This window comes from Dipodomys merriami, unplaced genomic scaffold, assembly GCF_024711535.1.
Source record: "Dipodomys merriami isolate MVZ:Mamm:240054 unplaced genomic scaffold, mDipMer1.0.p SCAF_1187, whole genome shotgun sequence".
NCBI classification, from domain to species: Eukaryota; Metazoa; Chordata; class Mammalia; order Rodentia; family Heteromyidae; genus Dipodomys; species Dipodomys merriami.
The window spans coordinates 81,678-153,766 of NW_027202479.1; the positions used below are offsets into that span (position 1 = coordinate 81,678).

The following is a 72,089-nucleotide window of genomic DNA, read 5'->3' on the forward strand; positions in this document are numbered from 1 at the left end:
TGAAATCAAATTGGGCCCATGTATAATATCAAGGTGCCACAAGCTCATATTTTAGTTCCTTCAGTAGGATTCAAGACATCTGCTACCAACTTCCACAGCCACTATATTAAATGGACTAAATAAAATCTGTGCATGATGGCTCAAACCTCACCAGGAACAGGCCAGGGAATTTCTCCCAGCCATGTCTCTAGTTTTTACTCCCCTTGCTCTGCTTTCCCACATTAGAGCTGATAGAGAAAGTTAAACAGGGAGAAGAGATGACACTGGGAGACAGCAGGAATTCCAATCAGCTGCAGCCTATACCTACCCAGCCATGAGGATGCTCTTCTTCCCCCTGCACACAAACTCTCAGGAGAATTCTGCCTACCTGAGAAGGGAAAGGAAAAGAACTTGAGGTTCAGGGTAGTGGAGAGAGGACAGAGGAAAGCAATCCAGAGACAAGAAGGGAAAACAGAGAGAAAGAAGACTAGAAATAACAAATAGCTTAATACAGGAAGTGGGGGGAGCAATCTACAATTCTGCAAACACCCCAAGTCCCACTGGCAAGCAGTGTTCATCCTTCCACTATTGCTCCAGAATCCTCCTTTGAGACCAGAATTGAAGGACACTCAGACAGTCATGTAAGGGCCACAAAAATCACTTGACATGTGACAGGTCAGCACACGTTTTTCACTGGCTGCTCACAGCTGTCTGTTCAGCCCCAGAACAATGTCATAAAAATCCAGATGGCCCTTGGCTGAGAAAAAGGTTCTTGGCCCTTGTGTAGACCATAATAAAAGTGGAGAGGAGTATATGCTATTGATGACAGAGGCCAGTGCACTTTCACACCCTGCATGGTGGACCGTCTACCCAACTCCACTCACCTCACCACACTGGGCACCTCTGTTGCACAGCAGGAGCTGCTGGAACCTGGATGACGCTTCCATCATGGTCACAAGAAATGCTTCCCATGGATGGGAAGCACAAAAGGACCTTGAAAAATCCTGTGTGTTACTGTCTTAATAAAAGATAATCTGGCAAACATCATAAAGTAGCTTTTACAGATCTCCAAGTGTGCATAGTTAAGGGAACATCTGATCGGTGAAATATTACTCTTAAATAAGCATTAGAAAACCCATTGTGAAACCCTGTGGAGGCACACTCTTCTGCACCCCATGCTCCACCATGGCTGGATGCTGGCCTGCATGGAAGGCACTAGATCAGAGCCCTTGGAATGTTTCTCCCTGGAGAAGATCTCAACACCTAGCATCGAGACCCCAGCCAGAGCAGGGGTTCCTCACAAACTGCAGCAGACACACTGCTGGCTTTCTTCTCAGTCAGAAGTACACCCCACTAGATAAAGGGGGATCACAGCTGCAAAAAAGAAAGCAAGGCTTTGCTCTGGCTTAAACCACATGGGCAGCCCTGTACTCTACTGTTATGTTCTGGCCCTCGAACCAAACAGATTCATCTGTTTTGGAAAAACCCAAGGTGGTTTATTTCCAATAGTGGGGATGAAATCCAGATCCTCCCACATTCCAGATAGTATGCATCCCCAACCCACAGACACAACCCTTTCCACTCACTCCCACATGGTTATCCCACTGGCATAACCATGGTCCTGTTTTGCACCCAGCTGCCTGGTTTTAGGGTAGACAGTCTCCTCAGCTCCACTCTGCACTACTGTGACAGAAACTTGAAAGCACACACAGACTTGAAATGTTACTTCCTGGCCAGCCACAACCCTAAATGCACTCATGACAACATTGATATTCCAATGCTTGCTTACAAAAATGCAAAAAGAAACTGAACTGACTAAATGGATGAAACAAGCAAGACAAAGTACATTTCAAGTCTCAGCATCCAAAACACCAAGCTTCCATTACTTGTAGATGACTTAGTAGCAACTCCTACTGGAATATCTACAGAAATGCAGCTAGACTGCAGAAAATACAAATGTCCAAACTACAGAAACACAGCGCAGTGAGTGACTCTCTTGTTTGTTTCTTTTTTTTTTTTTTTGGTCGGTCGTGGGGCCTGAACTCTGGGCCTGGGCGCTGTCCCTCAGCTCTTCAGCTCAAGGCGAGCGCTCTACCACTTGAGCTACAGCGCCACTTCCGGTTTTCTGGTGGTTTATTGGAGATAGGAGTCTCACGGTCTTTCCTGCCTGGGCTGGCTTTGAACCGCGATCCTCAGATCTCAGCCTCCTGAGTAGCTAGGATTACAGGCGTGAGCCACCAGCGCCCGGCGTGAGTGACTCTCTTAACTTCAATTTTGAATAAGTCAAAAAATACATAAAATCTGATTTAAATGAAACTAATACTAAAATTAACATTACTAAACTTGTGTAGTCTAAAAGATGACTGGGGCATGATACTCCAAAATTGAACAGCTAGCAAGATGGAAAAAAAACTAAAAGCCAGAGGGAGCAAATGGGAATACAGAGAACTTTACATCTGAATGTCTTCCACAAAGACTCTTAAACAATTCCTGTCAGTTAAAAAGCAGATGAACAGCAGTGCACTGACAACCAAGGTGGTAGCCTCATCCTCCTCCCTCACTCTGGGAGGGCTATTTGGTACCCAGAACTGAAAAGGAGTTTGCACATGTCAAAAATTTATTGCTAATCTTCCTCAGCCATCTCCACAGTGAGACAGTATTGTGTTGCCACCTCAGGAGTTAAATGCTTCCTCTCCAAGCGATGACTGCCTCTTGCTCTACCTTGATGCCTCTGGTACCAAGGAGCAAACCCAGATGCAGGTCAGCTGACAGTGTTGGGCACATCTCAAAAGCCTAAGAGGTTCAGGTTCCTCAAGGCCTTTGACAACTCAAGGGATGAGCTCCTCCCCCAAGTATTCTGGCTTAACCCTATCTCTCCCTAAACCAATCCAAGTCACTGCAGTGGTCTTTCTGTTCTTTCTGGGTAACGTCTCTTTTGGAGGTATACTTCACCCTTGATAAAAACACTTTTCAATGAAGCCCGTTTTAAAGCTGTACCTCATGCCTCTACTGACAGCAGTACCAACAACCCAGAAGATTCCCAGCATGGACTCAAGGAACTTTGATTTCCTGTCACTCTAGGTTGGTGTGATCTTTTATAACACTTCAGGTTTATGGAATCACAACCCTTTTGAATTCAAGCTAGACCATTCAGCACAAGTTGCTTTTCACTGCTCTGTATGTTACCCCATAGTGTAGATGTACCATGCACTCATTTCCTGTCGCCTGCAGGCACACATCTGAGTATTCCATGCTTTGGCTGATTCTACAAATAAAGCTCCTATAAACATCTTCAAACAAGTCCTCATGAGGCCACACTGTAGTGTGGACAAATAGTTAGGAGCAAAATAGCTGTTACATTCTACATGCACAAAAAGCTGTCTATTTCCAGAGTGACTGTCTGTACCATTTTCTATTGCTCAACAGCAATCTACATGTTCTGTATTATTCTCTGCCAACAGAGAGATGATCACTCATTCATGGTGTCAGTCTGTGTCAGTTGGCACCTCTCCTCTGGGGCCTGTGACTACACATTACAACCTGGCAGAAGTGAGATGGCTCAATTCCCAGATGCTGCATGGTAAAGACAGAGAGGAGAGCCTCAGTATCCCCTACATGGGCACACCCCAATAATGTAACATCCATTCACCAAGCCCTACATCTCAATGATCCCACCCCTTCCACTACCACCATGAGTCTCTGAGGGACACTCATCCCAGTTGAGCACCCTGTGATCTTAACACGTGACTTCTCTAATGAATACTGCTGTTATAGCTTTTTGTGTCCTCGTTTAACATTCATATACCACATCTCATATAGAAACTGTTTAAAAAAAGCTTTTGTCCTTTATTGGCAGTGCTAGGGCTCAAAATCCAGACCATGTACACTCTAGGCAGGTGCTCCACCTCTGAGCCCCATCTTCTGCCTTTTCTAATCTGGCCTCAGAAAGTGCTGAGGACTTGAGTTCAATCCTCAATACTAGGAAAAAGAAATTATTATATGGTTTTTGTATACTTCTTCAGGCAGATAAATATGTAGATATAGACACATTGATAACAGGTTCTCTATAGTCTGTCCTTTTGCTAGCTCTCTGAAAGCAAACTAAAGTCCAATGCATCTTATTTTTTCCGAAGTATAATTAATTCATGTTCTGTATGTCCTTCTTGTCAAACATTAGTTTTCAGAGTTCTGGCTTCCCTCCATAGTCTCACTTGCCACGTGGAGTTATATTTGGTGTAGAGGCCACAGTTCAGGCTCTTCTCCTCCCACACAAGTTGTGATTTGGATTAACCATCTCTCTCATCAAGACATTTTCATTTTTTAAAAAATCAATGAACATTATATTCTTCAATTACTTCTCAATTTTCCATTCTGTTCTATTCATTTACCTGTCTGTCAATGTCCCAAACTTTCATTGTCCTAAGCACTTTGTAACATTTTTTGAACTTGATCCTTTTCAAAATTATCCTGCCCATTCCAGATCCTATGCACATCTATAGAAACTTTAGAAATTGGTTTGTTCATTTCTATTCCAAAAAGCCAGCTAGGAAATAGTTTAATAAACTGCCACTCTGGCAGCTCTGAACATCCACTACATAAACATAGACTCTTATGATACGATAAGGCAGAGCCGTTCTGTGATCAGCTGCTACAACCCTTGAGATCCCAGTGATGACACTTGCTGTGTTTTGCTAAGCTGGCTGATGGTTGATAGTTCATGGAAGACTCAGATTGGGGCTGGTCCCCAGACAGCAAAAGGCAGCATCAAAAGGCTGGGGCTTTTCACCAGGAGAAACAGAGGCCAAGGCAGAGTTGATCATCAGTGGCTCACATCACTGCTCATGCCTACATGATGAAGCCACCATGAAAACCAAAAATCCGGGGTTCCGCCTGACTCTGAATTTAGCTAGCTAGAAATTCCTTATGGGAAAGAGATGAGGCTGAGGAAGGCTTGTAAGAGGCAATCCCAGTCTTCCTAAGAAAGCTGAATTGGCCAGGAACTGGTGGCTGAAACCTGTAATCCTAACTAGCTACTCAGGAGACTGAGATCTGAGGATCAGGATTCAATGCCAGCCTGGGCCAGTAGTCTGTGAGACTCATGTCTCCAAATAACCACTCAAAACCTGAAGTGGTGTTTTAGTTAAAATGGTAGCTCTTGAGCAAAAGAGCTCAGGGACAGAGTTCAGGCCCCACAACCAACAGTAACAAAGCCAGATCACAAAGGCAGCAGGACCACCTATTGGTAGTAATACCTCAGAACCCACAATGCTGGGCAGACTACTCCAAATGAGGGAAAGACCTAAAAACACCTAATAAGAGGTGCTGTACTCAAAACGAATGGTGACCCTTGACAACTAAAAATAAAAAAAAAAAAAAAAACATAAGTAGAATGAAAGAGAGCCAGGTGCCAGCAGCCCACGCCTGTAATCCTAACTACTCAGGAGACTAGATGTAAGAATCATGGCTCAAAGCCAGCCCAGGAAAGAAAGTCTGTAAGACTCCTATATACAATTTCCCACCACAAAAGCTAAAAGGGGAGCTGTGGCTCAAGTGATAGAGTGCTAACCTTGAGCAACAAATCTAAGGGAGATTGCCCAGGCCCAGAGTTCAAGACATAGTACTGGCACACATAAGCATGCACGCACGCGCGTGCGCGCGCGCGCGCGCGCGCGCACACACACACACACACACACACACACAAAGACACACAAACACATCACAAGGCCACATTCCCAGGCCCCTCATGAAGTTTCTCTGAGGTAGCTTTAGGAGTGGGTACCTGAACTAGCAGTCACTCATACCTGTGCGTGACTTGCAAACCTGCTAATGTGTAAGCTTTCTTGCAGGGACACAAGCCAGAGCAGAGGGACCAACTTTTCCCTGCTTCTACTCCTTCCACCCAGTCCCAGAACCATGCTCAATCTCATTAGTACAGGTTTCTCCTTGCAAGAAGGTTCTATTAGGTGTCCTCAAACTGCCAACCTTCCACCTCCAAGGAAAGGAAGAAGAAAAATCTGCTCTTTCTCCAAACTCCAAGGGATTTGTTTGTTTGGGGAGTACCTAGGACTCAATACTGTATCACCCCAGCTGGCAGGGAAGAGATGGGCTCAGGCAGTCCTCCTGACTCAGCGTCCCAAGTAGCTGGTAAATTCAGGTACACTACCTAAAAGTGGAAATCTTTTTCATTTCCCTTCTTGGTGCTGTGAAAGAAGCACATAATTTGAACTCAGGGCCTCACACATGCTATGCACATGTCCTGGCTTCCCTCAAGCTCAAAGTGATTCTGGTGAGACTAAAATTAGTAGATCTGCCTCCACCATGAGAAGAGTATAACATGGGAGTGGAGCCCAATTCTACTGAGTTCAAGGCTGACCTATAACAAGTATGACATGGTGGGGTTACACAAGGAGATGAGCACACAGCACGGAAGCTTCCAAGATACTAGCTCCCCACAGTGAGCCGGAATGCTTCAGTACAACAGGTGAAGCACAGGAGAATCTTCCCTACATAGAATCCTCTCCCCAAGGAGCTTCCAGAGATAAGGACCACCTCAGATTTACTCCTTCTGCCTCCCTGAAAGACCAGTCAACCAGGAGAAACTTCCTTAGTACAGGGTGTAATCCTGCCAGGTCATCACAGCAGAATCAATACTGTGCTCTGGTGTTCATCCTGCCACTGAAGCAGGTAAGCCATCCAAGGAGGGGGTGTCTCATCTCATCTGAGGGAACCTGATTAAGTGGGAGAGGTCTCATCGCCCGGGGAGGGTCTTGACACCTGGGAGTCTCCATTTGAGGATGAAACCTTTGTCTTGTTTTTGATGCCAGTACCAAAAGATTTGATAGTTCATTGGAGACAGGGCTTCCCTGACTTTTCTGTCCTGATTGGCTTTAAAACACAATCATAAAAACATAAAAACATATCTCAGTCTCCTGGGATTACAGGGAGGTGTTACCAGAACATAAAAGACACCCTTTTCTTAATGAAGACAAGAAGTGCAGTACAAAATCCAGCTCCTCTCTCCTGCTCAGTCCTGGAGGACACACAGGCAATTCCACTCAGAGCCTAGAACAGGACTGAGGGGAGAACATAAGACTTGATGCTACACATGGCCACCTAAGGACCAGCTATGCTTATAACAGGGCTCTTGGGCATAGAAATAGTTGCAAAGGACTCAAGAAGAAAGTGGAAATTCCAGCTAGTTTTGGAAGCCTATGTTACTTTGGCCAGAGCGGCAGCTTGAACTGCCTGCTGCACATTGCCATGTGGCAGACACTGGGCACACTAGCATGCCATTTATTCAACATGGCTGGTCCAGATGGGCACAAAGGGTCTGTGCTCTTCCTAACAGGAAACATCTGCTATTAAGTCTGACTGAAAATTATGTGATCGATGATGAATGACACTAATAACATTTAATAACAAGACTTCTCATGATGAGTTATTATGTGATGGCACTGTGCTGATCACTGTATATGAATGATCTCATTCCAACTTCAAAGTAGCCCTTGGAGGTAGGGACTGTGATGTCTCCATTTTATGGATGAGAAAACAAGGCCCAGAAATACGTGTCCAAAATCACAGAGTTAATGGGTGGCAGGACAGGGTTCAAATCTTGATCTGGGTACAAAGTACATTTTCTCCTTAAGTTGTGGTTAAAAATTATTATTTTCACAATGTGAAATGTGTAAATCAGTGACATTTAGCAATTCACAATTTTGTGTTACTGTTGCATTATTTCTGGAGTATTTTTATTACCTTACAGAAGACCTATTAAGGAGTAATTCTCCAACATTACATTGCTCCTAATTCCTGTTAGCACCAATCTACTCTGTCTCTATGGATTTGCCTGTTCTACACATATTTTATATCAGTGGAATCATACAATAAATGGCCTTTTACCTCTGGCTTCTTTTAGTTAATACAGTGTTTGGGAGGTTAACTATGTCACTGCATTTATCAAAACCTTTTGTCCAACCAGAAGGCAGTGGCTCACTTCTGTAATACTAATCACAAGGCTGAGATATGAGATTCTTTTTTTTTTTTTGGTGCGGTCATGGGGCCTGAACTCTGGGCCTGGGCACTGTCCCTCAGCTCTTCAGCTCAAGGCTAGTGCTCTACCACTTAAGCCACAGTGCCACTTCCTGCTTTTGTCTTTTTGCTTATGTGGTGCTGAGGAATTGAACCCAGGGCCTCATGCATGCAAGGCAAGTGCTCTACCACTGAGCCACCTTCCCAACCCCAGTCTATGAGATTCTTATCTCCAATTAACCACCAGAAAGCTAGGAGTGCCAGTATGGCTCAAACTGGTAGAGCACTAACCATGAGAGAAAAAAGCTCAGGGCAGCAAGCAGGCCCTGCATTCAAGCCCCATGACCACAAAAAAAGTAAAAAATGAAACACACCTTCTGTCCATATTATCTTTTTTCCACTTTATTTTATTGGTGAACTTATTTAATGACAAGTAGGGAGGTAGGGAGGTTCCCAAGTGGGTTAAGTTGGAAGTACCAAAAAATTCAGGATCTAGGCTTTCTCCATATGTGTAGTTGCAATGAAGGGTTAGTTGGAGAGAAGAGTTTTTTCCAGACTTGTCTGCCCAGGATGGTTTTGAACCATGATCCTGACATATTAGTCTTCTCAGTAGTTAGGATGCTAGGCATACCACCCGTACCCAGCTTCAATTTCTTTTTACGTATAAGAAAAGCTTGCCCTGAATTTTCCCCCTCCAATCTGCTCTGCCAGATATTCAAGGCAACCTATTCCTCAGCAGTTGCTGGCAAAGAAATGGAATTACAATGAATGATGTAAGATTAATGAAGGTTGAGGCTGGAAGGGGCCCTGTTTCCCCTGTGGTCCACAGTTACCTGATACCTGAACAAAATCCAAAATGTAAGAGAAAGTGATGTCTGTAAGATGGGGCAGCCACTAGTATGTGGGAAAGATTTCCTGAAAGAAACCCATCTGTTCTGAGCTCCAGGCCTTAACTGAATGTCTGAAATGACAAACAAAACTATCCAATCACCAACCTCAACATGCCCAAGATGAAACTCATGGTCCCTTCCCAGTGTTGTATTTAGTTGTGACAAGCATTCCCATTTCAGATGCCCATGCCAGCAAAAGAATCGTCACATCAGCTTTATCATCCATACCAAACACAGTCCCAAGTCCTGCTGATCTAGTCACTCTTACTTATATCCACTGCTACCATCCTAAGTCCAAGTGACCTCATCAGTTCTTCCCTGGATAATCCACTCTAGTTTCTTCACAGCACAGTTAGAGTGGTCCTTTCAAATATAAATTGGTTGTGTTTAAGGCACTGCTCCTGGAAGAAAGACTAAAATTAGGTCTTTGTCTAATCCTTCTAGTCCCAGTCACACTGCTTTCCTTTGAGCTTAATAAGGTTTGCACTCCATCCCACCTCAAGACGTCTTCATCTGCCCCTTATCACTTTTCCCTTTCACCTTAACCTTCATTTCCAAAGGAAAGCTTTCCCACGCATCCTCATGGTAAAACCCTTGCACTAGGAATCACATCTTGATGGTCAGATTCTTGTACTAGAAGTCATGTCCTCATGCTCAGACCCTTGCACTAGGAGTCACGTCCTCATGGCTAGACACTAGCACTTGGAGTCACATCCTCATGGTCACATTCGTGCATTAGGAGTCACATTCTCATGGTCAGACCCTTTCACTAGAAGTCACATCCTCACGGTCAGACACTTGCACTGGGAATCACATCCTCATGGTCAAATCCTTGCACTGGGAGTCACGACCTCATGATTAGATCCTTGCACTTGTGCTGGGAGTCATGTCCTCATGGCTATTTCCTTGCACTAGGAATCACGTCTTCAAGGTAGAACCTTGGACTGGAAGTTAGAAAGGATTCCTTCTTTTTTCTCAGTATGCAGACTAAGGTCTAAGGTCCATAACAAGAAGCAGCTGGTGCTTCTTCAACAACACACTAAATGCTAAGTACATGGCTGTTGAATGGCTATGTTAATGTGTAACCTTAACAGAAGTGTGGCAGACATGGAAAGTACCCCAATTCCATGCGGTTACAGGATAGCCAAGACTGACCCCCTGGTTGGCAGTGCAAGTCACCTGCGTCCATTTGTTGTGGTTTCACCTCTGGCCCCATCTCTCCGGAATGGGCCGGGAGTGGGGTGCAGAGGTCAAGTGAAGTAACAGCCACCAGCCTGTGATTGGGCTCTCTGGCTCGCCGGTTGGGAAAGGGGAATGTCTCTGGGTGCTGATTGGCTGTCTCACTGCGTTTGGGTAGGCAACGGTAGCAGCAGTGGCAGGGGCAGGTGCTTGGAGGGACTGGACAGGGCCCAGCAGAGAGGGAGGAGGCAGGCGGAATGGGTCCTTGCCACAGGATGTGCTGAGCATTGCTTGTGTGGGCTGCCCGCCTAGACCTGCAGTGACCAAAGCTGGATAAGGGTGCTCTGGTGCCCTGTGACAACCACCAGCGATTCTATGCAGGAGAGCTTTTGCTGGGTCGTGGCCAACCGCTTCTACAAGCTGCTGGAAGGTGAGTAGGACCAGTTCCACATCCTGTGCGATGCCAATCGCTCTCGCCAGCAGCAGCAGCTGCATAGCCGCAAGCAAGACAAGACCGCCATGGTGGCTGCAGCTCCAGTGGAGCTACGCAGGAACTTAGGTTCCCAGGCCGGACGCTGGCGGCAGCCCCAGGGAGTCTCAGAAGGAGCTCAAGAGCCTCCCGGTGCCCGGTGAGCCTTGGCAGGACAGCCCAGGCCCTCAGCCACCAGGTACATGGGTAGGAGAGGAGAGGAAGGGCACCGGGTGCAGGACAACCAGGCCAGCTGCCTAGATCCTCGGCATAAGACCAAGGCACTGTGTGCAGCGAGGGTGAGCGCCCTGGAGGCATTTCATGTGCCAAGAGTGCTCTTGGCCAGGAAGGTGGGAGCCTATGAAACGGGGAGCCTGGCTGGCGCCCCAGGTGGTCCTGGGGTGCCACCAAGCCAGCAAGCAAGTCTGGAGCGGGCTGGTGCTACCAGCATGAAGGGAAGGGGGTGGCCGGTGGGGGGCCACAGAGGATGGGGGGTGGGGTTGCCTTTCTCTAAGTGGCGCTGGCCTGGCTGCACTTGCATTCCTGAATCACCCCTGACTGCTCTAAGACAGGCGTTCCTAACCCTGGCACCTCCAAGCTTCTAGATGTCTCCTGCCTCATCAGACCATGGCCTGGTGCAGGAAGAGGAAGGGCACCTCAGAAAACACTTCCACCTGACCCGCCCTGGCCTGAGGCATCTGCACCTGCCTCCCACTTCTTCCCTGAGTGCTGAGTGAGGCGAGTGGTTGTCATGAGGTGAGGTGTGTGGTTGTCACTCTTCTGATTGTTGAGGTTAGCTGTGTGGTTGTCACTGTTCTAGGTGTTGAGGTTAGATGTGCAATTGTAACTGTTCTGAGTATTGAGGTTAGGTATGTGGTTGTCACTTTTCTGAGAAATGAAGTTAGGTGTGTAGTTGTCACTGTTCTGAGTACTGAGGTTAAATGTGTAGTTGTCACTATTCTGAGTGTTGAGGTTAAGTGTGTAGTTGTTATTGTTCTGACTGAGATTAGGTGGGTAGTTATCTCTGGTCTGAGTCGAGGTTAGGTGTGCGGTTGTCACTGTTCTGAGTACTGAGGTTATGTGGTAGTTGTCACTGTTCAGAAAACTGAGGTTAGGTGTGTATTTGTCACTGTTCTGAGTATTGAGTTTAGGTATGTAGTTGTCACTATTCTGATGACTGAAGTTAGATGTACAGTTGTTGCTTTTGTGTGTATTTAAGTTAGGTGTGTGGTTGTCACAGTTCTGAGTGCTGAGGTTAGGTATATAGCTGTCACTGTTCTGAGTAGTGAGGTTAGGTGTGCAGTTGTCATTGTTCTGACTGTTCTGATATTGATGTTAGGTGTGCAGTTGTCACTGTTCTGAGTTTTTAAGTTAGGTGTGTGGATGTCACTTTTGAGATATGCGTTTGAGATATGTGTTTGAGATATGCAGTTGTCACTGATCTGAGTACTGAGGTTAGGTGTGCTATTGTCATTGTTCTGAGTATTGATGTTAGGTGTGTGGTTGTCACTGTTCAGAGTACTGGGGTTAGGAGTGTAGTTGTCACTGCTCTGAGTGTTGAGGTTAGATGTGTAGTTGTCACCATTCTGAGTGTTGAGTTTAGGTGTTCTGTTGTCACTGTTCTGAGTATTCAAGTTAGGTGTGCAGTTGTCACTAGTCTGAGTATTGAGATTAGATGTGCATTTGTTACTGTTTTGACTGTTCTGAGTATTGATGTTAGGTGTGCAGGTGTCACTGTTCTGAGTACTGAGGTTATGTGTTTGGTTGTCACTGTTTTTAGTGTTGAAATGAGGTGTGTAATTGCCACTGTTTTGAGTAGTGAGTTCATGTGTATATTTGTCACTTCTGAGTATTGAGGTTTGGTGTGCTGTTGTCAGTGTTCTGAGTATTGAAGTTAGTAGTGTGGTTGTCACGATTCTGAGTATTGAGTTTAGCTATGTAGTTTTCACTGTTCTGAGTATTGAGGTTGGGTGTGTATTTTTCACTGTTCTGAGTACTGGGGTTAGCTGTGAAATTATCACTTTTCTGAGTATTGAGATTAGGTGTGTAGCTGTGTCTGTTCTGAGTTGAGATTAGGTGTACAATTGTCACTGTTGAGTGTTGAGGTTAGGTGTGTAGTTGTCACTGTTCTGAGTGTTGGGGTTAGGTGTGCTGTCATCACTGTTCTGAGTATTGAGGTTAGGTGTGTGGTTGTCACTTTTCTGAGTAGTGAGATTAGGTGTGCATTTGTCACTGTTTTGACTGTTCTAATTATTGATGTTAGCTGTACAGTTGTCACTGTTCTGATTACTGAGATTAGATTTGTAGTTGTCACTTTTCTGAATGTTGAATTTAGGTGTGCAGTTGTCAATGTTGTGAGTACTGAGCTTATGTGTGTAGTTTTCACTGTTCTGAGTATTGAGGTTTGGTGTTCTGTATTCAGTTTTCTGAGTATTGTAGTTTTGAGTGTGGTTGTCACTGTTCTGAGTATTGAGATTAGGTGTGCAGTTGTCACTGTTCTGAGTACTGCAGTTAGGTGTGTAGTTGTCAATGTTCTGAGTAGTGATCTTAGGTGTGTAGTTGTTATCGTTAGCAGAGCTTGTTTGCCTATTCCTGGCTTGGTCAAGACTCATCCACTGCTTTCTAGGCAGCAGAAGCTCACGCCTGTTCTCCTAGGTCTTCAGGATGCTAAAACGGAATCAAGGTTCAAAGACAGCCTGGCAGGAAAGTTCAGGAGACTCTTACCTCCTGTTAACCATGGTGGGGCTGCAGTTCAGTGGTGGAGTGACAACCCTGAGCCAGAAATCTTGAGGGACAGTGCTCAGGCCTGAGCATGGACATGCGTGCACACTCACATATACATGTGTGCAGACACACACACAAAGTGTGAGTTCATGCCCTGTCAGAAAATTTTAAGTGCTAGCACCTTGACTTGTGCAAATCGCGACTCTACCTTTATCTGTGTGGAGAAGATTTGTTGCTTGAGAATCAGAAGTCTGTAAAATAAAGTCTGTAAAATAAAGATGCTGAAAACCAAATGCTATTCGGTATGTCAGTAAGTGTATGACCTTACTTAATCAAATGAGATAATGCACTTTTACCTTACTTTTTTTCTCAAATTAGAGAAATATAAAATTAAATGAGGCAAGGATTCTCCATTTATTTACTGATCTACGTAGTTTTTGCTGTAATAGTTTGAACTGATGGCCTCACTAATTTTTAGATATAGCTGTCTCCCTATGCTTCCTACAAAGCTGAGATTAGAAGTGCATGCCATCATGACTTCATGTCTAGCTTCATTTTTTTAAACAAATGAAAATGTTGTGTCCTTTAGAAGAGTGTGACACTGCAGCTAGTATTGCTAATAAGCTGACTTTTCACAGTTTTCAATTTTAAAATAAATTTTTGTCATTTTTTTTTCTTATAGTATTGAGGATCAAACTTGGGGCCTCAAGCAAGCCAGGCCAAAGGACATTATCAATGAACTATAGTCCTACCCTGTGGTGGAAATTTTAAACATGTATGACATTGAATGAACACCCTTTATTTTTCCTGACGTCAGCACTGTGAATTTATATACACAAATTTAATTACATAAATGCACAGTGCTTTTTCTTTTTTCAAAACTTAAGTGATATAATCTGGGATGCAGTCCACTTCCTGCCTGACAGTGCACTACCAACTTTTCTGTCCATTTAGAGTCTAGGCAATCTGGCTTTTGAGATATATATTTACAAATCTTGAGGTAATTTTATAGGTAGAATAACATTGTAGTTTTTTTCAAGGTGCATAATAGAAGAAAGCACCTCATTAATTTCCATTTATGTAGTTACTGTACTAAATTTATCTGTAATGAGTGTTAAAGTTCTACACAAATTTCTGTAAGCCCTGTTATGAAGGTCTGTGATTTTCTCTACTTAAATATTTTATTTATTTATTTTATTGTGAAAAAACCATACAGAGGGGTTACAATTACATGGGCAAGATAATGAGTACATTTCTTATGAAGCCTTGTTGCCTCCTCCATTGTTTCCCATTCCCGTCCTTTCCCCTTTCCACCCCACCCCCACCCCTGCCAAAGTTGTAAAGTACATTTTTCAACATAATGTATTGTAAATCTCATTGTTGCAATGGGTCCACCTGTATCCCTATTTAAACAATTTGTTTTTTTCCTTCCCCTTTAAAATTATACATGTTATGCCAAGGTCACAGGACCCCCACCAAGAAGAACTCTACAGCTGTTTTATTTAAACAGGCTGCAGCTTGGGCCTCATCTTACACTCTGACACAGTGGCGCTCAGGAAGAGAGCACTGAGCTAAGGATGTGCAGGTCTTATAAAGGTACACACCCAGGTGGTTTATCACCACCTATTGCTCTGCTACAAACAAGCAACAAGTGGTCACTGCCTCCAAATTTTAACCCTTCATTCCCCCCCATTGACTTATACTCCTGAGACACAATCTTGTAGCTCTGGGCCAAAACTAATTTCCAATACCTCACGAACTTGAACGGGTATAGTCCCTCTCTGACCTTAGCCATAATATTAAACAATAATATCAATAACAACCAGTTTATTTTTCTTTTCTTGAGGTGTATGCGGAGTGGTTGGGTAGGATGCTTGCAGACTTCCCATGTTTCCCCACGGTCATCCAGGGCAAAGGGTTCAGCTGGTCTGGCATGGGAGCAGAGGATCCAAGCAGCAAGGGCAGGAGGAGTAGTCAGTAGCACCATGTAAGGTCCCTTCCACCTTGGTTCCAGAGATCTCAAGTTGTGCCTTCGAACAAACACCCAGTCCCCTGGTTTAAACAAATGGGGGGTAGGAATAGAAGCAGAATCATAATGCTCTAAGCTGGGGCCACATACTCTTATGCAACAGCTGTAAATAGTCAAGCTTACACAGAAATTCAGTATCATCCAAATCAGCAAGCAATTCAGTCTGAAGACTAGGGATAATGGGTGGAGGGGGTCCATGCATTATTTCAAAAGGAGTAAAGCCAAACCGATAGGGTGAAGTTCTTATTCTAAACAGGGGCAAAAGGAAGGAGTGATACCCAATCTGCGCCAGTCTCCAAGGCCAATTTATTTAAGGTCTCCTTTCTGATTCATTCTTTCTACCTGCACTGAACTCTGGGGTCTATAAGCACAGTGCAAATTCCAATCCATCCCAGGTGCTGTGGCTATTCCCTGACTTACTTTTGAGACGAAGGCCCATCCATTATCTGTCCCAACAGTGGATGGGAAGACATACCTGGGTAGGATTTCTTCCAGGATCTTCTTAGCCATGATTTTCACAGTCTCATGTTTGTTGGGTAGGCTTCAACCCATCCTGAAAAAGTGTCTACAAAAACTAGCAAATATTTATATCCAAATTTTCCAGTTTTAATTTCTGTGAAGTCTACTTCCCAATACACACCTGGCCTATCTCCACGGAGGCAAGCTCCTTTTGTAACCAGTTGATTGGGGGCATTGGTGAGCTGACAGGCTTCACAAATTTTTTTAAATTTAATTTTATTTTATTTGTGAACATACTGTACAGAGGAGTTACAATTACATGGGCAGGATAATGCATACATTTCTTACCAAACATTGCAGCCTCCTCCTTTGTTTACCCTTCACATCCCTTCACAGCCTCCCCCCTCCCCCCCATCCCAATCCTATTCCTTCCCCCCACACACACCGACGTTGTAAAGCTCATTTTGGACATGACAACTTGTACTTCTCATTGTTGCAACAGGTCCACCTGTATAGATAAACAACTGGTTTTTCCCCATCTCCTCCACAAGTTATACTGACATCAAATATAGTGAAAGCAGGGGTTATACTGTGGGGGAGGGACATACAAAGCAACAAAGAGATAATCTTATAAATGTGTTAGAAACACATGCATGGAAGAAAAAAACATTAAAATACACATCTAAGGGTTCATTTTCCTGACATTACATTATCTGACCTTTTCCGCTTGACTCATACATATACTAGATATTACAAATAAGGGAAACCATGGGACCTATGTTTCTTGGGCCTGGCTTACTTCACTTAATATAATTTTTTCCAAGTTTTTCCATTTTCTAACAAATGGGGCAATGTCATTCTTTCTGATGGAGGCATAGAATTCCATTGTGTATATATACCACATTTTCTTGATACAATCATCTACTGAGGGGCATCAGGGTAGGTTCCATATCTTAGCTATGGTAAATAATGCTGCAATAAACATAGTTGTGCTGGTAGCTTTAGTGTGGTCTTGTTTGTATACATTTGGGTAAATGCCCAAAAGTGGGATTGCTGGGTCATAGGGGAGTTCTATGTGAAGTCTTTTGAGGAACCTCCATACTGCTTTCCAAAGTGGTTGAACAAGTTTACATTCCCACCAACAATGAAGTAAAGTTCCTTTCTGTACACATCCCCTCCAGCATCTGTTGTTGTTAGAGTTCTTGATTTTTCCGTTCTAACTGCATTGAGGTGATATCTCCATGTTGTTTTGATTTGCATTTCTTTTATGGCTAGGGATGTTGAACATTTCTTCATGTGTCTATTGGCCATCCTTCTTTCTTCTTCAGAGAAGTTTCTCTTTAAATCTTTCGCCCACTTATTTATTGGGCAGTTGTTTCTTTGAGGATTTGTTGTTGGGGGGTTTAATTTTTTGAGTTCCAAGTATATTTTAGATATGAGACCCTTGTCAGTTGTATGGCTAGTAAAGATCTTCTCCCAATCCGTGGGTTTTCTATTGATCTTGCTAGCTATGAGGCTTCACAATTTTTAACAATGTCCTCGATGAGTTGATTTTTACTTTGGAGTGTTGGAGCATGTCCTGCAGTCTTCGTGTTCCCATGTGAGGGACGCAATGGATTCTCTTTAGAATCCCCTTCCCCAATCTTTTTAGCAAGATAACTTTCCCCTCACCAGTTTTCCTTCTCTGTCCAGAGGTTTATAGGCCATGGGAATTTTCTTTATCCACTGCAAGTCTTCTTGGGGGTATTGAGGCTCAGGAGGCAAAGCTCGTGGCCCTGGGTCTACTAGAGTCAGCTCTGGGCTGGAGGGCCAACTCCTTAGCTGCCTGATCGGCCAAGTTATTTCCTTTGGTTATAGAATCAGTTCCCTTTTGATAGCCAGGGCAGTGCATAATGGCAATATTTGCTGTTTCCCATCTGGCCGAGGCTTAAAATTTCTTGTTTGTTTTTAATATATTTTCCCTCAGCTGTCAGCAGCCCCCTCTCTTGGGAAATGGCTCCATGGCCATGCACGTTGGCAAAAGCATACCGACTGTCTGTGTAAATGTTTAGTCTCTTCCATTTTCCCATTTGTAGGGCTTTTGTTAGTGCCACTAGCTCTGCTCTTTGTGCAGACATTCCCTGGGGGAGTGCTTCTGCCCACACTATCTCAGTGTCCGTGATGATTGCTGCGCCTGCGTATCTTTTTCCATCTCGAATGAAACTGCTGCCCTCTGTGAACCATGTATGCTCAGCATGTGATAGTGGCGATTCCAACAAGTCTGGCCTCTTTTCCTTTACCCAGTCTCTCTTTTCATGCTCAATTTCATGTTTTCTGTCCTTCCTTTCCTGTTTTTGCCACGGCTACTAGATCCCTAATAGACCTCTCACCGAGAGTCAGATTCTACAGCTGTTTTATTTAAACAGGCTGCAGCTTGGGCCTCGTCTTCCACTCCGACACAGCGGAGCCCAGGAGGAGAGCCCTGAGCTAAGGATTTTCAGGTCTTATAAAGGCACACAACCGTGCAGTTTAGCCCCATTTGTTGCTTTGCTACAAACAAGCAACAAGTGGTCACTGCCTCAAAACTTTAACCTTTCAATACCAACATCAAATACAGTGAAAGCAGGGATTATACCATAGGGGAGGGACATAAAAAGCAACAAAGAAATCATCTTATAAATATGTTCGAAACAACCGCAGGAGAGAAAAAAAAAACATTTCTTCATGTATCTATTGACTATCCTTTTCCTCTTCAGAGAAGTTTCTCTTTAAGTCGTTAGCCCACTTATTTATTGGGCAGTTGTTTCTTTGAAGATTTGGTTTTGGGGGATTTAATTTTTTAAGTTCTAGGTATATTTTAGATATGAGTCCCTTGTCTGTATAACCCATGCTTTCACTGTATTTGATGTTGGTATAATTTGTGGAGAGGAAGGGAAAAAACAAATCGTTAAACTAAGGATACAGGTAGACTCATTGCAATAATGAGATGTACAAATCGTTATGTCAAAATACGAACTTTACAACTTTGGTGAGGGGTGGGGGGAGTGTCGGGTGGGGAGAGGGGGGAGTATGGAAAGGGATGGGAAGTGGAAACAAAGAGGAGGCTACAATGCTTGATAAGAAATGTACTCGTTATCTTGCCCATGTTATTGTAATTCCTCTGTACGGTATTCTCATAATAAAAAAGAAAAGAAGAAACATTTGAATCCTTATCTTGGGGTTCCAATCCAGATGCCCCTCAATAGATGAATGGATCAAGAAAATGTGGTATGTATACACAATGGAAGTCTATGCCTCCATCAGAAACAATGACATTGCCCCATTAGTTAGGAAATAGAAATGCTTGGCAAAACTCATATTAAGTGAAGTAAGCCAGGCCCAAAGAAACATAGATCCTATGGTTTCCTTTATTTGCAACAACTAGTATATGTCTGAGACAAACAGAAACTGTCAGATAAGTTGATGTTAGGCAAAATGAAACATTTTAAATTTAGTCTGAAGATTGAGTGAATGCTTAGCATAGAGAAATGTCAAGCATTTGGGAATACACTTTTTGACATACACCAGAAACATTAATCCTCCAGAATGTGGGAATTAGATGCTTGCCCCGTGGAATTGGAAGTTTTAATGTACTAAACTATCCAAAGCTGTACAGAAACCTATGAGAGGCCCTTTGCTCAGTATATTCTCGAACCATCAGAGACTGTTTCAGCTCGCTTTTCTCAGCTTTCTTCAGAGCCTAGAAACCCTTTGAGCCAAAATGCAACTATTTTATGGGAACTCTTGCTGGAAATTTTACTGTATTCTTTTCCTTTTCTAAGCTTGTGTTTAGATCAGTGATCAAATGCTAATGCAAGCCTTTTATTGGAAAGGGCTGGTGAAATGCAAGCTGCTGTTCTAGTGTGGAAAAGCAAGGTGGGTTCAATTGCAGTTTTGACCTCTTACAACTGATTTGGGGGGAAAATGTCTGTCACTATTAGCTTTGGTCTTTGGAGATTTAGAGGGAGAATGTAGTATTTGCAGGATATTGGTAAATATCCTAGTAAGTAGCCAATTCTATTTAACACTTCAATTTACATACAGAAATGATGGAAATGACTTTACTATAAAGCAAGTTTAATTGATATAGTTAAAAATGAGATAGCAGAAAGAAGGTAGAATAATCAATGAAGTAATTCTGTAGTTGAATGGAGATACTATAATGGTAAAACACAAATGCTTATGGGTTGCAAATAGAAAATCTAAAGCAAATCTTTTAATTTTTCACTTTGCTAACTTTATTTATGTAGGTGCTAATTCTAGGAATTGAACTTAAGGCCTGGGCTCTGTCCCTTAGCTTTTTCTTTTGCTTATGGTTAGTGCTCTACCACTTGAAGCCACAGCTCCACTTCTGGCTTTCTTAGAGATCACATAACTTTTGTGCCTAAGTTGGCTTCGAACTCTGATCCTCAAATTCCATTCTTACAAGTAGCTAGGACTACAGGAATAAGCCACCAGTACTCACCTTCAACTTGTTTTTTTGTTGTTTTGTTTTGTTTTGTTTTGTTGTTGTGGAGCTTGAGCTCTGGGTCTGGATTTTGTCCCTCAGATCTTCTGTTCAAGCCTAGCACTCTACCGCTTTGAACCACAGTGCTAATTTCAGTTTTTCTGGTGCTCAATTGGAGATAAGAGCCTCATGGATTTTCTGCCAGGCTGGCTTTGAACCACGATCCTCAGCTCTTGACCTTCTGAGTAGCTTGGGTTTCAGGTGTGACCCACCAGTGCCTGGCTCAACTTATTAACAACTTAGTGACATTTTCCCCCTGATTTCAACTACCCCTTCTATTTTGGTTGATCTGATTTGTTTCTACAGTAGAAGTATAATCCTCTATGAAAATATCATAAAGTGATGTAAGTTAGATTTAAATAGTTATTGATATTATAGGATATTAGAGCCATAGAGTGAACTTAAATCCCTTGTGCAATATTTGACACTCAAAAACATTTTATATTCAAGGTAATTACATAATTTTATGTTCGTGATGTACAAACAGGATTTTTATTTTAAGACTTGATAGTACTTACTTATTTGTGTTAGAGTATAAAGTTTAGTTAGGAAATAATAATGAGAAAACTGAAAAAAATCCCTGTATTTTTAAATTTTGTAATTTTTGCCAGTCCTGGGGCTTGAACTCAGGATCTGGGCACTGTCTCTGAACTGCTTTTGCTCAAGAGTAGTGTTCTACCACTGAGCCACAGTGCCACTTCTGCCTTGTTCTGTTTATGTGGTACAGGGCATCTTGCATGGTAGGCAACCACTAAGCCACATTCCCAGCTCTATGCCTGTATTTTTATTGTGGATACATGAGAGGAATTTAATGAGATGTACATCCATTATTTGAATAAATTTTAATATTTTTCTATATGTACTATCAGCGTGGTGTAATTACTCCTAAGGAAAATCAAAGAAGTATAGCAAAAGCTATAAATAATATTTGAGGACCCTTCTAAATCTAAGGGGAAAAAGACAATTTTGGAAGACAGTTTAAGAAATGACAAAGTTCAAAATTTAGTTACTAACTTATTAGATGGCTTAAAATACAGGATTTGATTGCATATTCTAAAGCAGCAGAAGAGAAAAGACAAAAGAGGGTTAGCACTTTGTCCTTGTTTCACCTGGATGCTGGATTCTCAAATGGACAAAAAAAGATACCTTCTTGAGTGAGTTGAAAACTGAGTTGAGGCCCACACTAGAGACATATGGCAAATATATAAATCCCATTCAAGGGAAGGAAAATCTTTTTAAAATACAATGTTAAGTACAATCTAATATTGTACTTTAAACTACAATCAAAGGTACTGGTATGTACTACTTTCCTGGATGAGGTTTAGAACTATGGTTTCATAAAGCTGCTTTTGAAATGTGAAATGTAGTTAGTTTATTAAATTGTGTTAATAGAGGTCATCTATAATTAACCAGGTGTGGTGCATGCCTATGTTTTTAACCCTCAGGAGTCTTGATACAGAATGATTGTGAGTTCCAGGCTAATCTCAAACATATGTAATGACCTTATTTCAAAACACAGCAACAACAAAAAGAAAGAAAAAGATACCTATAATTATATGGTTTATCGTATACTCTCTAAAACATAAGTGAAGTCATAATAGTAATAAGGTTTTATTAAAATGAATAAATTCTAGAAAATAACATCAGCAACTTTTTCCCCCGGAAATTCCCATTTATCCAGTGGTATTCCAACTGGTTTTTGGAAAAATGAAATCTTAAGGAACCTATAGAATTGTACCTAGTGTTTCATGGATGTTGTGTTTTAGCCCTCTGCTTTGGTTTTCTGCTGGCAGGCCAGAAGTGGACTCCTAGAAAGGGGGAGCAACAAGGCTGGAATGACAGCTGGAGAAAACAGGTGATACTTAATAGAGCTGAGCAGAGATCCTACAGGGAATATGGACCATTTGAGGCCAAGAGGCAGGCCGACTTTACAGCTGAGAAGTTTTCAGCTGAAATGTATGTACAGTCCTCAACTGGGATGGTTGGGGAACCAGAGGACTTTTCAGAACAGCCATAACCCTTTGTGACCTTTCCATATTACAGATCTTAGGAACATTTTGATAGTTTAGGCAACAAGTCATTATTATTTTAGATGACACCTGAAAGATCTTCATGTATTTCAGAGATGACCTTATATCAAGATTCAGGGCCAGTTGTATAATTAAAACTAAATGTGGAGCTGGGTTCTGTTGGCTCATGCCTGTAATTCTAGCTACTCAGGAGGCTGAGATATGAGGATCGTGGTTCAAAGGCAACCCCAAGCACGAAAATCCTTGAGACTCTTATCTCTAATTAACCACCAGAAAACAGGAAGTGGTGCTATGGTTTAAATGGTAGAGTGCTAGCCTTGAGATGAAGAGCTGAGAGATATCACCCAGGCCCAGAGTTCAAACCCCATGAACAACAAAAATAAATAAATAATAAATTAACCATGGGCTTGGAAGGTACTTTATCAGTAGAGCATTGGGAGAGCTCTTTAGAATATACAAGGCCCTAGTATCAATGTCTAATTCCACTGCAAAGGAAAAAAATATTTTCCATAAGTATGAGAAGCACACAGTGCAGTGTTTCACACGAGTTAACATAGCTGTTTTGCGAGACACCACCTTAACTTATGAAAAGCTGAGTGTCCTGGTACATGCCTTTCACCTATGTGGGAAGCATAAATATGGGGTCCAGGCTGGCCTAATCAAAAGCAAGTATACAAAAGTAACAAAATAGCTGGACTCTAGTGGCTCACATCTGTAGTACTAGCTACTCAGAAGGCTAAGATCTGAGGATCACAGTTTGAAGTCAGCCCAGGCAGTAAAATCCATAATATTTTCTCTCCAATTAGCCAGATTAGAACTGAGGCCTAATACAGCAGCAGCTGTAAACAACAACAAAAAAAGGTAAGTAAAAGCTCAAGGTCCTGAGTGTAAGGACCAATACTGACACCAGAAAAAAATAAACAAGTAAATAATCAAAAGGAACTGGAGGCATGGTTCAAGTAGAGTGCTTTTGTAGCAAGCATACAGTCCTTAACTCAAGCCCCAGCACAGCAAAACAAAACAAAACCAAAACAGATGAGTATATTGGATTCTTTAAAATTTTACTTTGAAGTTTTACACTAAGGAGCTAATTTTAGAGTAGGGATATAATTAGGGTTTTGATTTAGCATTATGAATTCAGTCTCTTAAATAGATTGAAACAGATTCTTAATTCTATGATCAGCTAAGTAGGCTATCATGAGACATGTGAAGAAAAGTCTAATATGATACATGATACCAAACTCTGGAAAGTTCTCTGGTGTGAAGTAATGCATAGGACTGGTGCATTCTACCATGTCTCCTGAGTCAGAGCAAAGCCTTCTACAAACGTAGTTATTATTTTGCTTATGCCTCCTGTTAGTAAGATAGTTCTGTATTCAGGGAGTCAAGTTTCTCAAAGTGTTTTGACTTCCTGCCATCCAAATTCATTTAGGACCCTGTCCGAAACAAAGTCTTAGTCAAAGAACATGGCTTTATAAGGCTGGAGTAAGGAACCATTTTCTACCAAGCGCTATTTGGATATTTATAACCTGTCATGTACCAAATGATTTTTCAGGCCTTATAGGGCCCATGGGTCAAGTGTACCTCATCGCTGCTAGAGTCAATTAGAAATAAGTAAATAAAGGACCTGTAGCAGAGAGCAGCACATCTGAAGTGGTGTGCATATGGTGACTAACTAGAAGGGACACATAAAACAGCAATGCACAACCTGGTGGATCTGCCACAAGGTTAGAGAAAGTTCTGGAAAAGCTCACTTTATTTTTTATTTTTGGTGATTATTTCAAATTTTCTCTGTAATGGCCACTTTTATATGTAAAGCTTCTTGGAGCAGAACTAAATTTTTGAAAGGTTTATGTATTTTTTCTCTACTCAGACTTTTATTCTATGGAAAAAATGAAATTTTTGTTCAAATGCAGAAACCGTCGTTGCCATCATTTTTAAAAAGTATGGAACTTTAAAAAGTATAATTGAACATGTCAGTTTTTCTTTTTTTAATAAGTATGGTAGGCTTAAAAAGATAGATTTTTGTGACATGAAAATCTGTCTGTGAAGTGAAATAACATATGTAATGGTAGGGGCACAGGGATATGAAACAATGAAGTGACTTTTCTTTATTTCTTTTAAAATAATTTGATTTATAAAAACATGGCAAGAATTACATAAAGTATTCTCTTATACCCTTCATTTGGATTCCCTGAATATCAACTTCTTAACATATTTGCTTTACCATTCTCTCCTTTTCTACATAGTTTTCTCTTTGTCATTTAGAAATAAGATATGTGAGTGTTCCTTTATCCCTAAATACTTTATGTATTTGCCAAAAACCATGAGAGAATTACTAAAGTAATTAATATTGATATAGCACTATTATCTGATTTTTTAAATTATTTAATTTGCATTCAAATTTCACGAAGTGTTCTATCTTCTTTAATCTGGAATAAAGTGTAGACCAGTTATTTTTGTAGCATATGTATTTCTCACATGACCCATTGAGAGGACACAACTTCTGATACTCCTACCAAATGTAAGTGGCAGTGTTCTCTGGTTTTCTGGTGGTTAATTGGAGATAAGGGTCTCACGAACTTTCCTGCACAGGTTGTCTTTGAACCACAATTCTCAGATCTCAGCCTCCTGAGTAGCTGGATTACACGTGTGAGCCACTGACACCCAGCTCAGGTTTCATGATCCATATGTTAATCTTCTGCATTTTGTGTTAGAGTTTGTCAAGAATTAAACTTCTTCAGTACAAGATTATTTAATTTTCATTAAGTTTTAAAATACAGAAGACCTGGTGTGCTGCTTCACACCTGTTGTTCTAGTAATTATGAGGCTGAAGCAGGATAATTGCAAGTTTGTATCCTGGGTTAGATTAGGAAGACTACGTTTCAAAAAATGCAAACTCAAAACAACAACAACAACAACAACAACAACAACAAAGGAAATGGGAAAAAAGTATATGGAATATATACTGTTTTCAAGGATTACAATATACACAGTGATGATTTTAGGCTTGGTTTCTATCATTAATATATTTGAGAAGACTTTGGTGTTTTGTTGTTATCTGATCTAGATTTCTATAAATGTAGGACTGATTTTCACTGATGTTGTTTCCCATGTATGTGTTTGCTGTTCAAGTATTGTGTAGACTTTTTTTTAAAGATTTGTGTTACAAACAACCGAGAATAGCCAAAGCAATTATAGGCAAAAGAAACAATGAAGGACAAATCACGATACCAGATTTCAAGCTCTTCTACAGAGCCATAATAACAAAGACAGCTTAGTATTGGCACAAAAACAGACCCGAAGAGCAATGGAACAGACTAGAAGATCCAGAAGTAAAATCACATACCTATATTCATCTGACACTTGACAAAGGAGCCAAAGACATACAGTGGAAGAACTGAAAACAAGGTGGCCACATGCACAAAACTAAAAGAGGACCCCAACCTGTCTCCATGCACTAGCATCAACTCAAAATGAATTGAAGACCTTCCCATCAAACCTGAACCTGTGAAACTATTGCAGGACAGAGTAGGAGAGACAGTTGAACTTACAGGCACAGGCAGGAACTTCCTGAACAAAGTCCCCGGGTCACAACAAATTGGAGACTCGAAGAATGGGACTATCTTAAAACAAAATTTCAGCATCGATGAAGAAATAGAAACCAAACTAGAAAGATAACCAACTAATTGGGAAAAAATATTCACCAGCAATAGATCAGAGAAAGGCCTAATATCCATTATATACAGGGAACTCAAGAAACTAAATCCTCCCAAATATAACCAAATATTAAATGGGAAAGCAGCTAAAGAGAAACTTCTCAGAAGAAGAGATACAAATGGCAAAGAAACACATGAAATGTTCATCATCCTTGGCCATAAAGGAAATGCAAATCAAAACACTGAGATACCACCTTACACCAGTCAGAATGGAACACATCCTAATGTCAGCCAATGACAAATGCTGGAGGGTATATGGAGAAAGAGGAACCCTTGCATTGCTAGTGGGAATGTACACTAACACAACCACTTTGGAAAGCAGTCTGAAGGGTCCTCAGAAAGCTAAATATAGATCTCCCATATGACCCAGCCATACCACTCCTAGGCATCTACCCTGAGCAACAGGAACCAGGATACAAGGACACATGCACCTCCATGTTTATTGCAGCACTGTTCACAATAGCTAAGATATGGAAACAACCCAGATGCCTCATTACAGATGAATGTATCAAAAATTTGTAGTACATACATACAGTGAAATATGCAGGCATTAGAAAGGATAAAATAACGGTATTCACCAGAAATTGATAGAATTAGAATAAATCATTTCAAGCAAGGTAAGCCAAGATCAGAGAGACAAATGGTACATGGCTTCCTGATATGTGAATGTTAAATCCAAAATGCAAAGACATATGACAAAATAAACAGGATTCAAGAAACAAAGGACCTCTACTTAATTTGTCATATCATTCCTAAATGACTCCATGTTCTCGACCTTATATATGGTAGATAGATAGATAGATAGATAGATAGATAGATAGATAGATAGATAGATAGATAGATAGATAGATAGATACCATATATATGTACCATATATATGTACCATATATATTTACCATATATGTGCACATCTGAGGGGAGCTAGGAGCAGGACACAGAATCAGAGGGAAATAGGAGACTATATAACAGAGGGGCACATCAGCTACATTGGACATTGAATGAAAATGAACTAAGGAATTCAAGGGCAGCAATGGAAGGGAGAGAATTAGAGGGAAAGAGGGAGCAGCTTACACTAAACAAAAGGAAAGAAAGGTACATATCAACCGATTTGGAAGAAATAGTTGTATTGTCAAAACTTATAGAATTCACAAACTTTATAGACCATGATAATGACAATTTGCCTTGTAAAGGTTAAAATGTGTATATGACTTTAAGTATTACTATCCCACAATACTGTGAAATTTGTGAATTTTATGTAATCACTGAATCTCAATAAAAATTATTTTAAAAATTATTAGCCTTTGGACTATATTCTAACAATTCATAATGTGCTATGATTTTTTTCTGTATTTCTATGTCTAGTCTAATTTACGTAAGGAATTTTGATAGGTTAAAATAATTTCTCTTTTCTCAAAATTATATTAAATGCTAATAAAGAAAATTGGAAAAGAATAGAATTTTAAATCAGAAAAAAATGTTCTGTTTTAAAATTGGTTTGGGTTTTGTTAGAAGGTAGAAAAGCCAATGTAGAGAATTTATTTAGCATAATGTTTTATATGAAAAAGGTAAGATTAATCATCATTTCTGCATTTGTTTTCAAAAAAAGAAAATTGTAAATTCGATCTTTTTTTTTATTGTGGTAAGAATGGCTTTTCTTAGCCATGAGAGAATGGTAGGATAATTTACTGGTGCAAGTATTGAAGCTATTAATAATCCGGATTACTTGATTTCAGGATCCGTTTTTGTTTTGGTCAGTCATGGGGCTTGAACTCAGGGTTTGGGCACTTTCTGCGAACTTCTTTGCTCAAGGCTAGTGCTCTACCATTTTAAGCCACAGCTCTACTTTCAGTTTTCTGGTGGTTCATTGGAGATAAAATGTCTCTTAGACTTTCCTGCCTGGGCTGGCTTTGAACTTTGATCCTCAGATCTCTGTCTCCTGAATAGCTAGGATTATAGGCGTGAGCCACCGGCGCCCAGCCAGGATTTCTTTTAAATAAGTAATTTGTTGTTAGGGAAAATGTTTTGGAAAGCCTATACAAATTTAAAAAAGTTAATAAACAAGGTGTTAAAATGATTAAAAAGATGTATTCATTTAGAACTACATCTTGGAGTCTAGTAGAAAAAAAGTAGGTCCTCAGAAAGCACAAGGATGGGCAGAAGGGAAAGCGGGCAGGTGATTACACCACCAGATCCTGGTAGTGTACCACACCATACAGGAGCCTGGATGAGGCAGAACACGGGCAGAGGCTTGGGCTCTCTTATCATATTGCATTGTCATCTTTGACTAGACCAGTGGACAGGTTTGATTGAGACAGGCCGCTGAAAGGATGTGGAAGCCCAAAAGGGGGCATGAGAAGAAGAGGGAGAGGCGGTCCCAGGAATTGAGGTTTTGATGCATTTGACCACACAGGGAAACAAGATTTTGAAACATACAGTGGGAATGATAAAAAGTAAGTCATTTTATATGTGCTATTTTCTACATAAATTTCAATAATATATGAATCTGTTCATTATGTATGAATATTTAGCCAAATTCATATCAGTATGCTATTATGGTATTACTTTTTGAAAGGCTATCTTGGGACAACTTTTATGATCGCTTTTTCTGATGTAGAAATTGACTAGAGCGTCAGTAGTAGCTTAAAGGAATACTATTCATTTCTCTAGAGCTATTAGAACTGAAGACTGCATAGGTAGATATGGAGCTTGTACCTGGGGATTAGGTAAAGAGACCAGGTAAGGGGTGAATGTGTGTCCTCTGAGAGCCTACGATGTAGTGTAAATCTATGTACCTTTATTTGCTTTTATTGAGAATTGTGATCACTGAATTATGCTTTATAATTATGTATCCTTAAGCAGAGACTGATTTGGGGCTTTGATTTACTGACGTAATATTTTTGGTGTAAGTACCTAGGTGATAACTTTATATTTTTGGTTGTGGGGCTTGAACTCTGGGCCTTGGTGCTATCCCTCAGCTCTTCAGCTCAAGGCTAGCACTCTAGCCACAGTGCCACTTTCAGTTTTCAGTGATTTACTAGAGATAAGAGTCTTACAGACTTCCTTGCCTGGGCTGCCTTTGAACCATAATCCTCAGATCTCAGCCTCCTGAGAAGCTAGAATTACAGGTCTGAGTCACCGGTGCCCAGCTTCTAGGTGATAACTTTTTAAAACAAGTTTGCTCTGTTGCATTTAGATTTGAAACTGCTTTTAAGGATCTTTTCGTATTTTATATTAGCTAATGATTTGTGACAGATGTCTACATACTTGTTGATGCCCAAACAAGTATATGGCCTGGCATATTTATGTATGTCTTAATAAGCTTTCTAAATTCCCACATATTATATACTTTTTGGAGACCTTTCAGAGTCCTTTTAGCTTCTTGGTATTGCTTCTTACTTTATAGTCATTTGTAGATGTGGGTTGCAGCTCCAAGAGAAGTTTCTCCTGTATCTTCCTCCTGTTAGACATTTCTTTATGGTTTAATGATACTTTCGATCTTTGCCAGTTCTGCTAGAGTAGGTATGTATTTGGTTTTACAGGGGTGTTGACCTTCATGGTGTTTGCTGACCAAGTGGTAGGATTTACTGTAGGGTAAGGGATGATGTAGAGCAAGGAACTGTGCAAGACCAGCTTTCCATAAATTAGAAACTTGATGCATCTGTACTTCTATTCTTCTTCGTTTAAAGAGTCTAAGCTTTTTATGCAATCTTGTTTTTATTTGTTGTTAGTATTATTCTGGATACAGACAGTTCCAGGGTGACCTGGAGTTCTCTGTGTCCCAGGCTGGTCTCTAAATTGTTAGCTTGCTACTGCCACCTCCTAAATGCTAGCATTACAGACATGTGCCACAATGCCAGGCAGAACTATACTTCTTTGAGTATCTGTTCTAAAAGACAAATGTATAAAATAATAATGCCAAATGTAACATTAGTTTTACTACCATTCTCTTCTATAGGACCTGAAGAGAAACTTTTTGAGTGGTTGCTCAATCTGGAATTCCATATTCTCAATGATCTTTTTCTTACTTCAATTGTATGTATGTATCTAGATATACATATATACGCATATACACATAATATCTATATGTATGTATGAAGAGGTGGCTGTGTCACTTGTGGGGCTTCCAGGAGTGGTGTTGGAAAGACGTGTCTCATGGCATTCATTTTGGGTTTCTTTGTGACAGGAATTTAGGTGGTGATAGTTAATAAATCAGTCTTAGTGTAAGACATTTTAATGTGTGAAGGATCTGGGGCTTGAACATAGGGCCTGGGTGTTCACCCTGAGCTTTTATGCTGAAAGCTAGCACTCTACCACTTGAGCCTTGTCTTCACTTCTGGATTTTTGGAGATAAGAGTCTCACTGATTTTCCTGTCCAGCCTGGCTTTGGACCACAATCCTCAGATCTCCGCCTCCTAAGTAGCTAAGATTACCAGTATAAGCCACCAGCATCAGGTAAGACTCACTTTTTGTGGTTTTGGGTTTGATTGTTGTTTAATTGTTTCTGTAGTTTTCAGAGCTGAGGTCTGAACTTAAATCCTTGCACTTGCCAGATGAGTTCTCTTACACTGAGCAAGTCCCCAGGCCCTCCTGTTGTTTTTAATCAGCTAATGTGAAGTCAGTGCTGTCATGTGAACTTTGGATCCATGAGGAAGTGAAAGCCAAGAGATGTGCAGTTCATCCCTTGTTCATGCTGAAAACACTGGCAGAAGGACAGACCCACATGACTGAGTAATGACAATTTGGAGTTTCCTAGGGCTGCCAGCTATTCAACAAATAAAGGATTGATATCCATCCTATATAAAGGACTGAAATTAGACAGCAAAAAAACCCAAAAATAATCTAATTACATAGTTTTCAGAAGAAGAAAAAGATGGCTAATAAAGTCATGAGGAAATGTTCAACAGCCTTAGCTATAACAGAGAACATGCAAATTAAAACTGCAATAAGATTAAATCTACTTCAGTTGGAATGACAGCCACCAAGAAAATGTGGTAAGATGAATTAGAAAAGGAATCTTTATACTCTTTTCGTGGGAATGCAAACTAGTGCAACCACTATGGGTATCAGTCTAGAAACAGACCCTTCCAAAGACTCCATTATACCAATATGAGGCGTATGTCAGTAGAATATATCAATATACCTGAAAGATGCCCGCATAACTCATGTTTATTACAGCACTGTGCACAATATCCAAATGATGGAATCAGACACCTGGAATCTTCTTGAACTGATAAAGAAGAAGTAATATAGATGTACCATGGAATGTTACACAGCCATGAAGGAAAATGAAATCATGTCGCTCTCAGAAAAGTGGATATAATAGAGGACATCATAATGAACCAAGCTAAAAAATAAAAATAAAAAAACACAAGATATGTGTTTGTTTCCGATATAGAAGCTAGGCCTAAAGAGCATATATATTCATAGACATGATTGTACCTTTGTGTATATGGGCAGATTTACAAATTGAGTCTACAGGACTGTTTAAGAGGGGAAGGGAAAGGGAAAAAGAGAGTGAATAATTTTGAGATACATTATAACTATATATGAAAATAACATGAAAACTGTTGATCAATGGAAAGTTGGGGGGAGAGAGAGAGGCTGAGGCAGAGAACTAGCAAGAAGGTTGGCTAACTAAGGGGAAAGAGAATGAATATGGTTAAGTAGATTTTTGTCAAAGTAAAACTGAAACTTTTTGAAATTGTTTTAAGAAGAGGGAGAAGGATAACATTGTGTGGAAATGTCACAACAAAATCTCCCCTTGTATAACTAATATATAATAATTTTTTTAAAGGAAGGGACTTGTTGCTCACATCTATACTCCTAGCTACTCAGGAGGTTGAGATCTGAGAATTAAAAGTTTGAAACCAGTTCAGGCAAATGAAACTGAGATAGATATTCGAATCTCTAGTTAAACAAGAAAAAAAATAAAAAGCTGGACGTGAAAGTGTACCTCTAGTGATAGAGTGCCAGCCTTGAGAGAAAAAGCTGAGCAAGGGGAGAGAGAGAGAGAGAGAGAGAGACCCTAAATTCAAGACTCGGAACCCGTACAACAAAAGAAAAACAAAACTAAAGTAGAATTTAATCAAAGTTCATGGCAAAAAGAAACTGTGAGGTTAAAAAATTGTTATTAAATTTTTTGTCAGTCATGGGGCCTGTAACCTTAGCCTAGGCACTGTCCCTCAACTCTTCAGCTCATGGGTTGTACTCTACCACTTTAGCCACAACAACACTTCCAACTTTTTCTGCTTATGTGGTGCTGAGGAATTGAACCCAGGGCCTCATGCATGCAAGGCAAGCACTCTACCACTGATCCACCTTCCCAGCAACTGTTATTAATTATTAAAGAGTTGTATAGAAGGGTTACCATTTCATAAGCATGTAATGAATTTTTTCTTTGGGGGCAATTTCACCCCTTCCTTTGTTATCTCCGTTTCCCTCTCCCATCTCTACCTACAAATTGTATAGTTCCACAGTTCATTTTCCTGTGTCTACTGAATACCACTGCTGCATTTTTTCACCATTGGTTCTTCCATTGCTTTGCCTCCTATTACCCACCAAAGACAGCTAAAGGAAAAACAGGCAAAAAGCAAGAGACAAAGACCAAAAAGAAAAAAGAAAAAAACACCATCTTCATCAAGAGGAAAAAAAATATTAAAAACTTGTTGCAATTTCCTGAAATTCCTGTTGATAAATATTATTTTATATGTTCACTGGCACAGAGGCATTCATTGCACCTTTGGGTCCCTTCCTTAAGAATACCTCTTTTAATTGTGAGTGTTTTTAAAAATTGAATGTTGTTTCTACATACTTAGAACAAAAAATATTTAAGTTGAGATGTATTTTATTAATGCAATATAATTTATATGTACTTTTAAAACTTAAAAAGCCATCACTGAAAATTTTTTTTCTGAACCAGGTTGTAAAAAATGCTGCATTCCATATGTGACTGTAAATTTTTTACAGCAGTGTTGGGAATTGAACTTGGCTTGTTATACCAAACACTCTGTCACTTAAGCCACAGCATTTTGTTGGTCTTCTACTGTAGTTCCAGGCCCAACATAGTCTTATTCTTAGGAAGTATTTTTAATACTTGTAGTTTAAGAATATTTATGGTTGAGGCTGGGAATGTGGCTTAGTGGTAGAGTGCTCACCTAGCTAGCATGAAGTCCTGTGTTGGATTCCTTAGTACCACATAAACAGAAAAGACCAGAAGTGGTGCTGTGTCTCAAGTGGCAGAGTGCTAGTAAAAGAAGCTCAGAAGCAGTGCTCAGACCCTGAATTCAAGCTCCAGGACTGACCAAAAAAATAATATTTATGATGTCCTCTCTGTTTCCCTCTCTCTGTCTCTCTTTCTGTCTCTCATGTTGACCATGGTGCTTGAACTCAGGACCTAGATGCTTAAGACCAGTGCTTTACCTCTAGAACCACCATTCTACTTCCTTTGTGGTGATTAACTGGAGTCTCACAAACCTTCCTGCCTGGACTAGCTTCAAATTGCAGTCCTCTGCTTCCTGAGTACTAGGATTACAGGTGTGAACACCTCAGTTTATGACTCCTTTAAGTAGCTGGAATTTTCTAAGATAAGAATTTTGATTTATTTATAGTCCATTCTCCCTACCCCCTCTCTCTCTCTTGGTTGTAGGGCTTGAACTCAGGACGTGGGCTAGTGCATTAAAGCAAGTGCTTTACCACTTTGAGCCACAGCTCCATTTCCAGTTTTCTCGTGATTAACTGGAGATAAGACTCACACATACTTTCCTGCCTGGATGGCTTTGAACTGTGATTCTCAATCTCAGCCTTATGAGTAGCTAGGAGTATAGGCATGAGCCACTGTTGCCTGGCATATAGCCCATTCTTATTTTATGGAATTTTCTAGTGATAAAATTAATTTTCATATTCTGGAAATTTATATGGATGAAAAATTCATTTTACTGTGGCAACTGTATGTGCACATAACTCCTTGAAAAGCAAATACTTAAGAAATAAGACACTAAATTTGAGCTCAGTGACCCCCACTTGTAATTTCTAGAAACTTGGGAGGATCATGGTTTGAGGTTATCTGGGGGAAAAGACTGAATATCAACAAGCCAGACATGGGGGTATACATCTGTAATCTCAGCTATGCAGAAAGCATAAGTAGGAAAATTTTGCTTCAGTGCAATGCTCTTAAGTTTAAAAGTTAATAAAGCATTTTTTTAGAAAAAGAAGAAATGGGCCATTAAAATTTGCTTTTGCAATCTTATGGTTGTAAAAGCATTAGTGTAAACGCATTCATATGACTGCAGAGGCTTTTGCTGTTTTTCAATGGCGTGGAGTTAATGGCCTTGAAGGAAGAGGACTCAGTGGAGGAGACCCTGTGTGTCCTGGATGAAGAGTCTCCAACTAAGTAGGGTGTTTCACATATTTTCCTCATTAGGTTGTAATCTTTTCATACATCTTAATGTATTAATAAGGAGCAATCCAGGTCAAGCTATCTAATGAGTAATTTTTTTAGCATAATCATCTTATTTGGGTTCTAAAACTTGCATTCCCATTTTTTTCTGTCTTAACAGTAGATAACATTGTGTCTTGCATTATGACCATAGTCATTCTCAGTTTCCTTTTAAAAAATATTTTTGTTATCTTTAGGTAGTTGTACAAAGCAGTTGATGAATACAATGCGTCTTGATCAGCATTCTCCCCCAATTCTCCAAGCCACCCCTTCCTTTACTTATCTTAATTCTAGGTTATGTATGGAAAGTTTTGCAATTTACCAAAGCTGTTTTTGTGTACTCTGCATCTTGATTTGTGTCACATCTTCACACACACCCTTTTGACACACCCTTTCCCTTATTATGTCTCAATTCTGTGGCTTGGATTCTTGCCTGCATTCTCCAACCTTCCCCCTTCATCAACCCCTTCCTTCTCCTCCCCTCCCCCTTCCCTTCTTACTAGCACCCATTTCCTGGTTCTTATTTTGCTGGGCTTTGACTTAAAATCTACACAATTGCTAATGAGTGATTTTTTTAGGTACTGGGATTTGAACTGGAGCCTTGAGCTCTTGCTCAGCTTGCTGACAGCTAGTGCTGTACCTCCTGGTTTCTGGTGGTTATTTTGGAGATGGAGTCTAGTAGACTTTTTGCCTGGGCCAGCTTCAAACCGCAATCCTCTGTATCTGTCTTCTGAAGAGCTAACATGAAGCATGACCCACTTGTGTCTACTTCTAATGGGTTTTAATGAAATTAATGGGTTAAATTCAAATATTCTGTTCTTCACCCACCTCTTTCCATCAGTAGCTGTTCAACTCATTTTTTTCTGTTCCTGTTATTATCACCAAGTCCCTCTTTTCTCTCTTTACTTCTTGTTGCTTAGGTGCCTGGTCCGTATCTAGCAGGTTTATACCTTAAGTCCACTTTTCCTTTGGAGTTCGTATGGGATCTCGCTTAGCCAAACCCCAGCAGGATGACTTCTCACAGTTGTCCTACGTGCCTGTACCCACAGGCAGGCACTGTAATCATTTGAAATCTCTGCAAGGCTTGACCCCCAGTATTCTAAAATGAGTCCTCAGTTCCACATAGCAATCTGTTTCAGGGTTTCACTTTTACCACCTTACAGCTTAGTCCTTCTTATCTACTCAGAACTCTGACACTACCCTTTCCCTTTCGCCCCACACCTCCTCTTTCATTCTCCCTGTGCAGCTTTGTGTCATAAACAAGGTGGGAGTCATCAGATGGGAACTTCACAGTTTTTTCCCTGTCAAAGGTACAAACCTGTCTATAGCCACTCATCTCCTAAGTTCCTGCCTTCCTGGTAAAAGCCCATCTTCTCACAGCTCTTAGAGCTTTTGGTCTTCTCTCTCTACTTCATAGAAGCTTCATATGTCAGGTTTTTCCCTTCTGTATTCATCTCATTTCTCCCAGCTCTGGTCTTGGAATCAACAGTTTAAACACAGTCATTCTCATGCTGGTTCTGGGACTTGAACTCAGAGATTCGTGTTGTCACTTGGATTTTTGCTCATGACTGCTAGAGCCATGCCTCCAGTTTTGCTATTTTTGCTGGTTAATTGGAGATAAGAGTCTGAAGGATTTGTGTACCCAGGCTGGTTTCGAACTGTGGTTCTCAAATCTCAGCCTCCTGAGTAGCTAGGCTTATAGGTGTGAGCCACTGGTGCTTGGCACTCAGAAATCTGCTGACCCTTCTCTTGAGCCTCCATTCTCTCATGATTCCCTCTTTCTGAGTTGTGTGCATTCTTTCTTCATTTACATACCCCATCTTCATTCCTCACTTCACTCTTGCCCTCTTTGTGTTCTGGAAGCTGTCACCATGTCTCCTGATGTAATGGATGTTTCAACCTGAGTCTTCTTGGTTCTCAGAATCATTGGACTTTATTGATTTCTTAAACATGTCCTCTAACTGGCTTCTGATATCACAGTACTGATTTTCCTTCTGTGTCTCAACATCTCCTTTAAAGGCTCATCCTTGCCTTGTAGGTCTTTTAAAATGACATCTCTTTCAGCTTCTCTTCTTCTAGAGCCCGTTTGTGGGATCTTATGTATCCTGTGCCTTAAACTGTCAGGTATATCTCCAGAATTATCTCTGAGTCCTTCCTTCAGTATAATTCTGGCCACCTCCCCTGATCCCATATATTCCTTGTACTCCACATCTCCAGGATTTAGCAAATTATTTTCATTACAAGCCTCTGAGCCTCCTCAGTTGTTTCCACAAAGTAGAAGCCTAGGAATAACCTAAGTATTACTGTGTGCCAACATCTTCTCTTTATAGAACTTCTGTGTATTAATTCACTGAACTCTGGATTGCTCTGAGAAGTTAACTGTTAACTTTCTTACATGGAAGCACAGGGGTTAAACAACTTATTAGTAAGTACTCAGACAAAATTTGAGTCTAACAGTACATCAGACAGAGAATGGTAGGAATCATTCATTGGCATTCAGATGATCATCCTGTTAGGGACTTCCCTTAGCTGGGCACAGGTTGCTCAGGCCTATAATCCTAGCTCCTCAGGAGGCTGAGATCTGAGGATTGAGATTCAAAGACAAGCCCAGGCAGGAAAAGTCCATGAGATGCTTATCTTGAAGTAAGCACCAGAACTGAAAGTGGCAATTTGGTTCAAATTGGTAGAGCACTAGTTTGAGCAAAAATACTCAGGGTCAGCTCCCAGCCTCTGAATTCAAGCCCACAATGGACACACAGAGAGAGAGAGAGAGAGAGAGAGAGAGAGAGAGAGAGAGAGAGAGAGAGAGAGAGAGAGAGAGAACTTCTCTTAAAAAGAGAAGATATCGGTTCTGTCATCTTGGGGATTGCCAGAAGGATCACTGATTATTTCCCTAGATAAGATTGATGGAACAACCACCTCATTCCTTCCCTTCATGAAAAGAAAATGTTGGGAATATGTTTCCTTCCTTGTTAGCTTGTACCAGGGTTTGAACTCAAGGATTCAGCTTGCTTGCTTGTCACTCTACCACTTAAGTCGTGCTTCCAACCTAGCTTTTTTTGTTGGTCATGGGGCTTGACCTCTGGGCCTAGGCGCTGTTCCTGAGCTCTTCAAGTCAAGGCGAGTGCTCTACCACTTGAGCCACAGTGCCACTTCCGGTTTTTTTACTGGTTATTTGGAGATGAGTCTAACATACGTTCCTCCCTGGGCTGGCTTTGAACCACGATCCTCAGATCTCAGCCTCCTGAGTAAGTAGGATTACGGGTATGTATCACCAGTGCCGGTCCAGCTAATCTTTTCCTGGTTATTTATGAAATGGAATCTTGTATACTTGTTATTCACAAAAGCTCAATTTTCCTATATAGGACTGTAGTTACGAGCCACCGTGGCCTAGCTGAGTAAGTATTAATACAAGGTATCTATCTTCTATTGCATTTTGTTTCCAAGTGTATTCGTATAAACAGTGCAGATTTTGCATATTTATGTGTTAGGTTAAATTTGCTTGCCTCAGTCATATCTGGTTAGTAACTTTTGCTTAGTTCTAGGGCCCACTTTCTTTGGTTCACTGTATTTTTCCTATATTCAGGTAGAAAGGTACCTTACTGAAAATGTGGATTTGTGGACTGGTGTTTTACATATTCTCTTAGAATATCACAACTCTTTTTCTAAGCCCCATTACCCTCTTACTCCCTAAATCTCAGTGTAGTACAAAGGTGAAGGCTTTAGAGATACAATGCAGTATCCTTGTGGTACCCTGGAGCCCCTGCAAGGTCACCACATGGACCTCTGATGGGTCTTCGTGGGCTGGTCATGGGGACCTTCCCAGGACACACATTCAGAAGTTCCACTCCCCTTCTTGGGACCGGAAGCAACATGTGCCACATATACTTTCTATTTTCTAATATTTTCCTTCAGTGATATAAACAGAACCAGAACATAGAAATATTATGTTTTATTACAGCAATATATATTAACTATATTATTTCAACCTTTAAAACCATGTTAATATTTTATATACAGTTGGTATTCTTTCTGTAATTCCTTATTTTTTATTTTTGAATGTAACTAAAGTAATATAGTTTGTGTGTATTTTATCATTCTAGTATAACTACATTTGCACTACTTACATGCAACTTTTTTCAAATTCTGATATTTAATACTGTGTTTTTGGATAACAACTTTATTGTACTTTTATTTCAGTTTGCCATTATGGCCTTATAAATACAAACAATAAAACCTATTTTTGCTAGTATAGAGTTCAATGTCCTTTGGAAACTACAGACTCAGGATATAACATTGTGCATACACTAATGTGTATAACCTTATTTACAACTGCTCCATAAAATTAGTAGTTTAGATGGCAGCCTCTTCATGCGCACTAGGCATGCTGGGGCCTCTGGTGAAGTAGAAGCCTCACTGCAGCTCGCCCACCTTCGGCAATACCAGGGGACTGTGGGAGAAGAAGACATGCTGGCGGGCTAGGATGGTGCCACAGCACAGAGCCAGCTGCAGTCACTGGAAGCTCTACCTGGGCATAGGCGTACATGGCACGGTGCCCACTGAAGTACTCTAGCACTGGCCTGTAGGCCCAGGGCTTGAATGACCCTTCCTTGGGAAGGGTCATCATGCATTGCATGATGGGGCCTACTGAACCAAAGCCTTTCTCTAGATCTGCTTGTACATAGATAGCCTTCTTGGAGCAGGGGAAAACTCTGTTGTGCTGCAAGAAGAAAGACAGGCACAGAGGTGGTAACTCCAACTTTTGTACCCAAGTCACTGTGGAAGATTTCTTCCCTGCAACCTCCCACCGGATCAGTCTGTCCAGCTCCTTGTCCTTGGAATAGCAACCATTGACACTCATGTCAGGTACTAATGGCTCCTCTTTTGTGTTGGTTAATTGATATAAAGAGAGCCCCTCCCTCAGACAACAAAGTTATATTCTGGGTTTTGAAAACATTCTGTTTCTGAGCATTCCCAGTGTTTGGTTTTTGTATTCTTTCTTGTAAATTCTTGTGAAATTTGTATTTTAGGTGTGTGGGGAGGAGCAGCCAGATTATGAACATAGTTTCCTACAAGCCTTTTATCTAAAAAGGAAAACAGATTCCCCTCTAAAACTGCCTAACAGTCAATAAATTTGTGAGGGGAACAGGCTATTTTCTCCTAAGATCAAAATGTGCTAGTTTTATATGCATGCTTTATGTGTTCAAAATACAATTAAGTCATTCTCTATCATGGAAACGATTGGACAAACCTAAGAGTTAAGTGTCCTGGGAGCCAAAAGAAGGAGTTTTGTGAGCTTTACCAATGCGGGGGGAGAGGTGAGAGGTGTTAAAATCAACATATTATTTTGTAGAATCAAAGTGGTAATACAAAATGAGAATGACAAAAAATCTCTGGTCTCATGTGTTGATCTCATGTGCTGCCCTTGACATGGCACATTTTGCCTTTCTGGCTGTGGTTAGGTCCATCTGCCCGGTGGATAAGTTGTCTTCAAGGCATCTTGGTCCTGAAGAGGGACTTTGATTACCCAGTGGGAGTTGGAACCAGGCGAAGGACAGGACAAAGTCCACTTCCAGGGCATAGCTCCTTAGTTCCCCATGCAAGTAGGATTAGCAGGGAAATTTCTCTGAATTTGACTCCAGAAAACAACCACTGAACCAAAAGGAATGACCGCCAAACACCTTTCCCCTTCCTCCAATCCCTCCTTCCTTGGTAAAGTGCAAAATAGTTTTGCAGGTTTTGGCACTCACACAAATCACCAACCCTCACCTGATAAATTAGGTTGCAAGTGACTAAGTCATGTAAATGCATAAGGCCACACTCTTTACTCTGGACAACATCTTCAGGTTGTTTGATGCTTTAATTTTTTAAAATTCCTTTTTGTCATTTGTGGGGCTTGAACTCTGTGCCTGAGTGTTAACATGTTGCTGAACTCCTCAGATCAAGCAGAAGCATCTACCACTTGAGCCACAGCAACACTTCCTCCTTTCTGGTGGTTAATTGGAGATAAGAGTCTCACAGATTTTCCTGCCATGGTTTACTTTGAACCATGATTTTTAAAATTATATTTCTATATATTTCCGCTAATTTCAGGAGGCTTGGGTCTCCTTTCTCTTTTATTTTCTCCTGTATCTTTTCTTGTTTGGGAACAAATGTCATGGACTGTCCATCCATTCAAAACTAAGCTTATTTCATTAATTTAATAGAAAAGGAATCCAGCTTGCCTGCATCTCAGGGAAGCTTTGCATATAATGTTCATCTGATAATTCACATCAGTGAATTTTCAAAGTCATGTTGATAATTTTTTGTAAACCATTCACTAAAAAGGTCCCAAAAAGCAAGAATAAATAATAATGTTCTGATTTCTAACAAGGTTAAAAAAACAAGTATTTCAAGAAAACACATTCTAGTCTTCCCAGATTCCATGGTGAAGAAGTCCTTAACACTACCCCCTCCTTTCAAACTTGTAGCTTTATTCAGTTTTACTAGCTTTCATTTTGGTACTAGCACCAGTAATCTCCTTGTAGTATTTGACAGTGAAATTCCATTTGTTAATAGCTCAATTCATATTGACAATGGTAGACTCATGAGTTAACTATCATAGAACATAAAATATTGAATAGCATTAATTATATGCAACTATTCCATAAATTAATATAAGTACCACATATATGCATCTTCATCAATTTTTAAAATGCAAAAGTTACATATCTGTGTCATAAAATAAATCAGATCACTAGTATGAGACTAAGCTAAACCTATTTCATCATCCCCAATATTCTTTGTAAAATTTTCTCTTCTCATTAACTTTTACCTTAAGGCCTTCTTTTCCTAGCAACCGATGATATGTTGATGACTCTACATTTTAGTCACCTCCGTATAACTTTTTTCCCTTTCCACCTGCAGTTAGTAGCTCATGTTAAATACCTGAGGAATAATTGGTCCCAATGTGCCTGAAAGATGCCAGGAGTACCAAAGTCGACTGGCTGTGCCCACTCTGCCCTTTTTTACTTAGGGAATGGAGTATCAGTGTCAGGGGTGTCAGGGAATCAGGTGGCTGGAGCCATGGTACTATGAATTATGGGTAGTAGAACAGAGTAGCAGAAACTAGGATACCAGGGAAAGAAGAATTGTGACTATAATCATTGAGTTGCAATGACTGGGCGTAGGAAGCACATCTGGAGTTCACTGCTCCTGCGGCACTGAGCCCAGGACAACCGGGGAGGTTCCAGCTCTAGATCAGGACCAGGCTTTGTGGACAAGACCAGATAGGGCATCTGGGGACCTGAGCGGTGGCCGTCTTGTGTGGGCTGGGAACTTCATTCGTGTAGTCTAGGTTTCTCCATGGAAAAGCGCATTCACTCCTGTGCCTCTCCTGTCTTTAGGATTCCTGCTATTCTCCTGCCTGCTGCCATGTCCAACTACAGGTGTCAACTTCTCCACACTGCTGAAAGGCCATCCCAGACATGCTCACAGGGCTTCCCATGCATGCATGCAGAGCTCTGGGGTGCCATCCTCCAGCCAAACTGTACCCGCTGTTCAGCTTGGCCTAGGGGTCCACGAACTACAATCTTACACAGGAAGCCAGGGGTACACAAGGCCATCCTGCAGTCTCAGGAATCCTTTCCCTCCTGCTCAGGTGTGGGGTGGCTGTGAAGCCAACCACAACATCACATTTGATTATCTAAAAGGAAGAATAGAAAAGTTTCACTGTCCCAGAAACAACTGCCCCTAGGGTTCTTTGTGTACATGAGGGGTGTGTGTGTGTGTGTGTGTGTGTGTGTGTGTGTGTCTGTGTGTGTGTGTGTCTGTGTGTGTCTATGTCTGTGTGATGTGAGAGAATCAAACACAGCTGAGGTTTGGGGTAAAACACTTCTTCACTTCAGCATTGAGTTTTGGTATCTAGTGGTTGTCCCCCCCCCCAATTCTGAGTCAACGTTCTAAAGTTGTCTTTCTTTATAAATTTTTTTTTGGGTCCGGTTGTGGGGCCTGAACTCTGGGCCTGGGCACTGTCCCACAGCTCTTCAGCTCAAGGCTAGTGCTCTACCACTTGAGCCACAGCGCCACTTCCGGCTTTTTTCTTTTTTCTTATGTGGTGCTGAGGAATCGAACCCAGGGCCTCAGGCATGCAAGGCAAGCGCTCTACCACTGAGCCACCTTCTCAGCCCCCCTTCTGTATACTTTTATCCTTTGATCTTCTTGATGTTCAGATTCCTATGGTCTGCTTGTGAACTGCACCATTTGCTTGTTGAAGGTGGTGCCTTTTAAAAAATTTATGAAGCCCTTTGATCACTTGAAATGCTGTTTTTACTGTGTAAGTGCATTTTACTTAGCCCAACTCTTGGGGCCTTCCCTGTGACTGGTAATTCTGAGATTAGCTTAGGGCTAATATGAGATACTATCCTTTCAATCTATCTTTCTAGTGAAAGAAGTTGGGCGTCTTTATTGAAATAATTGCCTGGTTGTAAAAAAAAAAAAACCAAAAACAGTGTTATAAATGTACAATCGCTTGATTTTAGTAAATTGTGCACTGTAGTGATAATTTTTTTTTTACTAAGGTGAATAGTTGGAATGGGAAAAAAAATCACAAATTCTAAAACTTAAAAATTGATCAAATAACAAAAAAAAAGAAAGTCACTGATTAGGAATGTATTACAAATGTAAATGTTTAATAAATAAATGAAATATTTGAAATTCTTATCCACAAAGGAAATATGTATCAAAAAGTCACTGAGATTCCATATTACACATCAGAATACTTATCACAACTCAAACAAGTAAAAACAAATGCTGGAGAGGTTGAAATAAATCAGGAATATTCAGTTGTGTGGCATTATAAACTAGTGCAACCCATAAGCAGCTCAGAATGGAAGTTTACACAATGCCAAAAAAGACACATATTTTAATGACCTTTACAACAACTTGGATACATATTGAAGGAATATGATTCAACATGAATATCCATGTTCATGGCAGGAGCATTCATAACAATCAATCTCTGCAGTCCACCTAGGTGTACCAGAAAGAGGGAATAAAGAAAATGTAATATTCATAGCTATAAACATATACTGGGATATAAGAGAAGTGAATGCTTCTACTATTTCATTTCAAAAATATTTTTGGATATACACAATCCTAATTTCACTTGGTTTTATGGCATTGTGTTTTTGCTTTGGTGAGGAACCTCCATAATGATTTTCAGAGCAGTTATAGCAGGTTAAAGATATCCTATAATATGTGGATGGTAGACCAAAATTTAAATATATCAGTGAACACATACAGGACAATCATATATAGTTTATAATTTGAGGCAATGTTAAGAAGGCAACAATTGGGGGAAAAGACAATTTTAGAAGCTTAATAAGAAATTATCTTGAGAAGTTGAATAAAGAGGTACAAAATGAGATTCATCAAAAGCTGTTGAATGATAGAAGATGGAAGAAGGTTAGAAAAACAGATTCATCTGCATGGTCAACTCGACTGAAGTATATGCATATTTGGTGTACATTGATGAAACTCATTCCAAAACTGTGAGCTATTCTTTTGCATCTCTTGCATTTGAGGTAGAATAGGTCCAGGCTCAGCTCATGCCAAGAGGTAGATGCATTGTGACAAGTTCAGGTTTGTACTGAAGATCATCATATTGAAAAAAATAACTGAAATTAATAGCACCCTTCTAGACTTGCATCTATACTAACAGACAACTTCCTGGTTGCTCACTCTGTAGCTTCAATTCTTTAGTAGCAAGAACAATTCTAGGAGGTCTTTCCTTGCCATACTTTTTGAGGTTTCCACTGAAAATTGAACTTATTAGAATCTCAAACGTTTCCGTTTGGGGGTGGTGGATACTGATGGCTTATAACTACAATCCTACATATGCAGGAGACGGAGATCTGAGGATGGGGGTTCTAAGCTAGCCTGAGAAGAAGGTCTATGAGATTTCTCTCTAGTTACCCAACAAAAAATCAGAAGTGGTACTCTGTACCAAAGTTGGAGAGGGCTAGCTTTGAACCAAAGAGCTGAAGGACAGTACTCAGTCCCTGAGTTCATGTGCTGTGACCAACAAAAAGTAAGTTTCATTTTTTGACTATGGTTTCCTCTTCTAACTCACCATGTGCTTTATCAGGAAGTCTTGCTTAAGGTTCCTATGTCTTACTCAAGTAGATTTTGTCTGTCAACAATAACCAAGTCTACAAAGTCTACCTAGAGTACAATCAGCAAGTTTAAAACAAATATAATATTTTTTAAGTGTGGATGTGCAGACCTTTGACTAATTCTTACTTTAATGAAACTATGTTGGCCTTCCTTCCACTTGAACAATTGTGTGTAAAATAGATGCATCCCTGGATTTAATCGGTTCTTCCCAGAATCCATTTTTTCAAGATTGTTTTTCCATTGATGCAGAAAAGTTCCAAGTTGTGGCTACTATTATTTATTGTATTGCTAGTTTTAAGCATGGGAAAATATATCAAAGGTATTTCAAACTTGATTTGTATGAAAAATGTTCATTCATTATCTAAATTCAAAAAACATAAATTACTAAATGCACTGTTTCTTTGGTGAAAAGAAGAGCATGCGTGTCAGAGATAGTCTTCCATGTAGGAGTCTTAGAGGATCTGACTATCTAGTGGTCTGGCTTTTAGTAGTAGGTAGTAGTAGGTTGCCATGATGGGTCTTTCCAACACTTCTAGTTTGGAAGTAGAGGCCTGGTGAAACAAACACATTTGTCTCTGACTTACTCTCTTTCAGGATGTCCAAGGCTGATATTGATTGTGAACGATAATAATTGTCCTCCTACCATTTCCTTCTAAGTAATTTAACTTATATTTGGGATTTTGCAACTTGTAGCAGCTTATATGTAACAGTCTCCTGTGGAGCGATTTAAGAGCGAACCTTCAGTATCTGTGTTACAGTATAGTGGTGTCATAACAGTTCCTTATATTTTATAATATAAGATAAATAAAAATGGTTTTCTTAGGAAATCTAGCTAAATTATGTATCATTAAACATTATGATAATCGTGTGTCAAAGTTTATAGATCACTTTATTTTCAAAAGAAAATCGAAGTAATCAGAATATTGATATTTTTGAAATGTATAAGGCATGTATATTTCCAAAGGCAATATTACCCATATTTCCAGTTTCCTATTTTGTCATGTAGTTTATTAATTTTGTATTTTGTCCAAATTATAGCTTACTATATATTACTTGTGCTATAAGAAATGGAATACAAATTCAATTCTTGTGTTTGTTTTCATTCATTTGTATTTATCATAAAGTTGTTTTGCAAAGAGGTTTCAATTCAATGAGTTTATTAGTATAATGCACCTTGATTAGTGTTACATTGATCTACCCCATCTTTCCCAACACTACCCATCCTCCAAGTTACCTGGTTCCATTTTTACATATGTATCATTAATATTATGATTGTATTTGCTATCCATTCCTGTTTTCATTAATCTGCCCCATCTTAAACTTCTTCCCCAGCTGAACATGATTTCCTTTCTGCTACTTACTTTCTTGAACTCTTCGTTCTTGGTTAGTTATTCAGAGAACCACCATCACTGTAATATTTCCATAAGCATACCGAATATTGGGCTTTTAAAGTTTATTTTGATTTCAACATGTACATAGGAGTTGACATTCAATACATGAGTACATGAGTACACTGGATCTTGATCAATGTCACCTCTTTCATAATTTTCCCCAATGCTCTCACTACCAACTTTTCCTCAATTTCTTCATTTTATGGGATACGCATTAAGTTAGATCATTGCATTTATCCCCACTTTATTGCTTCATATATCTATTTCTCCCTACCTTGATCCCAGTCCTACCTCTGAGTACTTGATTCCTGGTGTTTATTTTGTTGGAAGGTTAGTTAGCTAGTCTAAGGAATTACATTATTTAAATGCTTCTCTGAACCAACCATATTTCAGTTCATAACTAGGTGTATACTTGGATTCCACCCCAAAGTGTGCATATTGTATTGATCCTGATCATGTCTACCTTCCTATATAACAGAAAACATATCTCCCTGGGTTTGACTTTCTTCCCATCTTTCACTTAACATGATTTCCCCCAATTTCTTTCCTTTCTTTGCAAATGATGCATTATCATTCTTTATAATGGATAAATAAAATTCCACTGTGCATGTTTATACACACATATGCATATTTATATGCATATAGCTATCATATTTTCCTGATCAACCTGTTTACTGAGTGGCATAGTCCATATCTAAATGCGATTTCTTGTACTATAATGCTTTTTCTTTCAATGTTTTGGAAAAAGACTTAGTATCATTTGCCTAATCTTGTGCATACAGTCTATTCTATAACAAAAATCATTCTATTAATTTCCTAATCTAGTCATTTACATTTCTATATATGTTGGCTCCTATAAATCACAGGGATTCATAATTGTGTATGATTCTGTTTTTAAGAGCAAGACTAAATGCTTGCTTGTATATAGTTGACACTTGCAAATAATTTATTATATAATTATATATACATACATATACATATATAATTTACATATTGACATACATATATACATATAGTGTGTGTATATATATATGTATATATATATATTATCTATGTGCTAGTGCTAGGACTTAATTTCAGGTCCTTTTGCTTTTCTTTTTTGCTCAAGGTTGGCATTCTTCCATTTGAGCCACAGATCCACCTTTAGCTTTTTGGTTCTTAGTTGAAGGTAAGGGTACCATAGTCCATTTCACCTTGTCTGTGAGTACCATGGTCCATTTTAGCTTGTCTGTCTTGAAACTATGATCCTCAACTTTCAGCCTTCTAAATAGTAAGTCAAGCACCACTAAACCCAACCCTATTCTATTTGAATTAAAAATTAATTTAAATAACAACAACTTGTAGTATTTTCTTTCTTTTCTTTCTTTTTCATTTTTATTGTGAAAATACTGTACAGAGGGTGTTACAATTACATGGGCAAGATAATAAGTACATTTCCAATCATGCATTGTAGCCTCCTCCTTTGTTTCCCTTTCCCATCCCTTCCCATCCTCCCCTCACCCCTCCCCCAATCCTAGTCTCCCCACCCATCAAAGTTGTAAAGTTCGTTTTTCCACATAACTACTTGTACATCTCATTGTTGCAATGAATCCACCTGTATACCTATTTAAACGATTTGTTTTTTCCCTTCCCCTCCACAAATTATACCAACCTCAAATACAGTGAGGGAGGAACATACAAAGCAAGAAAGAAATAATCTTATAAATGTGTTAGAAACAATCACCTGAAAGAAAAAAAACATTTGAATACATATCTTAGGGTTCATTTTCCTAACATCAACTTATCTGAACTTTTCTGCTTGACTCAGACATATACATTTTCAAATAAATGTCTTTTCATTTAAACTAAATTACACTGCTTAATTTTTTTTCTTATTCCAACTTACCTACCAAGAAAGAAAAGGAAAAATTCAAAACTAAAGAACCTCTGAATCTAACAGTTCTCAAGCCTGCCAACCACAGTTTCTTTGCTGGGAAATAGAACAGGATGATGTTTTCTACAAGCAAAGCAGCAGAAAATACTCTTTACTGAAGTAGCTGCAAATCTGATAAGGATGAGGACAAGCAAATTTATTCAGTAAGTATTACAATGTGTTTGCTGTGGTAGGCTGACTCTAGTGGATAAGTTTAGCCTATCTTAGAGGATGTTCATAATCATGTGGAGGATAATCAAAGGTGAATATGTAATTAGAGAGGTGTGATTTCTGGAAGATGAATGTTTATATTGTAGTTTGTATACTGTTGAAAATGAGACGGTTAAGATAGGGATGTTTATGTAATTTTTCTGCTTGTAAGACAAAGAATTATACTAGCAATACCTTTGAAAACTGATTTTAAAGTAAGGGTCCTTACAGTTTCTGTTGCAAAATAAAGTTTTACCCAATAAGTAGTTGTTTATTCTGAATTGGTTTAGAAATGAAATATCAAAATATTATTGAACACTCAATAATAATGACTTAAGAACATGCCACGGATAATCACAGCTACTTAGTAGGTAGAGATCTGAAGATAGCTGTTTGAAGCTAGCCCAAACAGAAAATAACTCTGAGACTCATACAGACAATTAGCCAAGAAAAAAGTATGAAGTTGTCCTGGGGTTCAAGTTGTAAACTGCTAGCACTGAGCAAAATGGCTCAAGGAAAACACCAGGCCATAGTTCAAACCTCAGTACTGGCACAAAAATAACATGCACCTAAAACATACAAATATGTTTATTTAAATAAAGTCATTCCTTGTATCCTTCACAGTATAATAATAAAACAAATTTTATACATATATAATTTATAGTAGTAATAGAATATCAGTAATTATACTATACATATATCATTTATATATTATAATAACATTACATATATTATACATACATTATAGTAATAACAATACTATCCATTAAATTAATACATGTTTTGGAACAGTGAATAGATTTTTTTAGTACAACAAAGTACCTATTCACAAAAAAATATTCCTTTTGGATTATATATCACTAACAAACTATTCCATGTGCATTCAAGGTACTTAATGATAAAACCCTGTGTTCATAAGCATAGGTGTCGTTGACATGGATTTGTTACTCCTTAAACTGTTACACCAATTACTTCCACAAACATTGAAAGCTGTATGATGTTCATTCAGCTATATCTCTAGAAATTAAACCGATCTTTATTTGATACAAAGATCATTTGATACAAGTCATTACCCATACCCTTTTCATTTAAAAATATTTATATTCTGTAGCAATTTTGTTGCCATTATAACCATAATGAAGAAGATAATGTGGCTTCATCTACTCCATAGTTCTTAAAAGGTAATGAATGTGACATTTACAAAATTGCCTCAGATATGCCTTGTGGAAAACTGGATTTGAATTATGGTCAGTCTTAGGTACTTGGGAAATTTGCTTGGCCTTGTTGGCTAGGTCTTTTTGAGTGATATATTGAATTCCTTTCCTAAATTGCAGAACTGTCATGAGCACTAAAACTACTCTAGTGCAGGTGCAGTGCTTGGAATGGTGTTTTGAATAAGTCCCAGATAAATCTGCTTCTCTCACCATGGTCACAGCATCCTTTCTGAATGCCTTCAGAAATATTTACCCAATTGATGGTAATATCTGTGAAAATTTGTCTTTACTAAAAAAAATATTCTATTCTTCACATGAAACAATGAAAGTAATGTTGGGGCTGTCCTGTGGCTTTTATTCTAAAGGAGGTTTGCCTAAATTTATTTACTATATTAGTGGTACCAGTAGCATTCTTTAGTGCTGCCCTTCATGTTTCTAGTCTGTGTTCCATCTGGAATACAATTGTAACTTAGTTTATAATCTTTGTTACCAGAATAAAAAAATACAAGTGTCTTTCCAATAACAAGACAATTTAGGCAAACATTGCATATTATATGCTTAATACTTTCCTGAAGTATATTTCTAATTTCTTTTAGACCCATAAAGGATAGCTCAGAACAGGGAAAGAGCATTGTAAGGAATAATAAAAAGTACTATTATGGTGGTCTTAATGACAAAGTGTAAGGAATATATAACAAAACTGATGGTAGGTTAATTTGCTCTTTTTGCTATTCTCTCCCCCTTCTTTGTAGAAAGGTTCTCACTATGAAGTGACAAATGATCTAGACGTTTCAAGCCTTGTCTCAGTGACAGAAGAGATGGGATTAAGGATATGTGCTACTATGACTGCTTTTAAGGAAGTTCACAATAAAGCAATACTAACACATATAAAGAAACTTTTGTAAGTGATGTGTATTCACTTCCTCAATTGCCAAAATTAAATTCATATGTCAAAACATCAAATTATTTACATTACAATATATGCCGTTCACCTGGAATCACCTCCACAAATCAAATGCAAACTAAAAGCTCGATCTCAAAAACCAACATCTAATCAGTATCTGAAATACAAGAAGATAAACAAAAAACCTAAATGAGTGAGACCTTTCACACTGGTAAGAGCATTGATAGCTGGATTTTAAACCAGGGCTTGAAATGATCAGATGTCATTAAATATGTGATTAAATTGCAGGATTGACCTTGGTCTCAACATTGGAGGTACAATTCAAAGGCAGCTAAGGTTGCTGCAGTATTGTTGCTGCATATTCAGTGTGACTCTCCCTAATAATGGTAGTGTACAGAGTCGAAGCTAAGTCAGTAAAAGGTATAGGAAGTATTCTCCACTGAGAAAAATTGCAGGGGTGATCCTCCCTCTTGCGTTGAGAATGTACAGCTCATCTCATTTTACTTTAGGCTCTAGCATATTTATGATCTGAAGACCATTATAACACTTCTGTGTGCAATGAGTGTGAGCAGTGAGCAGGGTAGGTGTGTATTACTCTAATACACATAAAAACCTTAGAGGTATGGGATGACCCGACCCTCAAACTTCATTCTATGTTGTTGAGTTTCATGGAGAAATATTAATAATTAACCAATTCAGATTAATCTAAGTCTGATTCAGGCAACTGAGATAAGACTTTAGGGTCATTCACTCCAGTCAGTTTGTGACCTATGAAATAAATCATATTATTTCACAATGTATATATGTTTGTGAAAATTTATGCAAAACCACATACCAATTGTATAAAAGGGACACTTATCCATCTCTTATATTAGCAGAAGTAACAATACTCCAGAAATGTACTTCCTTGCTAGTGTATCACAGGATGACTGCTTTATTGTCTTTCCAGATGCTCATATAATTTTATGTATCTTCTTTGGGAAAAAGTGTATCAACAGTTTGTTTAGAGGTGTTCATATCATTACTGTTGAGGATCTTCTTTGGAAAAAGAAAAGTTGGGAAAGTGTGTTTCCACAGTTTGTTTTGAGGTGTTCTGAATATCAGTACTGTCACTAACTGCAACAATAGAACAGCACAGATGATGGGATACCTGGACAAAGAACTGAGAAATCACAGAGAGGGATAGGAAAGAATACACCTGGGGATCAGAAGGCTCATTGTTCTGGATCGCAAAATCCTTCTTAATATGCTTTATATTCATTTTATTACAGGGTTTTTGTCAGTGGTTACAGGTATGTGCACAAACTATGGCATAATCTAGTCATTAACATGAGGTATTGTTTGTATACATAGTTGTCACTGTGTATGTAACTCCCTTACTGTTAGGGTGCAGAAGGGAGCAATAATCATATCAACCGTAACACAGACAACAATATTATCTCCAAGGCCTTAATCTTTTAGTGTCCTAACAGCTCTAACTTAAATAAATTTAAGGCAAAAAATTATGTGGCTGTCTTCACTTGACTGTTTGACCCTTCCAGGGCATAGCTTTCATTCTTCTGAGTGCTGTTTGAGATGGCTTTTCGATCTCTTATCCCTTTCCAGGGCTCATGACTCTACTGTAGAAATCCTCACATGTATTCTTACAGATGTATTATTTTGAAAATGATATTTTTATAGAATAGATTCACTTTATAAGCTTAATATTCCCTTTCTCTCCCTCTGCCTCTCTCTCCCTCTCCCTCTTCCTTTCCTTCTCTCTCTCCTTCCCCCTCCCTCTATTCTCTGTAGTAAAGAGAAACTCCAAGCCTCAAATCTGTGTGTGTGTGTGTGTGTGTGTGTGTGTGTGTGTGTGTGTGTGTGTGTAGTAATGAGATTAGACTCCAAACCTCAAACTCTTGCTTGTTTTTTTCACTCATGACTGAAGCTATACTACTTGAGCCAAGGTTTCACTCTGCCTTTGTCTGCAAAAGTGAACATAAATGTTTCATGGATTGCTACTGCAAAAGGCTGTGAACCTTGATCTTTCAATCTTAGCCTCCTGTTTATATAGGAATATTGATGGGATACTGGCATCCACCTTTATTATCAAGTGTTTTTGTTTTGTTTTGTTTCTTGCTGTTGTTTTTGTTCATTCAAAATCTGTAAGGAAAGCAAATTATTCATAAACAGCACTCTTCAAATAAAATACGTATTGTTGAAAGATTACCTTAATTATGCTATTCTTTTGCATTACTTTTATTACTTGGTATGTACATTACTTAATTTGATTTCTTGAATTCTATTGTTTCACACAGTAGAGTCATATATATATATATATATATATATATATATACATATAATTTTCCTTGTCTTGGTTTATAATGTGTTAGTTTTTTCACAACAGTTTATTAAAGTTTATCTCTGTACTACTGAAGCAAGACCTTTATGATTATTCAATATCCTGTAATTCATAAGTTCATCTCTTCTTGTGGCACTATGTGGGTACCAGGTAGTTTCCTGTAATCACTCCACATGTTTTAGAAGTCACTGCCAGACACTTTTCTGACCATATATCAGTTCACAGTTCTGCCAAATTTGCAAGGGCATCCTTTGTAATTCTCCTTTGATTTTCATTGTTGTAAATCCTATGATGGTCATGTTGATTTTCTCCCCTGTTGCTTTCATCACTGTATTTGGGAACTACTGATATATACTATTTTACTTCACTCCATTCTCCTTGTGACTTGGCCTGTACCCCTCTCAGAGCACAGGGCCAGATATTGGGAATATTAAATTTAGTCTTTATTTCATAAATATATCTTTACTTTCTAGCAATACATTCATTGAGTTCATTCTGTACATTTAATATCTTGATAATGATTACTGTATTTTCGCTGCTTTGCCTGTTATTTGCCTTCAGGGAAGAACATAACTCAGTACTGTACCCTAGGTAAATGAAGGGTCTCAATCATGCCTCAGTAGATGTTGTTCATTGGATAATGTTTACATCATGGTCTGCTTGCCTGATTTCTTTACATTATTTTTCAATATAGACCTTTCTTCTGGAAAATATTTGTGGGCCTCATGAAGATCAATTCCTAGTGGAAGCAGTCATTAATTTTATTCCAAAATCATTTTATGGTGCCCTCTGAGTTTCTTCAAGGTCTGCATATTACTGCTTTATATTCTTGGATACGTTTTAAGTATTGGTGCATCCAATGATAATTGCTCAAGTCACCATTTGGATGATTGAAAAGAAAACCATACTGCAATCTCACCATATGACAATTTTCTAGTTTTAAATTCTTTTAGATTAAAATTAATGCTGGAAGATTGAACATTCTGTATATTTTATATTTTGCTAAGTATTTAGTTTTAGTTTAAGTTCAATATAGAAGCATAAAGTTAAATCATTACTATTTAATTGATTTTAGTATTTCTAAAATATTCAGAGGAAAAATTCTATTAATTCATAATTTGAGGACAATAGAGTGTCCATTATGACTAAATGAGACAGTTTATAGTTTTTGTGTTCCAAAGGTGGTGGTGGGGAATCAAGTCCAGTGCTTCATATGTCTTAATCTACTTTGTTCCCCTGAGCCTGATGTGATCTGTGGTTTTATTAGAAAAAGTTCACTAGGAAGGAATTACTTGGTTAGTTTATCCAGTATCTCTCTCATACATAAAAGTAATTTAATTCTACACTGACAGAAAATGGTAGTCTTATGTTGCATTTATTAGTACTAACTATTTTTTTCTAGCCCTTCTCTTCACTTTCAATGCATTACCAGTTTCCTATCCTCCCCTCCCAGGAAACTTGACTTGATCCACTGGAAACGCCCTTCCAGTCATCTTCTTCCTTAGAAAGCCCACCCTTAACTAACCTACTCTCTGGTAGTCCTTCTATGAATTCTCAAAGCCCTGACTGCAACCTGACCCCTTCCTGAAAGTCCTGCTCTGCTACAGGGAAATCCCTCTTCCACTCCACCCCTTCCTAGAAGTCTGTTCGGCACTACCAGAAACCAGTCCACATCCCTATCTCCTCCCTTTATGTACTGCCTTAGTTCACCAAGAATCCCTCCCTTATCCACTGGATACAACCCCCTAACTACTCTAGCCCCTCCCAGTCTGGCCCCTCCCATATAATTGTCCCTCCAAGCCGCTCTTTTCCTTTCACACCCTGTCCCCAACCAGGCTTCCCCATGGAGTTCCTCCCAGTTTCATCAGAAACCCCCTCTATTACTAGCCTACTTCTCAAAGCCCAATACTGAACCTACCTCCTCCCACAAAGCCTACCATGCTACTCCAAAAACGTTCCACCTCCCTATACCTGCTCTTGAAACTCTGCCTTGCTAAACCTGAAGTTTCTCGCACAGCTCACCACCTCCCTGGAAAACTCCTCCTGCTCCACCACATGCCTCCCCACCTCCCACATCCACTCCCTCTATGCCCTGCCTTGCTCCCCAGATAAACCTGCCTTCTGGGCTCCTCCCTCGGATCCACACTCTGCTCTATCAGATGTCCTGCCTGTAATTATCCTGTACCCTTGAAACCCTTCCACTCCTTCCCAAAGCTCCACCTCCAGCTTGCCCCAATGCTTCAAGCCCTGCCCTGCTCCATCAGAAAACACCCATCACTCTATCCGATCTCTCAACACCCAAATTGCTCCACCTGAAACCACTGCACCAATTGGCTTCCCTCTGGAATCCTCGTCAGGCTCAATTGGAAATCCCTGTCCCTCCCTAGTCCCTTCTTTTAAGGTTGCCTTGCCCTACTGGAAACCCAGCCACAGTAGGTTTGGTACTGCCTTGCAATACTGAAATACCCACCCAACTGTACTCCCTGTCTGCAAGTTGTGGCTGGGTTTACTGAAAACCTCATCCTCACTAGTCTAGTCCATTGGATTCTCTCCCTGTTTACACAAAGCCCTCCTAATAAGGCTTGTCAACTGCTACCACATCCTGCTCCATAGAAACATCACTTCCACCTTACCACATGCCTCAAAGTCCTACCATGCTCTACTAGAAACCTTACCCCTTACTAGCCCACTCCTTCTGAGCACCGCCCTTCCCTCTCAAAGCCACACCCCCAAAAAGCCTCTCACTGATAGCCCTGCCTTCCTCCACCAGAAACACTGCCTTCTGTCAGCCTCTTCCCTCAATTCCCCTCCCTGCTCCATGGGAAACCCCACCCTGCCTATCCCGTGGAGGCTCTCAGTGCTCCACCAGAAACCCTTCTCCCCTGTAGCCTTGTTCTTCCATTTCAAAGTCCTGTCTGCAAATAACAAGCTCCCCTTTTGCCCTGCCTTCTTATACTGACAAACAGGCCACCTGTCGGCCTTCTTCCTAAAGCCATGCCCTGTTCCCCTGGAAATCCCACCCCGAACTAGTCTAGTCTTTCCGGTCCCCTCCCTACTGTCTCATAGCCCTACCCATACTGACCTCTACCCTCAAAGCCCTGGCCAGTTACACCACAGAACCTTTGTAAGTACCAGCTTCTCCCTTGAACCTGACAGGGCCCCACCAGGATCCCCACACAACCTTATCCAGGAAGGTCTCACCTAGTAACTGTTTTATTCCAAATGTGATTTTATATTGGTCATAGAATTCACACTAATCAATAGGATAAAATAGCAGTGTTGCAAACAGGAAACATAAAAATGAGATAGCTATTAGATGTCTAAGTCCAGTTTGGGGTTTATGTAGGCTTCACACAAAATGTTTCTGCCAAATAAATAAATGATGGCATAATAGCTAAAAAGATTTAGTGTCATTATTAACATCTAACACATGCTGAGATTTTTATTTATACCTCTCTTTCTCCCTTTCTTTTTTCCCTCCCTCTTATTTTCCTCCCTCCCTCCTTTCTTTTCTCTTTCTTCGTTCTTTTTCCTTTCCTTCTTTAGCACATGACTATGGATTTATTTTGTTTGCTAAACAACATTCCTTTTTTGATTTACTTTGCTCATAGGTTATCAGTTTTGCTGAGGGCCAAACAGAGTCTAAATTCCTCACCTCTGTCGGCGAATTTGAGGGATCAAAAGTGCATTCCAACATGCCTGGTTTTCGATGTGCAGATCTTATTACTTTCCTTGCTGACTGATGCTGAACAGTGATCATCTCAAATTCTATCTCTTCAGTTAATGATGTGAACTCCAGTAGCCTGCCCTACTACAGATTGTCTAAATGAGTGATTGAAGGCAATATGATTTTAATCTCTTTTTTGACATTCCTATGGCTTGAACTTTGGCTTGAACTAGGATGCTTTGGCTCAAGGCACTTGAGCGACAGTGATATTTTTGTTTTTTTCTGTGATGATTTGGTGACAAAAGACTCACAGACTTTCCTGCTCAGGCTGGGTTTGAACCACTATGCTCAGGTCTCAGCATTCAAATAACTACGATTACAGATGTCAGGCACTGTTGCATGCCTACAATTTGAGTTTAATCACTGGCATAAATATTAAAATAGGTTTGTTCCTGTTAAAATATAGGGTAAGTAAGTGTGAAAATATAGTTTCACTAATCAGATAATGTAAGGAGTTATTTTGCTGCTTGTCATTTTGAATGTAATTTTTGAAAACATACTTTATTTCTTGAAAATGAGATTAAAGACTTTGAATTGCCTGATATGCTATCTCACATCTATGATAAATATTTGTTAGAAGTCAGAGATCTACGGCATCACAATGTGAACATAGCCTCGCCAAAAATGTATGCATACCAATCTCAAAAACAAGTGAAGCATGAATACTCATACCATTAATCTCAGCAACATAAGAGGGATAGGTACCAGTGACATGGTCCATGCATTGCCTACATAAAAGAGATTGAAAGATAACCTAAAAGTACAAAAAGCAAGAGGCATGTAAAGATTAGTTATAAAACTAAATGCATGTAAAATTAAATGCATTTTAAAATGACATATTCATTCATTTTAATTATGAATTTGATTTTATAACTGTATTTCTCCACCCTTCATGTGCTCATTAATGTGCCTTTCAGCACTTGATTCAACTCCCACATATGAATACTCAATTCTGGGTGCTTATTTTGTTGGGCTGTGAGTTAGTTTTTCTAAAAAATTATAGTGTAGTTCTTAAAGAGAAACTTCTCTGAAGAGGAAAGAAGGATGGCCAGTAGACACATGAAGAAATGCTCAACCTCCCTAGCCATAAAAGAAATGCAAGTCAAAACAATATTGAGATACCACCTCACTCCAGATAGAATGGCTATAATCAAGAACTCTAATAACAACAGATGCTGGAGGGGATGTGGACAGAAGGGAACCTTACTGCATTATTGGTGGGAGTGTAAACTTGTTCAACCACCTTGCAAAGTAGTATGGAGGTTCCTCAAAAGACTCCACATAGAGCTCCCCTAAGACCCAGCAATCCCACTTTTAGTCACTTAACGAAATGACCACAAACAAGACCATACTAAAACTACCAACACAACTATGTTTATTGCAACATTATTTACCATAGCTAAGAAATGGAACCAACCAAGATGCCCACAGTAGATGAATGGTCAAGAAAATATGGTATATATACACAATAGAATTCTATGCCTCCTTCAGAAAGAAAGGCATTGCCCCATTTGTTAGGAAATGAAACGACTTGAACAAAATTATATTAAGTGAAATAAGCCAGGCCCAAAGAAACCTAGATCCCATGGTTTCCCTTATTTGCAATAACTAGTATATTTCTGAGACAAGCACAAAAGCTCAGATAAGTTGATGTTAGGTGAAATGAACCCCAAGATAAGTGTTCAAATGGTTGTTCTTTCTTGCTATTGTTTCTACCATATTTATAACATGATTTATTTGTTGTTTCGTATGTTCCTCCCTCACGTTTGAACCCCTGCTTTCATTCTATTTGATGTTGGTATAATTTGAGGAAGGGAAGGGAAAAAAACCAAATCATTTAAATAGGGATACAGGTGGACCCATTACAACAATGAGATGTAGAATTAGTTATGTTGAAATGAGAACTTTACAACTTTGGCTGGGGGGAGGGGCAGTGAGTGGGAGATGGGAAGGGATGGCAAGGGGAATTAAAGGAGGAGGCTACCGTGCTTGATAAGAAATATACTCATTACATTGCCCATGTAATTGTAACCCCTCTGTACGGTATTTTCACACACAAAAAAAGAATTATTGGTATTTGAAAATATATTTGAGTAATAAATAGAATAGAAAAAATATTAATTCACTTTTTTATCACTACATATCTTTTTGTCTAAATATAAATCCCAGACTTAAACTAAGGGCCTAGAATAAGCAAAATGGCTTCTAGATCATTTCTTTCCACAGAAGATGACAGCAGCAGAAGGAAAACCGGTCCACAACCTGCAGAAGGAAGAAAGAGTTTAATGTCTCCTTAATTCTTAGGTTTCCATGCTCAATGAGGAATCCTCAGTACAGAGGACAGTTTAAGGAACTAACAGTTCCTGTGCTGTTCCTCATAGGAAGCAGACACCAATCTCCCATCATGCTTGAATGATTATCTTGGCTGTGTTCTGAGAGGGTCCAGGAGGACTCTGTCATGGTCACTGGAGATTCAGAATTGCTCTCTAAGACAATGACATAGAGGAAAGTCATCACAAGACCTCAGTCTGGGTTTTGTCAGGTTTAGATGATTCGTAACAGGCTCTGATGCCTTCTGACTAAGAATGTGAATGTATCATGAGGTTCCAGTACAAGAATTTATCATGACATGTGTTAGCTTGAACCATTTCCTAATGAAAGCCAACAAAATATAATGCCCTCTGGGCATATTCTCATCAATATTTATTAGTTTAAAAGTTATAAAATCAAGTTGATGATGAGGAAAAAACCCAGATAAAAACAAAATTTCAGGGGCATTTACAAAAATGTTGTTCTGTACATATCAAATATGACAAATTATTAAAACTTAATGAAGCTGCGTAAGTTATATTGATTTCTTTTGTTCTACTATTGCAAATTTCTTTTACATTTCAACTCCTTAATAAAAAGAAGCTAGGCCAAGCACTACCAGTGACTCACATCTAGCTGTAACTCTAGCTATTTAGAAGGATTTGACCTGAGGAAAGTGGATTTAAGTTTACCCCAGGTAGGAAAATCTGTGAAACTTTAATCTCCAATTAACAGTTCAAATTCCAGAAGTGGAAGTTTGGTTCAAGTTGTAGAGTGTCAGCCTTGACTAAAAAAAGCTAAAGGTCAGCTCCTTGAGTTCAAGTCCCAGTATACACACACACACACACACACACACACACACACACACACACACACACACACACACACACACACACACACACACACAATCTACCTCAAAAATAACCAGTGACCAGGAAACAGAAACAAGATAATAATTTTCTTTATTTTCTTTCGTTTTTGCCCCCTCCTTTGTTTCCTCTTCCCACCCCTTCCCACCAGCCCCCCCCCCCGCTCCGTAAGACCCCCCCACTGGCCAAAGTTGTAAATTTCGTTTTTCGACATAACGATTTGTACATCTCATTGTTGGAATGGGCCCACCTGTACACCTATTTAAACAATTGTTTTTTCCCTTCCCCTCCACAAATTATACCTACATCATATACAGTGAAAGCAGGGTTTATACCGTGAGGGAGGCACATACAAAGCAACAAAGAAATCATCTTATAAGCATGTTAGAATCAATTGCATGAAAGCAAAAACATTTGAATCCTTATCTTCAGGTTCATTTCACCTAACATCAACTTACCTCACCTTTTTGCTTGTCTTAGACATATTTGTCATTTTTTTCATTTATTTCTCTTTGGGAAGGTAAAGGGGGCAGAGAAATGGAGGCACAAAAGATGAACATATGGAGCAGTGGTACTCAGTTGAGACTATGTTGAAAGTGCACTATGCAACTTGTTGGTGGGGAAGTGTGAAGACTCAGGGTCTATGTTGAGGGGGCAGAATGATGCAGGCTTCAGCCTCAGGATTATCTGAGGACTGTGTTTGGGATTAGGAAAGCTCTTGGTATGCCGGGCTAGAGAAGGAAAATGTTTTCTCTCCCTATCTCAAAACACATGTCATAGACTCCTGGGAGCTGAGGAAGTAGATCTTCTGGCTGCTTAAGCATAGATGAACAGCTGGTCAAGCATTTTCCTGAGATTGGAGAAGTGGTTTGAGCTTGTTCTAAAATAGTTTAGATAATAATATATCAAGATATTGTCTCATAGGTCAAATAAAAATGTATCTGTTGAAATTTTTTGTATGAATGTCTTCTGACCAAATCTTGGCAAAGATCATGCTTGCTTGTCTTTAAATACCCACTAATAATAAATCACAGCATGCAGTGGCAATTGTTCTTTGGACTCTGCATCCCCTATGTCCTTTTGATTTCACGACCCTTATCCAGGGACCCCGACGCCCTAGACGTTGACAGGGAAGTAGAGGAAAACTGGAAGAGATGAAAGGAAAGGGTGATATTGTCCACAAAGAAATGCACTCATGGAAATAGATCTGTGGCTCAAGATGAGTGCGATTCTTCAGCGAAAGGGCTCAGGGACAGTGCCCATGCCCTGGGTTCAAGCCTCATGACTGACTATAACAAAAATAAAGACAAAAGAAATGTAGTCATTACCTCACTTATGTAACAAAGCTCTCTACATCACAATATTAATAAAATAATAATAATAAGGAAGTTAATTAAAAAAACAAACCAGTGGGAGAGAAAAACTGAGAGAGCAAGGGATGGGCTGATATTTCCAAAAAGAAATATACTCATACCTAAATTATATGACTATAACCTCTGTTTAAATCATCTTTATAATAACAATATAAAAGAAAAAAAAACAGAAATAGTGCTGGAGGCATAACTCACATGGAATAAGTTCAGACTAATATGTAATAGCAAGTTCAAATCCCATTATCAATTTCCTCTTCAAAAACGGTTCTTCTCATCACTTTTATTTCCCTAGCTTATGAGAGGGGGTGTAAACAGTTAAAGAGTGAGGAATAAGCCATACATACAGGAGAAATTTAATCTATCAGGCAGAGAACAGCACCTGTAAAGAGCAGTACAAGCTAGAATACATGTTGACTAGAACACATGCTGACGCCATGATTTCTGAAATTTAAAAAAAAAAAACATAGTTGAATTTGAATACAGGCTGCACTGTATACTAGCTGGGGATGGAAAGTTAACTAAAGTCTCTGGACTTCAAATTCTTCATAGGTAAAGTGAGCATAACAATACTTATCTCACAGGATTATGAGACCTGGATGTCATCAAACATGGAGCAGGTTGTGTGTTAGTTGTGTGTGCAACACTCAAACACTGCTGGGGGGGGAGTATAAAATGGCATGATGTTTACCATATTACTTAACAGTTATACAACAACTACTACAGGCTCACACCTGTAATCCTACTTAAAAAAGAGGCTGACACCTGAGGATCTTGTTTCTAAGTCAGCCTGGACAGAAAGTGGATGAGACTCATCTCCAATGACTTCTAAAAAGGCTGGAGGTGGAGCTTTGGTTCAAGTGGTAGAGTGCTAGACTTGAGCATAAACCTCAGGAACAGTGCCCAGGCCCTGAGTTCAAGCCCTAGGGCCCGCACACACACACACACACACACACACACACACACACACACACACACACACACACACACACACACACACAAATTGTTGGCTTTGTGGACAAGGACTTGCTGGGTAGCTCAGGCTGCTCTTTAACTTAAATCCTCCTGGGTACTGGGATTACAGGTATGTCTAACATACTTGAATTCACTCAGAATTAAATTCATTCAAATTCATGATGATACTATGGCTTAAAGCTGTTCACACTAATTTTCAAGTATACAAAATATAAATAATATAGGTGGATATGGTACTATGCTACCACATGGTAATTCCAGCCATTACTCAGGAACCTGAAACAGAGAAGAATAAAGATTTGAGGTAAGTCTGGTCCACACTGTAGGACTTAGTCTCGCAAAGAAAGAAAATTTTATAAATATTAATCTCCTGTGAAATATACAATATGTTAAATTTATATAATGGAACAAATAGATCATTATAATGGAAATAAAATCTTGGCAGAAATTTTAAATACATACATATGTGTGTATATGTATTATATATTATATATTTAAATTTAAAGAAGAAAATTTTCAAGTGGTATTATCTGCATCTGTCAATCTGTCACCCACCTATTTACCAACAACAGTGATTTCTATTTAGTGTTCAAAAAATGCTGTTTTCTCACATAAGTACAAAAAAAGTTCAAAACCAAAAATTCAAAAGTTGCATTATCATATGTACAAAAGTACTTTATTCCCTACCATAAGGATTTGGAGAAAATATGCATTAAGTTAATGGCATGGAATACTGCTCAAGAATGGAAGTCTAAGAGAATGTAGATTGTGTGTGTGTGTGTGTGTGTGTGTGTGTGTGTGTGTGTGTGTGTTCCATGAGTAAATAATGGAGTCTAAAGTACACATATTACTCTTACTTAGTCTTTTTGCTCAAAGCTGCCATTCTACTACTTAAGCCACATTTCCACTTCTGGATTTTGATTTCTTTCTTTTTATTTGTGGGTCATGGGGCTTGAACTCTGGTCTTGGGTGCTATCTCTCAGCTCTTCAGCTCAAGGCGAGTACTCTACTGCTTGAGCCACAGTGCCACTTCCAGTTTTGTAGTGGTTTATTGGAGATAGTCTCGCAGACTTTCCTGTTCAGGCTAGCTTTAATTGTGATCCTCTGATCTCAGCCTCCTGAGTAGCAAGGGTTACAGGATTGAGTCACCGGCACCAGCTTAGATTTTGGTTTCTTTCTTTCTTTCTTTCTTTCTTTCTTTCTTTCTTTCTTTCTTTCTTTCTTTCTTTCTTTCTTTCTTTCTTTCTTTCTTTCTTTCTTTCTTTCTTTTTTGGGGGGTCCGGTAGTGGGCCTGAATTCTGGGCCTGGACACTCTCACCTCTTCAGCTCAAGACTAGCAGTCTACAACGTGTGCCACAGCACCACTTCTGGCTTCTTTCTTTTTGCTTATGTGGTGCTGAGGAATCAAACCCAGGGCCTCATGCATGCAAGGAAAGTGCTCTACCACTGAGCCACCTTCCCAACCCAGATTTTAGTTTCTTAATTGGAGAAATATTGCAGATTATTTTGCATAGGCCGCTTTAAACCAGGATCCTCCATTTTTGGCCTCTACAGTAGCTAAGAGTTAAAACATGAACCAATGGTGTACAGCAACTATGTTAACGTTTTTGTCATGTTTGAATGAATTTTAAATTAAGACATATATGTTACTTTTGAAAGTGGGAGGAAATAGTAATTAATGTTTAACAGGATTTAAAACATACATAGCTCAGAATGGCAAGTAGCTGGGAAGAGGATGGAATAAATAAAAAATTACTTATGACTGTTTTCAGACTGTGCATAGAAATGATTGAATTGTTGGAGAACAAAGATATCAGATAGTTGAGGTCCAGCTGGCTGCCATACACATGATGCCAGCTGCTACTTTTTACAAGATTGTGATGTTGCTGGTGACACAGCTCCGTTTCCAGTTGGGAGCCTGAAATATTTCTATTGATCTAGCAGGAGAAACACACCAGTACAAGAAATGTGATTACCAGTGCCGAATGCAAAAAGACATCCAGTCCAAGGAAGACAGAATAACTTTATTTCTGAAAGAATTCTCTTACAAAGAATCCTGAGCTGAATATGTTGGTGCATGTCTGATATCTCTGAAATTGAGAGGCTGACTTTTTTTATTGTGAAAATACAATATAGAGGAGTTACAATTAAATGGACAAGATAATGTGTATATTTCTTATCAAGCATTGTTGCCGCTTCCTTTGTTTCCCCTTTCCATCCCTTCCCATTTCCCATCCCTCCCATTGCTCCCCGCCCCCTGCCACCACCCCCCGGCCAAAGTAATAACCGCTGTTTTCACTGTATTTGATGTTGATATAGTTTGTGGAGGGGATGGGAAACAATAAATCATTTAAATAGAGAGGCTAATTTAGAAGTTAGCTTGAGACCACCCCAAGTTTTAGGTCAACAGAAGGACACATAGAAAAACCCTATCTTAAAACAACAACAACAAAATAATTCCCAATGACTGGGAATGTGGTTAGTTTTAGAATGGTTGCCTAGCCTGCATGAAGCACTTGATTTGATTCCTCAGTATGACATAAACAGAAAAACTGGAAGTGGTGCTGTGGCTCAATTGGTAGTGTGCTAGCCTTGAGCAAAAGAAGCTCAGAGAGATTGCCCAGGCCATGATTTCAAGCCCTAGGACTGGCAAAGTTTTTTTTTTTTAAAGAACAAGTGCAAAATGCTGTTTGTTGGAATAAATATGCTGAAGAGTTCTTTGTGCTCAATAGCAAATTGTGTTGTTGGACATTCATAATGAACTTTGTTAGGAAAAAGTAAAATAAATTAATGAAATAATATCTAGCATTGGACAGGACATGGTGAGATCTACAACTGATTGCTGCCTATGGTTACTTCATACAACTAACGTTACAGATACAATTGTCAGATTGTGATATTGTAAAGGTACAATCATGGGTTTTTGTCTTTTTCCAAATAATCTTACTGTTAGGAGCCAGTGGCTCACACTTGTAATCCTAGCTACTAGGGACGCTGAGAACTATGGGTCCATGAGACTCTTATCTCCAATTAAACGTTCAGAAAATGTGAAGTGTAATCTTGTTCAAGTGGTAGAGCACTAGCCATGAGCTCAAGAGCTCAGGGACAACGTGCAGACCCACAGTTCAAGCCCCACAACTAACAAAAACTAATAATATTAATAATAATAGTAATGATAATTTTAAAGTTACTATTAAGGTGTTATATATAAAGACTATCATTTCATAAGTTTGTTTCTTTGATAATAGAAACACAAATCCATTTCCATTGCCAAGAGCCAGGATTTGGCCATCTGCTTTCCACCTGATTTTGGGTGTAGAAGCAATCTGTAATACAAAGGAAACCAAACCAATTCTGACTATAAATATTTTTTCTCTGCATATCTTAAAAAACCATGCTGTCAACATGAAATAAAAAATCCCAAAGTTTAAAACATTCTTCTAGACAAGTTAAATAATTACTAAGAACAAGTTATTTTAAGAATAATTTCAGAGATCTTGAACTCAGGGCCTGGGTTCAAATTCTGAGATTTATTACTCAAGAATAGTGCTGCCATGTTGAGCCACAGTGACACTTGTAATTTTCTCCTGGTTAATTGACGAGAAGTGTCTCACTGACTTTCTTGTCCAACCTGGCTTTGAACTAGGATCTGGAGATCTCAGCCCTCTGAATAGGTAGAATTATAGGCATGAGCTACTGGCACCTGGCTAGACTAATTGCTTAACTGAGAGATCAGTTAAAATTAAATGTTAATCATGTTTAACTTTGTAAAATAAAGTTAACTGAAATGCCTTCTACTAGAAATAAGGAATCAAATGTGCTCACTTTGTAGGTGGGTTACAAAGTTCTTACCAAAAGCTACATACTTTCCTTGTGTTCTATCCTTCCAAAATTGTTTGCTTTCCGGAATCATGCCTTGTCTTTCCTTTCTGGTTTCTTTAGCTTATTTCATACATGCTCACAGCTTCTTCAGCTATCATTTACTCATGTGAAGAGCTTGTAAATATCTATTTTCAATCTAAACTCCTTGTATGCCCCTCTCATCCATATATTCAACTGCCATAAATACTTGTGAAAGAGTAATCTTGTCTTTCCATTACTGGATATTAATGTGTAAGTAAAATTTAGGAAAATAATGGAATAACATCAATAAATATAACTGATGTTTGTAATAGTAGTGCTAAACATTACTACAATGCTGATTATTTTCTGAGCAATTTAATATCAAGCTCAAGGAAAACAACGTTGTTGAATGCTGATATTGGGGTTTAAACTCGGGACCTTACCTTCTCACTCACGTGTTTTCCTTCAAGGACGGTGTTTTGCCCTTGAACCACAGATTCCCTTCCAAATTCATTTGGGAGATTACTTAGAGATTAAAAAAACTCATCTTTCCTTCTTGGGCTGGATTAAAACCTGGATTCACAGATATCAGCTCTCTGAGTAGTTAGGATAATTATGTGTGCTAACAATGTCCAGTTTCAAGGAGAGGGCAAGGTACTGATTTCAAGCTCCAGGAACAGCACAAAATCAAAACCAAAAGTTATGACATATAAATATACTGATAAACTAGGAACCCAAACAAACCAAATGTGGGTATCTAGATGGGTGAAGGACTTAATAGCATTATCACTATTACCTTCTCTGGCATTTTGAAAAATCTGAAATTATGAGTTACATGCATAGCTTAGTTGATATAGTACTAGCTGAAGAGCAACAGCATCAAACACCAAATAAAAGTCCCAGTCTCAGACTTTAAATAAAATCTGAAATAATTTGTTTCTAAATGAGAAATGACCATATGAAAACTGAAAAATTCGGGAAGACCGAATTTTAAATTTCAGTGATTACCATACAGACTTATCAGAGCATGTGTAACTTTATACTACATGAAGTGGGTTATATTAAGGGCTTAAAAACTGTACACATTTATACTGCTAAAAAAAGCACAACTTACCAGGACACTGGGAATTCACATCAATAATTCTAGCCTAGGGCTCTGCTACTTGAGCCACAAACTCCATTTCCAGCATTTGGGGTTTTTACTTGGAGATAGGAGTCTCACAGGTTTTCCTCCCATGGCTGGCTTTGAAACAAAATCCTCAGCTCTTTGCCTACTGAGTAGCTAGGATTTCAAGCTTAAACTGATACTCTTTTATTCCTCTATTCTCTTCTATTCTTCTTTTGCTCCTCTATGGATATTTAAGAATCACTTTGTTAAGTGGCTTAAAAACCCTGCTTTTGAACACAGCAGAGACAAATCAATGAAAATAGTAGCTGTGTCTGAATAGATCAATAAATGGACATATATTTAAAAAGACTGATCAAAATACATAATAACAAAGCAGAGAAGAAACCAGTTGCCAATAACCAAAACAAATGAGTACTTTATCAGAAATCCTACAGTTGTAAAATTAAAAAGTGAAGTAATCAATAACTTCAGATGATTTATTCAAAGATGAAACTTATCAAGCCTACTTAAGGAAGAAAGAGACAAATGGAATCTATGCATATTTCATTATTTTACATTTAAATGCATTCCAATCAAGAAAACTCTAGGAATTAATAAATTTATTATTGATTTTTCCTAAAACTTTGAAGAGATCATTTTGATTCTACAAAATACTTCTTTAGAAAGTGAAGAAAGAGTAGTTGCCCTATTAAAGGTTCTTTAAAAATATACCTGGCTGAATTTTGTCTGGAATTATATTCCATGTCCTGAGCAATGAAGGGCAATTTTTTTCAGGACATTGAGTTGTCTAATCATTAAGTACTTGATTCTTCATTTACTCAGTCCTTGTTTTTTTGTATAACAGTTGTAAGCTTCCATAAAATCCATTTGGAGGGTTTTTACTCAAAGCAGAATGACATACTGTAGACATCTCAGGATTTAGAGCAGTGAGTATGAAAGCCATGAACAGTTAACTTGTCTTTGAATAAGTTTTTAATACATAGAGCATAAGTAAGAAAGAACATTTTAGGTGACGAGTAAGGGAGGCCAGGAGGTGGTTGAGCACCTCCATAGAAAGACAAAAGCTTGGGATACACCCTGAGGTAGAATTGTCCTATTCTGTCCTGTCCTGTCAAGGTACTTGTCATGAATTAGGTGCCTGCATAGGGAGGGCTGGCACTGCTAGCACAACAACATGAATATAGTCAGTTTGCCACCATCCATGGTCAGCAGCAGAAACCAGATGAAGTGGAGCAGGGATTATACAGAGGCTGACCCGTGCTTGATGGATGATGCTTCTGTGCATACATGATGAAGACCACAGTCCAGCTTTTGTTTTTCCAATAGAGAAACTGCAGCGCTGCCTGGGCCATAAGCATGTCCACTTGCCTTGGAAGCTGTGGGCTTCCTCCACCAGGAGACCTCCACCAGGATGTTGGTGCAGCTCACACCGTCTGTGAAGGGTAGGAAGTAATATCAAGATTCCCAGGAGTTCTCTCTTTCCATAGGGTCAGTGCCCAAAGCGGATGGAGCCAGGAGTGTAACTGTTTCCAGGAACCCAAACGGGAACACTTCAGGGCTGTGGAGAAGTGGGGTCCATCAAACAAAACCCTAGCCAGACATCACATACACTTCTGCCTTCTTTGGGGACTCAAACACCAGCATGTACAGTGCTGCTGTGCTGTTGTGCTGGCCATGAGGGAAGAATAGCAGTATGCTTATGAGCACATGAGCTCCTGGGCCTCAGAGGGCTTGCTCTGGGACATTTATCTGAAGAAGAGGGTCCAGTACTTCTGGTGTGCTGTGTCCTGTCCGCCCTTCTCCATACACCTTACCTTGCATGTGATTGTGAGCTTCATTGTGGGAGCTTTCCTGCTGCACCATCACTGCTGCCAATGTTGCCCAAATTCTATAACCTTTAGAAAGACTAGGTCAAAGCCTGAGAATATTAGCAGAAATTGGCTACCTCAAAGAAGAGGGTAGGGAAAAGGTAGATAAATGAAGGGAGGAAGGGCAGAATGTAGTTGAGCTCATTGGGAGAGTGAGTAAACAGAAGATGCTTCATGAAAGGAAATGTTCTCTTCTGACTCATGCAATTGTATTCCCTCTACACTACCTCTTTATCATAACTATAAACTAAATTAATTTTCTAAAAAGGAATTCATTTCATATACTACAAAACTACAAAAAATAAGGGAAGGGGTGTGTCAGAGGTGGGTGGGAATGTTGTAGGGGTGGCTTGGATTAATAGACACTGTATTCATAAACTGCTTTGTCACATGGCACCTCTTTTCTACAACTACTTAAAGATAATTAACAAATAAAAATAATAAAGGAATAGATGTAAATTAAGGTGAACACAGGAGAAAGAAATGGTTGATATATACTTCTGATATAGAATAGGGCTTCTTATTAGGTTAGGAAGGGTCCGAAAACTCTACTATTTTTGTAGTATTTCAGAATAAGATGAGATTCATAAAGCATGGTTCATTATATTTGTCAAAAATAATTTAAATAGTTGTTAATAAGCCAACAACATTAAATTCCTATATTATCTACATGAATACATTTAATTTATGACCATGGTTTGACAGAAAAATCTAAGGAATTGTTTTATTTATCTTTTTGGTCGGTCATGGCGTTTCAATTGTGGGCCTGGGCACTACCCACCATCTCTTCAGCTCAAGGCAAGGACTCTACCACTTGAGCCACAAAGCTATTTCTGCTTTTCTGGTGATTAATTAGAAATGAGAGTCTCATGGAATTGCCTGTCTGGGCTGGCTTTGAAGCCGGATCCTTAGATCTCAGCAAATTGAGTAGCTAGTATTACATGCAAGAGCCACCGATGCTTGGCTAAAAATCTTAATTCCAATTAACCAGGAGAAAGCTAGAACTTGAGGCTTTGTTTAAAAGGTGGAATGAAGGCAAAAAGTGAAAAGCAAATACTAGCAGAGAGGCAGACAGAGAATGAGAGAGAAAGAGAGGGAGGGGAGAGACGTAGAGAGGGAGGGTAAGAGATGGAGGGAGAGAGAGGGAAAAATGTAAAAACCTGGGAAGAGACAGGCAAAAGAGGGTAATGAAAGTGAATATTATCAAAATATGTAGTATAAAAACATGAAAATATAATGGAGTCCATTATTTGTCTAATAATAAGACAATATGTCTAATAGAAATTCAAGTTTGAAAGCCAATTTCTCAATTTATAAATTTTATTTAGACAGTGATGAGAACGGATGTTAGCTACTGGGGAAGGTATTACTTACATTCAATTCTAAGGCCGCGACCACAATCCCTGAAGATGCTCCTACCCTAACCAGGCCAATGAAGTGCCAACTGCCAGTTTTAACAGCAAAATATAGAGAAGTGTCATTCTGAGAACCAGAGGATTATAATGACCAGCCATCTGTGGCTCAAGCTTGTAATCCTAATTACTCAGGAGCCTGAGTTGTGAGGATCCATGTCAGAACAAGCAGGAAAGTCTCTGAGACACTAATCTCAAGTGAAACACCACAAATAGGAAATGGAGCTGTGGTTCAAGTACAAAGTCTCCAGGACAGCACTCAGGCTCTGAATTCACTCTCAGGTTCAGAAAATACACACACACACACACACACACACACACACACACACACACACACACACACACACACACACACAAAGTTAATTATGTATTAGAAAACTCAGTCATGTGTCAACATTTAATGTTCACAAATGTTAAGTCCCACTGAATTTCACATTCTCTTAAAGGGGACTATTTCCTTGGCAGAATGTCCTACATTTTTAAAAAGAATTTATAGCCATACTTCTTTGGCAGTCTCTATCACAAATTAGAATGGTGGGGAAGGGTAGGGAATGGGAAACTATAGCCACTTTCCTTATGCTCCAATGATATTCTTTCACTTCACTAGTGGAAAGACATTAGCAGTAATGAGATGTGTCTAAAATAATTTAAAACCATTGAAATTTCCACTGATCATGTACAGGCTGATTAATTAAGTACAATGTTTCATATATAGTGAACACCGCAGGTTGCTCGGTCAAGTGAGAAGAAACCTATATATGATATAATCGGTAAAATCTTATGTGAGTATGTTATACTCATGGACACTTGATGTTTGTATATGCATGGGAAAGGTTCTGGCAATATATATCTGGCAATGGTATTCTTTTGGGAACGGCATATATGATTGTGCAGATAGAGTGGGGAGAATAATTTAAACCCTAGATTTCAATTATGACAGTTATATACAACTAAAGTCTGTTACTTTAAAAATTAAAAAAGACTTACTAGCGTATGAGATAAGAAAAATAGCACATATATCTGTAGTAATTTTTTCTCACTTTTTCCAAGGGAATTGATTATGACATTTTTGTATATTCAAACAATGTATCTTTATGAGACTCATCTCTCCATCACTCTCACACATCTTCAGCCTTTCTCAAGTCAATGTCAACATGCCTTGTTGTTTATTTTTCACACCTATTTAAAAACTATATATTTTGAACATGTTTGCCTACTTTTGTAGTCTGTTTGTCCTTCTCACTTCCATTAAAACACGCACCTATGATAGTAGCTGTTTTGCATTCCTATCTCCCATTTTATTTAAATTGCATGAAAATAGTATTTAAGAGATTTCACCATAAAAGTTTACAAACTCTTATTGAGTAATCTTAATGATATTGATGACCTCAGTCTCCCTTTCCCCAACTAGCCTACTCATCAATATTCAATAGATTTCGGTGAGTTTCCTTTTGTCAATATTGCCATGCACAGATGACAAATAAATTTATTTATCCTTCCCCAATCCTACTAATCCTCTTAAAAATTCCTAAACGTACAGACAGATTCTATACATGTATTTATATATGATTCTCTATGTGTTTACACATGCTTATATTTTAGATTGTGCATTTACATATTATACAAAACATGTGACCTTTATCCTTCTTAACCTGTTTACTTCACTCAGCCTGATAGTCTCCATTTCTATCCATTTACTTGCAAATGAAAACATTTCACCCATCTTAATGTATGGTGTGAATTAGAAGGGAAAGACCTGGCAGGGAATACACAATGGGAATCTGGCAACCTGCAATTATCATTTAATGCCACGTGGCCAGAAAGATTGCTGGTGTGAGTGCAGATGGAGGGAAGTGAGAAATCAAGGAAGCCTCCAACATGTCCAAATGTGCCAGAAGACCTCTTAACCAGGACAAAGAATCTGGAGTGATAAGGGAAGAAATAGCCAAAAAGTTTGAGCAGGGAAAGGAGATGAGATAACTGGGAGCCACCTG

At 39.3% G+C, this 72,089-nt stretch overlaps 1 long non-coding RNA gene across 2 annotated transcripts; it reads left to right on the plus strand.

Moving 5' to 3' along the window:
• The first annotated feature begins 10,288 nt into the window (after positions 1-10,288).
• On the plus strand, positions 10,289-51,537 carry LOC138822940 (uncharacterized). Of its 2 annotated transcripts, none has more exons than XR_011370690.1 (3): positions 10,289-10,506; positions 47,905-48,087; positions 50,100-51,537. It is a non-coding gene; the product is annotated as an uncharacterized lncRNA (long non-coding RNA). The 2 variants fall into 2 exon arrangements; XR_011370691.1 differs by having other exon boundaries at positions 47,909-48,087.
• Positions 51,538-72,089: the final 20,552 nt, after the last annotated feature.